Here is a 60,948-nt window from a genome sequence, read left to right as displayed (position 1 = left end):
GGATGAATGGCACAACAATGGGCCTCAGGATCTCGTCACGGTATCTCTGTGCATTCAAATTGTCATCGATTAAATGCAATTGTGTTTGTTGTCCGTAGTTTATGCCTGCCCATACCATAATCCAACTGCCATCATGGGGCACTCTGGTCACTACGTTGACATCAGCAAACTGCTAGCCTACACGACGCCACACGACGTCTGCCATCTGCCCGGTACACTTGAAACCGGGATTAATCTGTTGAAGAGCACACTTTTCCTCCAGTGTGCCAGTGGCCTTTGAAGATGAACATTTTCCCACTGAAGTTGGTTACGACGCTGAAATGCAGTCAAGTCAAGACCCTGGTGAGGACAAGCACGCAGATGAGCTTCTCTGAGACTGTTTCTGACAGAAATTCTTTGGTTGTGCAAACCCACAGTTTCATCAGCTGTCTGAGTGGCTGGTCTCAGACGATCCCTCAAGTGAAGAAGCCGGATGTGAAGGTCCTGGGCTGGCGTGGTTACACGTGGTCTGTGCTTGTGAGGTCAGTTGGACTTGCCAATTTATCTAAAACGATGGCTTAATTTAGCCTGAAATCATCCATCAACAGCTTTGGTGGGCAATCCTGCAGTCAGCATGCCAATTGCACGCTCCCTCAAAACTTGAGACATCTATGGCATTGTATTGAGGTGTGCACTGTCATCCACGCCCCCGGACTTTGAGATACTCCGACATGACATGCATGAAGCACACCCATCTTTTTAGTGGTGGTGAGATAGTATACATTTTGTCAGACTAATTTGTAATTGACTGTCATAGCCAAACATTAAAAATATGTGATTGTGAGTTGAGAAGACAGTCAGAAATACTGTTCAACTGTTTTTCAATTGATTGCCATAGCCCCAAATAAAAAAGTCTACAGAATTAGTTTCACATGGTTGGGGTCCCAAACATTTTCAGATATAAAAATGGGGTTGTGAGGAAAACAGTTTGGGAACCCCTAGGCTAAATATTCATTCACATGATGCAAAGCAAACATGCCCACAATTACATTATGGCATGAAGGCTGGCAAAATAGTAGCCTAGTCTACAATGCCAAAAATATGACAAACAAACTGTCAGCCCCGCAAGGAGGAGGAAGGGGTCTGTGAGGACAGAGGGGGAGTGATATGTAATTTTCAGGGACAGTGAGAGTAGAGAGTGAGAGCGGGCACACAAGGAACACAGGCTTCTCTCCAACGTTGGATTCTAGTTGTATTTCATTCAGCGCGTTCACTTAAATCACAGGCAGTTGAAAGAGCTCTGAGATGATGTCTTTATTGAAAGGTAAGATTGAAATTGGTGTGAGAAAAATGCATCAGGACAAAATGTTTTTTTCTTAATATGGTTCAGTTTATTTGTAGCCTACTTTCACTTTAGCCCATTTATCTTGCAGAATGAATGGGGTATGGATGGTTTATCATGGCTGTTGCCTGTTGACAGGGTTATGCATGCCCAAATGTTTTTATTTTAATGTCAATACAAAAAGCCTATCCATTTGAATCTGAATATATATCATCTGAAATAGAGCCTAAATTGTGTGGTGCACGTGCTTATACCAAAATAAAATGTGCAAAATAAAGATGTTCGCCTTCAAATGTCAGGAACAGATGTCAGCTGTTTTAGCGGCAGTCTAAATGCAGACAAATACAGAGTTATCCAAGAGATCTGTTGGAATTATGGGACCAAACTGTGGCTATTCTGGTTGACTGAACTAAACGCAGAGATTTGACAGATGGTACCAATGTGATTGTCATCTTCCCTCCCTTCCTGGACTAGGCTACACGTGTGTGTGTGTGTGTGTGTGTGTGTGTGTGTGTGTGTGTGTGTGTGTGTGTGTGTGTGTGTGTGTGTGTGTGTGTGTGTGTGTGTGTGTGTGTGTGTGTGTGTCTGTCTGTCTGTCTGTCTGTCTGTCTGTCTGTCTGTCTGTCTGTCTGTCTGTCTGTCTGTCTGTCTGTGTGTGCTCAGTGATGACACTGGGGCAGAATTGTTTTACAAATGGGACAGAAAATCTATAAAAACCATCACAGACAACCCTTTAATCATACAATCTGTCCTGGCATGGTGCAAACTGCATGAGTTGTTCGGATGAGAGGGATTCCTTTCCCCCAAAACCCCTTTATGGAACAATAGATTGATCCCTATGTTTTTCCAGAATAGTAACTTTAGACCCTGGTCTGATAAGGGGATCACTCTTCTGGAACATTGTTACGAGGAGGGAGTTCTTATGTCTTTTGATCAGAAATACCACTTGCTTAACAGGGACTTCTTTAGCTACCTACAACTACGAAACTTTATTAGGGTGACTCTCAAGGGACAATGGAACCTACCTAAGATGTCACCTATTGAACAACTCTGCCACACAGACCAACCACTGTTCAAGACCATTTCCCGTGTATACGATGCTCTTATGTCAGGACTAACACTGCCTGGGCGAGATAAACCCCGATTTAGATGGGAAAAAGATCTGGGTATTGATCTTGATGAGGATCTATGGAGTGACCTATGCAGGGATAGTGTTACATCCACATTGAACTCCAGATACAGGCTGATCCAGCTTAATTTCCTCCATCAGCTCTCTATCACCCCATCTAGACTGCACAAGTTCAACCCAGATATCTCCTCCCTATGTTTTAGATGTGGCTCAGATGAAGGAACATTCCTCCATTCCACTTGGCAGTGTTCAAAACTACACGGTTTCTGGCGGGGGGTATGCGATACCATATCCTCAATTCACGGGGTTGCATTCCCTTTAGACCCGGAGGTCTGTCTGCTGGGTAACTTTACTAACACCAATCTTAGGCAAAGCCATACTATAAAGCTAACAGAAATATTGCTAGCGATTGCCAAGAAATGTATTGCCTTGAAATGGAAATGGGATTCCTCCCTGCCAGTTGCAATGTGGCTATCGGAAGTTAATAGTTGTATCCCTTTGGAGAAAATCACTTACTGCTTGAGGAATAAGTTAGACATTTTACAGAATTTGGCAACCTTTTATTGACTATATGGGGAATCTCCCCCCACATCTCATTGATTGAATCTATATATAATCCTCACATAATGTTTCACACGTAATGTATAATATGTAGCCTACGGCAGGTGATCCAATGTCTCGTTATTATTTTTTTCTTATTGTATGTTTGTATATATAATTATAATTATTTTTTGTTACGCTCGTCTGTTACTGTCACTTTGTCCTATCGTTGTCTAATATCTTTTCACTTTTGCTTTGAATGTTCTTAATTGGAAAATGCAAAAAAAAGATATTAAAAAAAAGAAGACATTTCTTCTTAAGAAGGTTTTGTGAATCTTGGTCCATAGTTTTTGACATCAGATGAATCGAGTGTTGGTTTCTTGAGGAGGGTGAAACTCGAGCCATTTTGAAGTCAGAGGGGACGCATCCAGTGGTCAGGGATGAGTTGATGAGGCAAGTGAGGAATGGGAGGTCTCCAGGGATGGTCTGGAGAAAAGAGGGGATGGGGTCGAGCGGACATGTTGTAGGGCGGCCAGACCTCACTAGTCACAGGATTTTATCTGGAGAAAGAGGGGAGAAAGAGGACAAGGCATATGGTAATTCTGTGTGTGTGGAACCAGTGTACTCAATAGGCTGAGTGACTGAGGAGCTGATGTTGTCAACCTTCTTTTCAAAGTGGTTGACAAAGGTGTTTGCAGGGAGGGAGGGGGAGGGGGAGGGGTGGAGGATAAAGGAGGGAGGAGAGGGTGGAAAAGAGTTTCCTAGCATTAGAGGCAGAAGCTTTGGAGTGATAGAAAGTGGCTTTGCAGTGAATAAAGGGGAAGAGAAGGTAGAGAGGAGGGAGTGAATGAATAATAGGTCCTTTGGAAGTTTAGTTTTCCTCCATTTTCACTCAGCTGCCCGCGTTGGAGGAAAGGGAGACAGACAAGGAAACAAAGTAGAGACCTGGAGGGGGTTGCAGTGAGTTTAGTAGGCAAACAGCCTCTAGTGAGGTCAAACGTATTGCTTTGCTTGTGAGTTGGAGGGGATTGGGAAAGGGTGCAACCAAAAGAGGCAAGGAGGGGAAAGAGAGAGTTAGAAAGAAATGAATCCAAGGCAGAAGTCCGGGGATTGAAGTCGCCAAGTATGAAGAGCGGTGAGCCATCGTCAGGAAATGAGCTTATCAAGGTGTCAAGCTCATTGAGGAACTCTCCAAGGGCACAGGGATAGATGACAACAATGTTAAGGTTGAGCGAAAAAGTTACAGTGACAGCATGGAATTGAAATGAGGAGATGGTCAGTTAAGAGAGGGAGAAAATACAAAATCTCCATTTGGGAGAAATGAGTAGGCCTGTGCCACTACCGCAGATGCTCTCGGACTATGAGAGAAGATATGAAGAAAGAGCAGCTGGAGTGGCAGTCATTTATCCAATTTTGATAACATGGATGGTCAGTCCATGCATCCATAGCTCTGTCTATGAATTTGAGAGTGACATTCTCCAGTCCCATCCCTTAGCTGTTTACCGAGATTCTTTAGTAATTTTGTATACTTTTTAGCCAGTAGTTCTGAAATTAGCGCTCACGAGCCGAAAGTGTTCCCCGAAAATTGAGTACTAAGTCACATATGTGCAGATATGTGCATTACGTCATTGCTCTCTCGCTCTGCTGTGTGTGCATCTAGCTAGCTGTCACTCAAATGTCTAGGGGCTGAAGCTCATTGGTTATAACTCGATTTGCTAGGGGGTGGCCATGTGGGGGACAATAATTGGAAAATGGTGCAGCATAGCTTCCAGAAAAACAGTTGCTTTCAAACTAGGGATTTTGTGGCTAATTGAGGTAAAACAGTAATTCTGCTCATAGATTATGCATGTATGAACTATACGTTGACACATCCAGCCCAAAGTGGGAGGTTTAAAAAATACGTAGTAGTCGCCAAAGTTCCAGAGCATGTCTTTAAGCCAGCTAAGCTTTCCCTTCATCACATATTCCCCTCTCTCTTTCCCTCTTCCTCTATCTCTCCCCCCACCCCACCCCTCTCTCTCCCCCCACCTCCCTCTCTCTTTCTCTCTCTCTCCTCCCTCTCTGTGTCTCCCTTTCTACCCCCTCTACCTCTCTTCTCTCTATATATCTATGTAAAGGCCTGACATGCACAGGCTATTTTTAATAAAAATGAAACAGCTTCCTTGCAGTGAAGCTGCACACAGAGTGAAGGGAGACTGAAACAGCGATTTGCAATTTAGACCTGTGTCACCACTCATCAGCCAGCAACAGTAAATCGCCCTGACTCTTTCATTCCCTATCTTTATCGTTCTATCTCTTTCTAGCCACGATCCATCCCCTCACAAACACTTACATCTCACATACTGAAAAAGAATATTAAATGGCATGTTTTTTCTTTAATTGTGGAGCGGTAGACATGAAAAACAATATGAAAAACACTCAAAGGAATTGTTTTAAAAATGGGCCAAGAAATTGATTGAAAGATGCAACATTATACAGAAGAAAGAGAATAGCTCTAAAAGCGCCGGAGCGGAGATATAGGGGATGGTTTAAAGATGAGGGAACAGACACATCGGCTCAGAGAGACTGAGTGCACATCTGGCATTCATATTGATGAGGTGGCTTTAATATGTGCAAAAAAATAGCCTTATTCCGAAAGAAGAGATGTGAAGAGTGGAGAAGGGTAGAACAAAGCAACAATTTTTCTTATGATCAAAAGCTCAAATTAGTACTTTGTTCTCAAGTATTAAGAAACTAGGGCAATTGCTGAATTGGAATGAATGAGTATTGTGTCCCTGTTGTAAACATTCTAAAATTGGATAAATTAAACATTCTGATAAATATTACAGTCATTTTGGGTTAATAATATTTTAACTTAGGCCCTCATTTGCATCTAAATGAATGGGTGTTGTAATACAATTGCAGATATTTTAATTGCACTGTATAGTACAGATAAGGCTATTCAATATAAAAAAGAGGATTACTAAATCAGGGATTGTAGGGATGAGGCCATTAAATCATTTCTTATCGATAGAAATAAATTGACCTTTGAATATGAGTGTGTGTTTGTGATTGTGTGTTAAATGTGAGAGAGGAAAAAGGTAAAGAGTGACATTGACAAATTCACAGGAAGACTCACAAGAAAGAGCGGCGATTGCAGAAAACAGAGGGAGATAGATAGAGAAATTGGGTTTACACATTTTCAGTCTTGTTAAGTTGGTGACGAGCCTTCATTGTACAAAGCCTGGAAGATCGATAACCGGGGTCTGACTCTAATACCAACGAAACTCGGATCGTTAAACTTTTGGGAAATGAGGACAGAAATGTATTAAAATATTTATGAGTCCAATTAATCTCTTAAGGGTAACTTCTTCTACTAATGGGCATTGAGGTATGAGGAGGCCATCTTTAGGATGAAATCAATCATCGGATGGACTGACAATTGTGTCTGACACAGTAAAGTAGTGGGCTGCGACACACACTCTGCCCTTCAGGTCCAAACTCAGCCTCCAGAGACAAAGCTCCCTTACAGGCTCTACATTGAGCTCATCACTTAACACAATAGCCTCATTATACTATGCCCCATTCTGTCATTAAGTATTAAGTGACATTCTTTAACTAACCTGTGTTATGCTTTTTCACTGGTTATGAGCATGTCTGAGCCCTTGAAATGTTTTATTATGTTATAAATAGACAATAGATATTTATATGCTGCAATTTTACAACAAACTGACAATAGCCTCTGGTTTTCTATTAGCTATGACTATGGTGTCTAATCCTTCAATTCACCAAACACTAAACAATGGACAAATCTGAACATAGACAGTATGCAAAAAAACTGTGCAGACAGAACAGTGCTATTACAATATATTCCCCACAATGTGGAGTTGTAAAATGGCAGCCAGCTTTCCTAAGGTCTTGAGGAGTTAATGAGAATACTGTCAACAGCTCTGCATGTTTTCATGCCTCCTGCACCTCAGAGCTGTTTGCTCTCCTTTTAATTAAAACAGCTGAGATTACTCTAATTATCTCTCTTCTCAGATAATACAGCTCTGAATGAAAACCAAACAGAATGAAGACTGACCCTGGACATAGCAAAGGAAAGCACAATGTGGCAAGAAGACAGCAGAATCCAAGGAGAGGAACAAAAATCTCTGGAGAATTAATGTTGAAATTAGTTGACTAACATACCAACTCCACTATGACCACCCCAACGGTGCTTCTTCTAGTTTTGGTTTGTATGTGGGAGGAGCACAGAGGTGAGAGCTCACTAATTGTTAGTTTACCAATTCCAGTTCAGAACAGTGAGGAAGCCCTAACAGATGTCACGGCTGGAGAAAACACTGTCTCTCTGGTGAATCATGGTGAGAATGCTGAGGTTCTTATGACTACCCACATCCCACTGGCTCCTGGATTAACAGAAAAGGGAAAGAATGGCCTGGATGAACTGGTACAGATATCAACCCAAACTGCCTTTACCCTTCACACCACTTGGAATGTAATTATATCCAAGAGTGAAGCTGTGGATCATGTTCACACTCAGTCACCGCAGGCACAAGAGTCCATGGAGGCAGATCCCAATGGAGACCCCAGCCATCATTTGAAACTCCAGACTGACTTCCATCCAGAGTCCAGAGTTCTTCCAAAGAGCATCTCTACCCGGGGCTTGGTGTCTCAGGCGGGGGTGGTGGGGCTAACTCTAACTTGGGAGCGGCCTCACTCTCGTCATAGGCGGAGTTGGCAGTGGAACCAGTTCTTTGTGATTGAGGAGTACAGAGGACCAGAACCAGTGCTCATCGGACGGGTAAGGCCTCATCAAAACAAATGCTCATATACTGTATGTAATTAAAAGTACAGTGTGAATTAAAGTGTTATAAAAGTGTTCATACTTGTAGCTTTGGTTCATAAAAATGTCATACTTGTAGCTTTGGTTCATACAAATGTCATACTTGTAGCTTTGGTTAAGTTATTCCTAGAACAATAGCCTGATGATACAGTACTCTACTAGTCAGACATACTGTAGTTCACTAAGGTTAGTCAATAAATATGGTTGGTCGCACCACACCAAGAACACCATAGAGCTGACAGGAAGTCAGGGTTCAACCAGTCTGATGATGAGATGATTGAATACGTTTTAAGCCAGTTCGCACCTGATCCATCTAGAGCCCTGGAGGTTACTTGTAGCACATCACAGGCAAAGCGGTGGACTGTTAATGCAGCTGCTGGCAGCTTTAGTGTGTATGTGAATTCTATTAGCTGTAACGCTAACACGGAACTGTGCCAGCCACAGTAGAAGCAGCCATGTAAATGTTCCATCTTCCTCTCTGCCTTTTATTGATACAGTCAGGAAGGGATGGTAGTCCAGCGGTGGAGACCAATGTTGCAGTTAGTGCACTAGTCTGATTCTGGGCTTGAGATAGCTATGATGTCATAAGGGATCTCACATATGGAGGAGTTGTTTTTTGTGCAGCTTTTAGGGCTTTGAGGGAGTTTTTATGATCAAATCCAATCAAATCAAATTGTATTAGTCACATGCGCCGAATACAACAGCTGTAGACCTTACAGTGAAATGCTCACTTACTAACTCTTAACCAACAATGCAGTTGAAAAAAATATGAGTAAGAATAAGAAATAAAAATAACAAGTAATTAAAGAGCAGCAGTAAAATAACAATAGCGAGACTATCCACAGGGGGTACCAGTACAGAGTCAATGTGTGGGGGCACCGGTTAGTTGAGGTAATGCAGTATGTACATGTGGGTAGAGTTATTAAAGTGACTATGCATAGATGATAACAATAGAGAGTAGCAGTGGTGTAAAAGAGAGGGGGCAATGCAAATAGTCTGGGTATACATTTGATTAGATGTTCAGGAGTCTTATGGCTTGGGGGTAGAGGCTGTTTAGAAGCCTCTTGGACCTAGACTTGGAGCTCCGGTACCGCTTGCTGTGCGGTAGCACGGAGAACAGTCTATGACTAGGGTGGCTGGAGTCTTTGACAATTTTTAGGAACTTCCTCTTGGCCCCAGTGATGTACTGGGCCGTACGCACTACCCTCTGTAGTGCCTTGCGGTCAGAGGCCGAGCAGTTGCCATACCAGACAGTGATGCAACCAGTCAGGATGCTCTCGATGGTGCAGCTGTAGAACCTTTTGAGGATCTGAGGACCCATGCCAAATCTTTTCAGTCTCCTGTGGGGGAATAGGTTTTGTCGTGCTCTCTTCATGACTGTCTTGGTGTGCTTGGATCATGATAGTTTGTTGGTGATGTGGACACCAAGGAACTTGAAGCTCTCAACCTGCTCTACTACAGCCCTGTCAATGAGAATGGGGGAGTGCTTGTTGTCCTGGCACCACACGGCCAGGTCTCTGACGACCTCCCTATAGGCTGTCTCCTTGTTGTCGGTGATCAGGCCTACCACTGTTGTGTCATCGGCAAACTTAATGATGGTGTTGGAGTTGTGCCTGGCCGTGCAGTCATGAGTGAACAGGGAGTACAGGAGGGGACTCAGCACGCACCCCTGAGGGGCCCCTAGTGTTGAGGATCAGCGTGGCGGATGTGTTGTTACCTACCCTTACCCTTACCACCTGGGGGCAGCCCGTCAGGAAGTCCAGGATCCAGTTGCAGAGGGAGGTGTTTAGTCCCAGGGTCCATAGCTTATTGATGAGCTTTGAGGGCACTATGGTGTTGAACGCTGAGCTGTAGTCAATAAACAGCATTCTCACATAGATGCTCCTTTTGTCCAGGTGGGAAAGGGCTGTGTGGAGTGCAATAGAGATTGCATCATCTGTGGATCTGTTAGGGCGGTATGCAAATTGGAGTAGGTCTAGGATTTCTGGGATAATGGTGTTGATGTGAGCCATGACCAGCCTTTCAAAGCACTTCATGGCTACAGGTGTGAGTGCTACAGGTCGATAGTTATTTAGGCAGGTTATCTTAGTGTTCTTGGGCAAAAGGGACTATGGTGGTCTGCTTAAAACATGTTGGTATTACAGACTTGGAAAGGGAGTGGTTGAAAATGTAAGTGAAGACACCTGCCAGTTGGTCAGCACATGCCCGGAGCACACGTCCTGGTAATCTGTCTGGCCCTGCAGCCAATGTTGACCTGTTTAAAGGTCTTACTCACATCTGCTGCGGAGAGCGGGATCACACAGACTTTCGGGAACAGCTGATGCTCTCATGCATGTGTCAGTGTTATTTGCCTCAAAGCGAGCAGAGAAGTAGTTCAGCTTGTCTGGTAGGCTCGTGTCACTGGGCAGCTCTCGGCTGTGCTTCCCTTTGTGGTCTGTAATGGTTTGCAAGCCCTACCACACCCGGCGAGCGTCAGAGCCGGTGTCGTACGATTCGATCTTTGTCCTGTATTGACGCTTTGCCTGTTTGATGGTTTGTCGGAGGGCATAGTGGGATTTCTTATACGCTTCCTCGAGTCACTGGTGCTTCCTGCTTCAATTTTTGCTTGTAAGCAGGAATCAGGAGGATAGAATTATGGTCAGATTTGCCAAATGGAGGGCGAGGGAGAGCTTTGTATGCGTTTCTGTGTGTGGAGTAAATGTGGTCCAGAGTTGTTTTTCCCTCTGAAAAATACAGACAAAAACTCTCTAGGTAGATAGTGTAGACTACAGCTTATCATGATATACTCTACATCAGGTGAGCATAACCTCGAGACATCCTTAGATATCATGCACCAGCTGTTATTTACAAAAATTAATTGTCTACCGCCCCCTGTCTTACCAGATGCCGCTGTTCTACCCTGCCGAAACAGCAAATAACCAGCCAGCTGTATGTTGATAATGTCGTCGTTCAGCCACGACTCCGTGGATATTAGTTTTGAATGTCCCGTTGGTAGTTTAATCTTCATCGTAGTTCATCGATTTAATTTTCCAAATATTGCAAGTTTGCTAGCAGAATGGAAGGAAGTGGAGGTTCGATCTCCTACGAATTCTCAGAAGGCAGCCCGCCCTCTGGCCCCTTTTTCTCCAACTCCTCTTCACACAAATAACGGGGATCTAGGCCTGTCCCTGGGAAAGCAGTATGTCATTCATGTCGGGCTCATCAGGCTCTTTAAATGAAAAAAATGATTCTGCCAGTCCGTGGTGAGTAATCGCAGTTCTGATGCCCAGAAGTTATTTTCGGTCATAAGCGATGGTAACAGCAACATTATGTGCAAAATAAGTAAAAAAATAAGTTACAAACAACGCAAAGAAACAAACATACATCAACGCCCAGACTCACATACATGATTGGAGTGTATGTTCTACGCTGTTTGAACGACATAGATAGTAAGCATTGAGTGGGGTAAGATAAAGTCCATCATGGCAATGAATGAGACATTTTCAGGAAGAGAAAATCAACAAGCAGAATACAGAACATTTAAATGGAAGAGAGTGGGGAGAGTGACAACAGGATAGGGAAAGACAAGTAGCCCTCTGGGAATTCAATCAGAGATCATTTTTAAAAAAGAATTCCCCTCCACTCTTTTGTTTTTATGGATTGGATAAGTTTCAACCCCACAGAGAAATATTTTGCCATGGCGACTGATGCACAGCAGGACTGAGCTAGCAATTGGATTGAGAGTAGGGGGGTCTGGGTTGGTGAGAGAGAGGGTGGGGGGATGTTTTTTAGGAGAGTGAGATGGAAGAATGACAAAGATGTCTCTCGTGGTGATGTGTGGGATACAAATAAAAGCAGATTCAAGGAGGAAGAAGAGGAGGGGGGTGTTGGAGAGAATAAACCCCCTACTCCCTCATCTAGCATTTCTTACTGTGTGTTATCATGTGTTTCTTTAATCCCTAACTGCACGCTCAACTACACACATATACACACACTGTTTCTCTCTTTTTCTTGCTCTCTCTCTAACACACACATCACACACACACACTCACACCCAGAGACACTTGTGTACTACGGCTGTATACACCTGTGGTTTATGAATTACAGTTGACATGTTTACCAATGTGTTTATGCATCCCTTTGGTGTTTTTGTGTAGAAGAAGTGCACATCTATGTGATTTAAGTCCCATGGGGCCATAATACTCTTTTGCTCTTGCTCTCTCCAGGCTTATGTGACATAATAACATGAACAATGTTCCTTGCCTGTGACTTGTCTTGAATTTAATTCTCATGTGATAAATATAACAACCACAGTTTGACCACAAAGCTGTGTCCATATTAATGTAAAATCCTGCAGTACACTGCTCAGTAAATATCAAACAACCCATTCTGTTTATTATAAACTCAGCAAAAAAAGAATGGTCCCTTTTTCAGGACCCTGTCTTTCAAAGATAATTCGTAAATATCCAAATAACTTCACAGATCTTCATTGTAAAGGGTTTAAACACTGTTTCCCATGATTGTTTAATGAACCATACACAATTAATGAACATGCACCTGTGGAGCAGTCGTTAAGACACTAACAGCTTACAGACGGTAGGCAATTAAGGTCACAGTTATGAAAACTTAGGACACTAAAGAGGCCTTTCTACTGACTCTGATAAAAACACCAAAAGAAAGATGCCCAGGGTCCCTGCTCATCTGCATGAACGTGCCTTAGGCATGTTGCAAGGAGACATGAGGACTGCAGATGTGGCCAGGGCAATAAATTACAATGTCCGTACTGTGAGATGCCTAAGACTGCGCTACAGGGAGACAGGCTGGACAGCTGATCGTCCTCGCAGTGACAGACCACGTGGAACAACACCTGCACAGGATCAGTACATCCGAACATCACACCTACGGGACAGGTACAGGATGGCAACAACAACTGCCTGAGTTACACCAGCAAAGCACAATCCCTCCATCAGTGCTCAGACTGTCCGCAATAGGCTGAGAGAGGCTGGACTGAGGGCTTGTAGGCCTGTTGTAAGGCAGGTCCTCACCAGACATCACCGGCAACAACATCGCCTATGGGCACAAATCCACAGTCACTGGACCAGACAGGACTAACAAAAAGTGCTCTTCACTGACGAGTCGTGGTTTTGTCTCAACTTGGGTGATGGTCGGATTCGCGTTTATTGTCAAAGGAATGGGGCAGTGTGTCACATCATCATCAGACTAAGCTTGCAATCTCAACACTGTGCGTTACAGGGAAAACATCCTCCTCCCTCATGTTGTACCCTTCCTGCGGTCTCATCCTGACATGACCCTCCTACATGACAATGTCACCAGCCATACTGCTCGCTCTGTGCGTGATTTCCTGCATGACAGGAATGTTAGTGTTCTGCCATGGCCAGCGAAGAGCCCGGAACTCAATCCCATTGAGCACGTCTGAGACCTGTTGGATCGGAGGGTGAGGCTAGGACCATTCCCCCCAGAAATGTCTGTGAACTTGTAGGTGCCTTGGTGGAAGAGTGGGGTAACATCTCACAGCACGAACTGGCAAATCTGGTGCAGTCCATGAGGAGGAGATGCACTGCAGTACTTAATGCATCTGGTGACCTCACCAGATACTGACTGTTACTGTTGATTTTGACCCCCCTTTGTTCAGGGACACATTATTCCATTTCTGTTAGTCACATGTCTGTGAAACTTGTTCAGCTTATGTCTCAGTTGTTGAATCTTGTTATGTTCATACAAATATTTACACATGTTAAGTTTGCTGAAAATAAACACAGTTGACAGTGAGAGGACATTTCTTTTTTTTGCTGAGTTTAGTTAAAATAAAGGGTTGTGGTTTAAGATAGAGGTTGTGTTGGTCTTTTACGGAGGGTCCGCAGCAGAGCGGAGGAAATGATGTGATATGAATAAACCTAGTAGATTATGGACATGTGCAGATGTGCCTTAAGGGAAGTGAGATGTTGAGGTTCCTGTTCAGAAAGCCCTGTGTGATGGAGGCTTGAGTAATCCTTGTAGCTTTCTATTTCTGTGTGTCTGGCCTATTACCCAACCAGCTCCCTGTAATGTCCCCTAATGCCATTAAATACTGAACAAGCCAGCACTGTTTACTGCAAAGTAAACAGAGACAGATAGATATACAGATGAAGAAAGAGAGAGAGAGAAACAGATGGGCAGATGGACTGTCAGAGAGAGAGAGAAACAGATGGGCAGATGGACTGTCAGAGAGAGAGAGAAACAGATGGGCAGATGGACTGTCAGAGAGAGAGGCAGATGGGCGTTCCCAGAGAGAGAGAGAAACAGATGGGCAGATGGACTGTCAGAGAGAGAGAGCACAGATGGGCAGATGGACTGAGAGAGAAACAGATGGGCAGATGGACTGTCAGAGAGAGAGGCACGTGGACTCCCAGAGAGAGAGAGAGAAACAGATGGGCAGATGGACTGTCAGAGAGAGAGGCACGTTCCCAGAGGGCAGAGAGTCAGAGAGAGAGGCACGTTCCCAGAGAGAGAGAGAAACAGATGGGCAGATGGACTGTCAGAGAGAGAGGCACGTTCCCAGAGAGAGAGAGAAACAGATGGGCAGATGGACTGTCAGAGAGAGAGGCACGTTCCCAGAGAGAGAGAAACAGATGGGCAGATGGACTGTCAGAGAGAGAGGCACGTTCCCAGAGAGAGAGAGAAAACAGATGGGCAGATGGACTGTCAGAGAGAGAGGCACGTTCCCAGAGAGAGAGAAACAGATGGGCAGATGGACTGTCAGAGAGAGAGGCACGTTCCCAGAGAGAGAGAAACAGATGGGCAGATGGACTGTCAGAGAGAGAGGCACGTTCCCAGAGAGAGAGAAACAGATGGGCAGATGGACTGTCAGAGAGAGAGGCACGTTCCCAGAGAGAGAGAGAAAACAGATGGGCAGATGGACTGTCAGAGAGAGAGGCACGTTCCCAGAGAGAGAGAGAAAACAGATGGGCAGATGGACTGTCAGAGAGAGAGGCACGTTCCCAGAGAGAGAGAGAGAAACAGATGGGCAGATGGACTGTCAGAGAGAGAGGCACGTTCCCAGAGAGAGAGAGAAACAGATGGGCAGATGGACTGTCAGAGAGAGAGGCACGTTCCCAGAGAGAGAGAGAAACAGATGGGCAGATGGACTGTCAGAGAGAGAGGCACGTTCCCAGAGAGAGAGAGAAACAGATGGGCAGATGGACTGTCAGAGAGAGAGGCACGTTCCCAGAGAGAGAGAAACAGATGGGCAGATGGACTGTCAGAGAGAGAGGCACGTTCCCAGAGAGAGAGAAACAGATGGGCAGATGGACTGTCAGAGAGAGAGGCACGTTCCCAGAGAGAGAGAGAAACAGATGGGCAGATGGACTGTCAGAGAGAGAGGCACGTTCCCAGAGAGAGAGAGAGAAAACAGATGGGCAGATGGACTGTCAGAGAGAGAGGCACGTTCCCAGAGAGAGAGAGAGAGAAACAGATGGGCAGATGGACTGTCAGAGAGAGAGGCACGTTCCCAGAGAGAGAGAGAAACAGATGGGCAGATGGACTGTCAGAGAGAGAGGCACGTTCCCAGAGAGAGAGAGAGAGAGAAACAGATGGGCAGATGGACTGTCAGAGAGAGAGGCACGTTCCCAGAGAGAGAGAGAAACAGATGGGCAGATGGACTGTCAGAGAGAGAGGCACGTTCCCAGAGAGAGAGAAACAGATGGGCAGATGGACTGTCAGAGAGAGAGGCACGTTCCCAGAGAGAGAGAGAGAAACAGATGGGCAGATGGACTGTCAGAGAGAGAGGCACGTTCCCAGAGAGAGAGAGAGAGAGAAACAGATGGGCAGATGGACTGTCAGAGAGAGAGGCACGTTCCCAGAGAGAGAGAGAAACAGATGGGCAGATGGACTGTCAGAGAGAGAGGCACGTTCCCAGAGAGAGAGAAACAGATGGGCAGATGGACTGTCAGAGAGAGAGGCACGTTCCCAGAGAGAGAGAGAAACAGATGGGCAGATGGACTGTCAGAGAGAGAGGCACGTTCCCAGAGAGAGAGAAACAGATGGGCAGATGGACTGTCAGAGAGAGAGGCACGTTCCCAGAGAGAGAAACAGATGGGCAGATGGACTGTCAGAGAGAGAGGCACGTTCCCAGAGAGAGAGAGAGAAACAGATGTGCAGATGGACTGTCAGAGAGAGAGGCACGTTCCCAGAGAGAGAGAGAGAAACAGATGGGCAGATGGACTGTCAGAGAGAGAGGCACGTTCCCAGAGAGAGAGAGAGAAACAGATGGGCAGATGGACTGTCAGAGAGAGAGGCACGTTCCCAGAGAGAGAGAGAGAGAGAGAAAACAGATGGGCAGATGGACTGTCAGAGAGAGAGGCACGTTCCCAGAGAGAGAGAGAAACAGATGGGCAGATGGACTGTCAGAGAGAGAGGCACGTTCCCAGAGAGAGAGAGAGAGAAACAGATGGGCAGATGGACTGTCAGAGAGAGAGGCACGTTCCCAGAGAGAGAGAGAGAAACAGATGGGCAGATGGACTGTCAGAGAGAGAGGCACGTTCCCAGAGAGAGAGAGAAACAGATGGGCAGATGGACTGTCAGAGAGAGAGGCATGTTCCCAGAGAGAGAGAGAGAAACAGATGGGCAGATGGACTGTCAGAGAGAGAGGCACGTTCCCAGAGAGAGAGAGAGAAGCAGATGGACTGTCAGAGAGAGAGGCACGTTCCCAGAGAGAGAGAGAAACAGATGGGCAGATGGACTGTCAGAGAGAGAGGCACGTTCCCAGAGAGAGAGAGAAACAGATGGGCAGATGGACTGTCAGAGAGAGAGGCATGTTCCCAGAGAGAGAGAGAGAAACAGATGGGCAGATGGACTGTCAGAGAGAGAGGCACGTTCCCAGAGAGAGAGAGAGAAACAGATGGGCAGATGGACTGTCAGAGAGAGAGGCACGTTCCCAGAGAGAGAGAGAAACAGATGGGCAGATGGACTGTCAGAGAGAGAGGCACGTTCCCAGAGAGAGAGAGAGAAACAGATGGGCAGATGGACTGTCAGAGAGAGAGGCACGTTCCCAGAGAGAGAGAGAGAAACAGATGGGCAGATGGACTGTCAGAGAGAGAGGCACGTTCCCAGAGAGAGAGAGAAACAGATGGGCAGATGGACTGTCAGAGAGAGAGGCACGTTCCCAGAGAGAGAGAGAGAGAAACAGATGGGCAGATGGACTGTCAGAGAGAGAGGCACGTTCCCAGAGAGAGAGAGAGGGTGACAGAAAAACAATGTTAAGGGGAGATACAGAGATAAGCAAACAGATGGATTCAGAGAGGGAAAGGAAACAGACAGGTGGACAGAACCTAACAGAACAGAAGACAGAAAGAGCGAGACATGCAGATGGACACATTGGGCTGTCAATGTTCTGCATGTGTGAGCAGGACATTTGGGGCCACTGTCCACAGTCATGTACTTTCACCCCCTAACAATCCCACAGTGGCCTGCTTGGTCCAATGAGTTAACTAGCGGTACGCATCAGTACTCATTCAGCTCCCCTCTGTCCCTTTCACACCTGGTGCCATTCAATTCACACTCACTGAATACCACATCTTGAGCTTGATTCAATCGCTCATTTCACAATCACATGTTTTTGTTTAGGTTGATGATAAATGGAGCTGATGAGGGATGCATTGTCTGTGTCAGTGGTGGCTCGGACACAATATATCAAAAGCATCAGTTAAACTATAAACCCTGGCGTTTTAGAGAATAGGGCAGAGAGAACAAAAGTCGCTCATTAAGCAAGGCTCAAAGCAGAATGCATAGATTACTGTTATGACTTTATTTTCTGTCCATACCCATCTCCTCCAGCTGCACACAGACATGGACAGGGGCGATGGGCGTACTAAGTACATATTAGAAGGAGAGGGGGTGGGGTCTGTGTTTGTCATCGACGGGAACACAGGAAACATCCACGTCACCAAGTCCCTGGACCGAGAGGACAAGGACCAGTACCGCCTGATTGCTACAGCAACCAACCGCCAGACAGGCCGCGCCCTCGAACCCTCGTCCACGTTCATCATCAGAGTTCAGGATATCAACGACAACCCACCTGTCTTCCAGAATGAGCCCTACACCGCCACTGTGCCCGAGATGGCCAATATAGGTACTACATGTGACTGACAGGTCTCCGGTCCTGATCTGTGGTTTACATTACAGTCTGGTCAGGCTATCTCAAGGGCTTATTTCTCATTCCTGTAGTCTCACCACTCCATCTCTCACTAACAGGTACATCCATAATCCAGGTGACAGCCACGGATGCAGACGACCCCACGTATGGTAACAGTGCCAGGCTGGTGTATGCTGTGACCCAGGGCCAGCAGTATTTCTCTGTGGATCCTCAGACAGGTCTGATAGGCCTATAATACACACTCCTATCAAGCTACGTGTTATATGCCATTTGATAGCCATGATGATGAACAGACTACAGTATGCCCATGTGATCTGTAAAGATACAACATTGTGCACTTCTGTTTGTCTGTATGTACAGCCGTAGACAGTCTACAGGTATTCTATGTACATAAAAGCTTGTGACATAGCGATATGTGATATTAAAGCAGATAACTCATCCTGGTACAGTCTGCTTGTCCCTTTAGCTGTCCTTGTCATTGTAATGGGGTTATTTACTATCCTATGTCCTCTCCTTTTCCTCTCTGCCAGGTGTCCTACGTACTGCTGTAACTGACATGGACAGGGAGAGTCAAGACACCTATCTGGTAGTACTTGAGGCCAAAGACATGGGGGGGCACCTGGGGGGGATGTCAGGGACGACCACAGTCACTGTGAGGCTGAGTGATGTCAACGACAACCCCCCTCACTTCAGAAAGAGTGAGCAACATTACTGTTACTGTTTTGTTATTGGCATATGTCATGTATTACCACCTAGTAATGCTCTTTTTGTGTGTGTGTGTGATTAGAGTGATGAAATGCCTTGGACTGTGGCACTTGTGATGGTGCACTGATCTCTCTGCTGCTAAGTGCACCGTTAGGGTCTCCTCTGCCAGGGTTGTCACACAGCAGCTGTGAGAAGAGACTACTGTGCTAATATTTGATTTTGATTTCATTTTAGGCCGTGTTGCTTGATGTGTGCATGTGACTCTTCCTTCATCATTGCAAACTAATGAATACATTCCACGAATGAGCTGCTTACCTCTTCATCCTCCTCCTCACCACCATCATCATCATCACCATCGTATTCATCATCATTATTATTATCATTGTCATCAATCTGAATGAATAACATCTTGAGATTGCTCTATTAGGGTCCTCAACAGCACTAAGCTAGCTCTTCATGAAAAACAGTGAGAGATAATGTCGGTCTTTTCTTATCCAAGCGCTTCTACATTCTATTCTATTAATATTTCATCTAAAGTTCAGTCGTTTCTGCTCCAATAGACAATAAAATCACTGCCAAATATAATGCTCTGAGACACAATACATTCCTCTATACTGTGTCCCTATTTTTCTGACTTTCCCTCTACTCTCTTGCTGTCCCTCTACTCTCCCTCCACTTATCATTACTGTAAACATTTTCCCTGAGGACTACTGGATGACTACTCTATCATTTTATGGTCTAAACGGTATGTTTAGTTTGTCCATGCCTGTCACTCATCTGTGTGGTCTCGCTCTCTCTCTCTCTTTCTCTCTCGCTCTTTCTTTCTCTCTCTCTGTCTGTTTGTCTGTAGGCGCCTGGTCGTTCTCTATCTCTGAGCTGGCAGCACCAGGGGTGGAGGTGGGTCGCCTCTCAGCAACAGATGCTGATCTGGGAGATAATGCCATGCTGGAATATACCATCATGGACGGAGAGGAGGGAGACACATTTAACATCACCGGAAGAGACCAAGAAGCTGTCATTGTACTAAACAAGGTGAGAAATAAATAATGGAGACCAGATTTATACTGCATTTAGCTCTTAATCAGACTCAAGTCAAAAACATCCACAATGGTGTAAAATGAGGGGCTAAACTAAGCATAGCTCCTCCATGGCACTCTTACCAGGAAGTTCATTCAGGTGAAAAACATTTAAAACAGCAGGACAGTGTTGCCTGCAGAGACTTCAGTCAGTCATAATCAGGCCTGGTAATAGGATGATGAATAAATATTTGGTAACGTGCCATTTGATAGCCATGATGAACAGACTACAGTATGCCCATGTAGAGATACAACATTGTGCACTTCTGTTTGTCTGTATGTAAAAAAAAAAATTAATAATTGTGGATCCTCAGACAGGTCTGATAGGCCCATAATACACACTCCTATCAAGCTACGTGTTATTTGCCATTTGATAGCCATGATGATGAACAGACAGTATGCCCATGTGATACCCAATTTCATGGTATCCAATTGTTTAGTAGCTGCTATCTTGTCTCATCGCTACACCTCCCGTACGGGCTCAGGAGAGACGAAGGTTGAAAGTCATGCGTCCTCCGATACACAACCCAACCAGCCGTACTGCTTCTTAACACAGCACGCATCCAACCGGGAAGCCAGCCACACCAATGTGTCGGAGGAAACACTGTGCACCTGGCAACCTTGGTTAGCGCGAACTGCGCCTGGCCCGCCACAGGAGTCGCTGGTGCGCGATGAGTCAAGGATATCCTACAAGCCCTCCCTAACCCGGACGACGCTGGGCCAATTGTGCGTCGCCCCACGGACCTCCCGGTCGCGGCCGGTTGCGACAGAGCCTGGGCGCGAACCCAGAGTCTGCGGTGGCACAGCTGGCGCTGCAGTACAGCGCCCTTAACCACTGCGCCACCCGGGAGGCCCTGGAAACAGTCATTTAGACAGACATTTAAAGACAGAAATTTAAAGACATCCTCCGGAACATTGGTTTTTTAAACCTCCCGCTTTTGACCACGAAAATCCCTAATTTGAAGGCAACTGTTTTTCTGGACGCTGCTCCATTTTCCCCGCATGGGCCAGACCCCAAGCAATTCGAGTTCAACCAATGAGCTTCAGCCCCTCGCCATATGAGTGACAGCTAACAAGATGCACATAATGCACACAGAGCAGAGCGCGAGAGAAAATATGTGATGTACTACGCAATTTTTGGGGGACACATTTTGTCTCGAGTGCTCCTTTATAACCTACTAGCTAAAAAGTATACAAGAGTTCCAGAGAATCCCTTTAATTATCTCAAACAAAACATTGTCTCACTGTGGATAACTTGAAAATAAGTAATAGACAAAAAGGAGATTCAAATACAATGGAATTTATGCACAACTAATTCATAAATGAAAGATTCCGACTAGCAGTTGAATTTAAATCACCAACCGGAAAATCGTCTGTGAGCCTGTGTATTTTTCAGTGTGGTGTTGAGTACATGGGGCATCGCAAGCTCCATTTAACAAAGTTTGTGTGACAAGTGTGAGAGTATGAGATAGGATGAGGTGATGATGAGTGAATGGGAGCAAAATAATTATGGAACAAGGGTAGGAAAAGGGCATGATGAAAAGAGGGAAAGAAAGAGTGTCCGAGTTAGGGAGGGTGATAGAGAGGAAGCAAAGGAGACAGATAAATAATAGACAAAAATGGTTATAGAAAAGTACAGTAAAACATAATTGGCTGTATTTCTCTCCTCAGTTGCTGGACTATGAGAGTCGCAGTTCATTCTCATTCTCAGTGGAAGTTGTGAACCCCATGGTGGATGCACGGTTCCTACGGAAGGGTCCCTTTAAGGACTGTGCGACCGTATGGGTCATGGTCCTCAACGCAGACGAGCCCCCACGCTTCTCTCGATCCCGTTACCGTCTGGACGTGTCTGAGAACTGTCCTCCTGTCTGCAGCGTGGGCCGAGTATCTGCTGTTGACCCAGACACAGGACTAAGCACAAACATCAGGTAGGCTACACTCACTTAGTCAGCCCGTCAGTCTGTCTGTCTGTCCGTCCGTCAGTCCGTCCATCTGTCTGTGTGTCTGTCACTCACTCACATTTTCTTTACTCAAACTATTCTCTCTCCCCCTCCCCCCCATCTCTCTCAGGTACTCCATTGATCCCCAGTCTGACCTGGAGGCTCTGTTCCGTATTACTTCTGACAGCGGCCTTATCACCACGGTGATGGAGTTGGACCGGGAGCGTGAGCAATGGCATAATATCACTGTCATCGCCACACAGAGAGGTATGAGGTTCAAGTCCTTTCAGGCCCAGCTGCCCACAGACAATACCTTCACTCTGGCTAAGTACAGAGTCATGTTCTCCCTCATATCACTCATTGTAGCCCTGGTGATGGCTGTGATGAAGTTGAAGTTAAACTCACTAGGCACTCCTTTCCTTTTCTAGACAATCCAAACCTTGTGACCAGGGTTGTGGTTGCCATAGAGACACTGGACCAGAATGATAATGCACCAGAGTTGGACAGACAGTACACAACATCTGTGTGTGACTCCAGTACCCCTGGACAGGTCAGTGCTGCTAACATTTACCCATGTAACTTTGACACTCCACTTTATCAGTCTGTCTATCTATAGCCCTGCATGCTGAAAACCTTAATGCTAATTTCTGATTACAACCTTCATTACAATTATTTGTAGAAGTCTTTGAAGATTTCCTATTCCTTTTATTGCGTCTCCTTTTGACTCAAGAGCAATTGATGTCAGATCACTGTTTCTGTTTTTCTTCTTCACCTTATTGGTGTAATGAGTCCTGTTTCTCCAGAGTTCTTTTTCTCCATTGCCCTTGGCTGAGTTATTATTATAAAATGTTTATCCAATGCCATTGGACACCAGCTGGCTGGTGTGTTTACGGACATATTCAATCAATCCTTATCCCAGTCTGCTGTTCCCACATGCTTCAAGAGGGCCACCATTGTTCCTGTTCACAAGAAAGCTAAGGTAACTGAGCTCAATGACTACCGCCCCGTAGCACTCACTTCTGTCATCATGAAGTGCTTTGAGACGTGCTTTGAGACGGCAACTGCTCCACCTATAACCGTAAGGCTCTCCAGAGCGTAGTGAGGTTTGCACAACGCATCACCGGGGGCAAAATACCTGCCCTCCAGGACACATACACCAACCGACTAGTCAAGGACCATATCACCTCCACCCTACCTGACACCCTAGACTCACTCCAATTTGCTTACTGCCCCAATAGGTCCACAAATGACACAATCAGTCTGCACACTGCCCTAACCAATCTGGACAAGAGGAATACCTATGTAAGAATGCTGTTCATCAATTACAGCTCAGCATTTAACACAATAGTACCCTTCAAACTCGTCATTAAGCTCGAGACCCTGGGTTTCGACCCCGCTCTGTGCAACTGGGTCCTGGACTTCCTGACAGGCCGCCCCCAGGTGGTGAGGGTAGGTAACAACATCTCCACCCCGCTGATCCTCAACACTGGGGCCCCACAAGGGTGCGTCCTCAGCCCTCTCCTGTACTCCCTGTTCACCCACGACTGCGTGGCCATGCACATCAAGTTTGCAGACGACACTACAGTGGTAGGCTTGATTACCAACAACGACGAGACAGCCTACAGGGAGGAGCTGAGGGCCCTCGGAGTGTGGTGTCAGGAAAATAACCTCACACTCAATGTCAACAAAACAACGGAGATGATCGTGGACTTCAGGAAACAGCAGAGGGAGCAGCCCCCTATCCACATTGACGGTACAGTAGTGGAGAGGGTGGAAAGTTTTAAGTTCCTCGGCGTACACATCACGGACAAACCGATATGGTCCACCCACACAGACAGCGTGGTGAAGAAGGTGCAGCAGTGCCTCTTCAACCTCAGGAGGCTGAAGACATTTGGCTTGTCACCAAAAACACTCACAAACTTTTACAGATACACAATCGAGAGCTTCTTGTCGGGATGTATCACCGCCTGGTACAGCAACTGCTCCGCCCACAACTGTAAGGCTCTCCAGAGGGTAGTGAGGTCTGCACAACGCATCACCGGGGGCAAGCTACCTGCCCTCCAGGACACCTACACCAACCGATGTCACAGGAATGCCAAAAGGATCAATACGGACAACAACCACCCGAGCCACTGCCTGTTCACCCCACTATCATCCAGAAGGCGAGGTCAGTACAGGTGCATCAAAGCGGGGACCGAGAGACAGAAGCTATTTTTCAATCTCAAGGCCATCAGACTGTTAAACAGCCATCACTAACATTGAGTGGCTGCTGCCAACATACTGACTCAACTCTAGCCACTTTAATAATGGAAATATTTATGTAATAAATGTATCACTAGCCACTTTAAACAATGCCACTAATGTTTACATACCCTACATTACTCATCTCATATGTATATACTGTACTCGGTACCATCTACTGCATCTTGCTTGTGCCGTTCGGCCATCACTCATTCATTTATTTTTATGTACATATTCTTATTCATTCTTTTACACTTGTGTGTATAAGGTGGTTGTTGTGAAATTGTTAGGTTAGATTACTTGTTAGATATTACTGCATGGTCGGAACTAGAAACACAAGCATTTCGCTACACTCGCATTAACATCTGCTAACCATGTGTATGTGACAAATAACATTTGATTTGATTTGGAGTTGTGTGGCTGTAACCAGGTTTCCATCCAACCTTTTTTTATGCGATTAAAGTACATCAGATAAAAAATGTAATGATGGAAATTTGTAAGTAAAATGTCCGGTCTGGAGCATGAAGTCACGAGCTCTGTTGGACGGCTACTGCGTAGCAACTGTTCTTATTATACCTCAGTAGTAGCAACGTAGCGGTGCCAAAAGCCCTGGTCTGACCTAGAAAGCCTATGTAAATTACGATCATCAGAACGGCCAAACACCCCCAAAGATTGACCCCCATTTTGGGATCTAAAATGGGCTTATAATGATCAAATTCGATCCCCACGGTGAATTATTTTCAAGTTCGCTACAAATCGAGATTAAATAGAGATCCATTCTGACTACTACATTTGTTGTCACGCAGGACTACATGCTGACCCAGACCAATCATGGGCTGGTAGGCTACAATGAGGTTCCCAGTTAACTCTCTCAGGCAGGATGAAAACAATTACATCAACCTTGATCCCGTGCTAGTTACGGTCACTTTCACCATGATTTTATGGTGCCATTCAAACCCATTCAGCAATATCAAAGATTTAACTAACCCAAGATAGACCACAGCCTGTCGTTTCCCATGGGAGCAAATGAATCATAGTGGGCAAAACAAGCAAGGTGGGCCAAGCCAAGCACGAGCTAGCGAGATCCTTTTGGAATGTTCTAGCATGTATTTGAATATTTCCGTTAGGAAACGCCTACTCCTGAAGTGAGCGTGTGCAATAACTAAATTCGCCCTTGCACTCCTACTAAACAATAAAACAAATTGAAACTTTGGCAAAGGGTAAAGTTTACCAAACTTAGTCCACTACAGATTATAGTTTTCAGGAAAAGAAGACTGTATTGTGATCAAATGTTTCATTGATGAGAGAATTAGCAGAATGACAGCCAAAATCCATCTCTCTCCATCTTCTCCCACTTCCGGCCACTGGGCCATTTGTTGGTGAGGGAAAATGTCAACCGGAAGCTTCAGATTTATACATCTGTTGAAACATCTAGCTTATTGTTCTATCTGTGGCAATATGGCGTTCTTCAAATTCAAATACTTCCGTCTTCATACGCCATCGAGAGTTTTCCAAAGGAATACATGGATGACGTCAGCGCTATCACCAACTACTGGCTTTAATGGCAATGCTTCATGCACAGAATTTTATCCACAACAAGTCAATTTGATGGAATCACATCTCTGGTGGGAAAATGTACATATAATATTTATGCAGATTTTTGAATATTCGTATGAAAATCTGTTGCCAATTGGATGGAAACCCAGCTTGTGAGATCCAATAGAAGTTATCCTCTCTCTGCTCTGTCTCGCAGGTTGTTCAGGTGGTGAGGGCAGTGGATAGGGACCAGGGAGGAGAGGGCGTCACCATCCACTTCAGCATCCCTCCAGAGTCCAGCTCTGCTCTAAACCTCACCATCAGGGAGAGTGGAGGTGAATTCTAGCTATGTTCAACCTCTATGTCAAGCTGTCACCCTCCTCAAACCCCTTATGTCAAATCAGAAATTCTGCAACTGGATTATCATTGACAATATGCTTATTTTTATTTTACATGCTTGATGACAGTGTGCCTGCATCTTACAGTAACGATATAGGCCTGTTGAAGTTAACTGAAATTCATATTATGACGTATAACTGGAGAATGGTATTCATGTACAAGTGACCTGATGACTGACTTGAGTTTCTGGTGTTATTGTCTTATTCAATCCCAGGTGCCACAGCCAGCCTTGTTCTCCAATCGGCACTGCAGCCCCTCCCTGACTTCTCCTTCTCCCTCCTCACCCTGTACGTGCCCATTGTGCTGCGGGATGGGGCGTCTGGCCTCACCAACACCGGGACAGTCACCGTGAACGTATGTCCCTGTCTGAGAGGGGGCATGCGGGCCGAGGAGCAGGGGAGACAGAGGGACAGGGGCTGGGAGAGACAGACGGTATGTCTGCCCCGGCCCTCAACCTCTCCATCACTGATCTTCAGTATGGTCACCCTGCTGGCCCTTCTGGCCTGTGTCACTACACTGCTAGGTAAGACTTGAGGTCTACTGTCTGATGTATAGTACACATGCCTGTTTCTACTGTTCTCAGTATACTGCCTGTGTCTGTCTGTCTGAAGATCAGTATCCCGTGAAATGGACTGCAGTGTCAGTGTGTGGTATTTACGATAATGTGCCTCTCTCTCTCTCCCCCAGTGGTGTGTGCTCTGTCTCTGTCTCTGCGGCATCAGAAGCAAGACTCCCACTCCCCATTTGAGGAGGAGGATGTGAGGGAGAACATCATTACCTACGATGACGAAGGGGGAGGGGAGGCAGACACTGCTGCCTTTGACATCACCGCGCTCCAGAGCATGCACAGAGTAGAGAGCATGCAGGACAGCAGGAACATGTGAGCTGTGACGTCTGTTTGTGGCCGTGTGTGTGTGAGCATGCGTGAGGGAGTGTGGGCGTGCACGTGTCTCTGTGTTGCTCTGCCTTATGCTCTTGTCTTCCCCCAGATGGTACACCCAGCAGAATCAGGCCAGGGACATGACGTACAGCTGGAGCCGGACCCCACACTCTACTGCGGACCCACAGCGTCCAGGCTTAGCCCCTGTATACGGACGCCTCTGCTACAACATTCACACCCTGCCTGTCCTCAGAGACTGTCACAAGGTTCCAACACCGTTCCAGTCAGGTCTGCAGCTGGCCAAACCGATGGGAACCTATGGGCTTCCTGGCAACCACATGGATAATAACTCCCTAGTCATCCAGAACCAGGGCACCTTTGATCTACTGGAGCCTGAGGCGATTCATCTCAACTCTGCTGAGCCATGGTTCCCCAGCAGAGATGGACCAGAGATCTGGGTGGCTAACAGCAGACCCACAGAAAAAGAGGGAGGCAGGGAGACCGACACTGACACCCAGCAGCAGCTGCATCCAGAGCAGGGCCCAATCAGAGTCAGATATTAGCTTTCATATATAATGGATGTAACAATGTTGCTATTATCAACCTCAGCTGTCTCAATATTATTTTTGTAAATCTCTCAGGCTATTTTTCATTTTAAAGTATTTGATAATCGTTATAAAAGTATTGTGTATTTCCTCCCCAGACACAGCCTGAGTCTGTACTGACAGATGAAGCACTGGTTCTGACCTATTCTGTCCCAAATGGCTCATCCTCTCAGAGTCACAGCAGCAGCATCTCTTCATCAGAGCAGCAGGAGAACAATCCAGACCTCATTCCCTCCCACACTACCACCACCACCGGAGCTTCTAGCTCTGCAGTAGAAGACACAGACACAGATTCCTCTTCTCTCCCCAACTCAGAGAAGAATGAAGACGCTGTTGGTGTTAGCCAGATAAATACTAATCACATCCACACTAATCTACTGGGGGACTCAACATACAGCATTGTGGGTTCACTAAACCAGGGCAGTGGAGGGATACCTGTGACCGGGACTACTTTGTATCCAGGCAGTGCAGAATTCCTGAACATGTATGCGCTGAGTAGGAGGGACCTGACCCTACAGCTACTACCCCTTTCTGGAGGCATGCTGGGATACGGCAGGGGGTGGGGATGTGAGCGGGGACTGGTGGCTGACATGGCAGGGGGTGGGGCTAACTGTAACTCCTCCCTGCCTGTGAGGATGGAGGATTTCCTGAAGCACCGTCTGGACCAGGTGACCTTAGACCTATCCCAGCCACCCTACGATTCACTGCAGACCTACGAGTTTGAGGGGGGGGACTCCCGAGCGGGGTCGCTGAGCTCACTGGAGAGCGAGGGAGAGAGAGAGGAGGAGAGGGTGAGGGAAACAGTAGACAAGTTGGACCAGAAGTTCCAAAGGCTGGTGAAGATAATCAAAGAGAGAGAACAAGAAAAGGAGTGTGACAGAAGGTCAGTGGAGGAGGAGACACTGGTAGGAGATAGAAGCCAAGGTTTGGTTGTCAATGACACAAGCAAAACAGAGAGTGTGGGTGAAGAAAAAGAGGTCTCAAGGTGGGATTTTTAGAGAACCTGCGAATCAAAGACACTGAGTAGCAGTTTGGAAAGGAGAGAGAAACACTCGAACGGATTCAATTTAAAAGCAATACGAGGGTGTTATGAACAACTTCAGAGAGAAAGTTCTGTTCTGTTCAATGACTAAACTTCCTGCTCATTGGCAATGCAGCACAGCCGAGACATGCCAGAGGATCCATTCAGCACACCTCATGAACTCACCCTTCTGTGTTTATTAAAGAGCATATAAAATCCGTCACTTTTAGACTTCTCTTGTAACTGATTTGAATAATTCACTTAGCTAAAGTTATGAAAAATTAACTTTCTAAAATATTGATTCCCAGCCCTGAAAGCCACATTGTTGGAAAATAGGCCTCATGAAAAATGTAATGGAATTGTGATATTTAATATAGATAGTTTAATAGGGGCACTCTCACTCAGAACACTGTGTTCCCAAATGCATCATTTAAGCTGAATTGAACCAATTGAAAAAGCACACTTTACATGGAGTTAATATAAATATATAGGCATGACTGAAGAATCTGTCCACATTACATCCAGTCAAATGGAAGCTGTTCTGATGATAACATCTTAGTAGACACACGGTAGTATACAGGTGCTATGTTGCTTCACAATCAGGAGGGAGCTCCTCTGGATTGAATTGTGTAGCCAACAAGCTATGTATTGTGTAACTCCCAGTAATTATAATCACAGTAGTAAATTCTATGAAACACTATGCAATTTGCACACATACCTGAGATAATATGTCCTTGAAGGAGCCTTGTAAAAAGTGTAATGTTTCCTACTATAGCGACATGATTATGTGCATTTTGTAAATATCAACCTCTGCAATGTGGTGATTATTCAGTGGAGGATTTCACACAAACCAAGAAAGCGTCCCTTTATGAGTAACACTGTCATTATTTCAAGTGATTAAATGGTCGGTGTTGAATATGTCTCGTGACATGTTATTTCCCCCAGATAGTTCAGATATAACATTTTGGGCAATATAAACCTATTCATTGATTTTAGGGCTGTAGTGATATTCTGGTCTGCTTTCATATTTGCAACCCTTCCTACTACACAAGCTGGCTCTTTCTTTAAACCTGAGATGGAAGTGGGAAAACATACACACGCAATCTTACAGTTGACTATACTATGAATAATTTAACTGAAGAATGATTCATATGACCACCAATCAATATTTCCCACCAAAAGATCAAGATGGTCTGATTTGCAAACAATATGGCTAATTTCTACTACTACTGCAAAAAACGAATCGGTTTTAGAATGAGCTATTAAAATGATAACAATGTTACTTTCGATTACTATGTGACGACTACATTTAGCATAGACCAGGAGCCTTGGTCAAACTGACATTTGTTTGTTCCACCAGGCCTCTATGTGATCACCAAGGGGAATTAAATCTCAATCAACCAACCATCTTAATGAGAATTAGATTTGTACTTGATACATTTGACAAAAAAATCCTTAGTTCTTTGGGTAGAAAAATTAGGTGTGGAGATTGTCCTGGGGCTTCTAGGAAGAATAGGCAATGAGAAAGAGGAGTAAATTAAAACTATGAATGAATAGTCTAAGGCTAAATTAGAGAAAATAACAGTGCATAAATTATAGAACATGCGAGTTGAGTATTGAACATTAATATCAAAACTAATGACAAATAGAATACATAATGATAATGGGGCGGCAGGGTAGCCTAGTGGTTAGAGCGTTGTACTAGTAACCGGAAGGTTGCAAGTTCAAACCCCCGAGCTGACAAGGTACAAATCTCTCGTTCTGCCCCTGAACAGGCAGTTAACTCACTGTTCCTAGGCCGTCATTGAAAATGTACAGTTGATATGGAATAGAGAATAAATTAAGATGGCAGTAAGACAAAATGAAGCCAGCTATATTCATTAAAAAAAAATACTTTTATATATAATTTTTTAATTATTTTCTCTGCAACAGTAATAATAAGTGTAATAGAATTGGTCAAATTAAAAAACAAGACAGGGAACGTTATTTCATGTACCTTGAATTCCAATTCAATACATTTATAACATATTGATTGCATGGCTCTGCCCACCCTTGAAGTATCGTTGATTATACACATAAAAAGTCATGAAGAAAACGTGCGTCCATCTTCTCAAACATTGCTCTCATCTTGCAGTAACACTGAATGAAGGGAAGTAATGAGGTTTGAGATCACAGCCTGGAGTTTAAAAAAATTCTGTATGAATCAGGTTTGTGGCAGTACAACAATGTCCCAAGAGGTAAAGTATACAGTGGCTTGCAAAAGTATTCACACCCCATAGCATTTTTTTCCTATTTTGTTGCCTTACAATCTGGAATTAAAATCGATTTTTGGGGGGTTTGAATCATTTGATTTACACAACATGCCTACCACTTTGAAGATGCTAAATATTTTTTATTGTGAAACAAACAAGAAATAAGACAAAACATTTTTTGCCTTGAGCGTGCATACCTATTCACCCCCGCAAACTCAATACTTTGTAGAGACACCTTTTGCAGCAATCATAGCTGCAAGTCTCTTGGGGTATGTCTCTATAAGCTTGGCACATCTAGCCACTGGGATTTGTGTCCACTCTTCAAGGCAAAACTGCTCCAGCTCCATCAAGTTGGATGGGTTCCGCTGGTGTAGAGCAATCTTCAAATCAAAATCAAATCAAATGTATTTGTCACATACACATGGTTAGCAGATGTTAATGTGAGTGTAGTGAAATGCTTGTGCTTCTAGTTCCGACAATGCAGTAATAACCAACGAGTAATCTAACCTAACAATTCCAAAACTACTACCTTATACACACAAGTGTAAAGGGATAAAGAATCTTCAAATCAAATCCAATTTTATTTGTCACATACACATGGTTAGCAGATGTTAATGCGAGTGTAGCGAAATGCTTGTGCTTCTAGTTCCGACAATGCAGTAATAACCAACAAGTAATCTAACAATTCCAAAACTACTGTCTTATACACACAAGTGTAAGGGGATAAAGAATATGTACATAAAGATATATGAATGAGTGATGGTACAGAGCGGCATAGGCAAGATGCAGTAGATGGTATCGAGTACAGTATATACATATGAGATGAGTATGTAAACAAAGTGGCATAGTTAAAGTGGCTAGTGATACATGTATTACATAAAGATGCAGTAGATGATATAGAGTACAGTATATACGTATACATATGAGATGAATAATGTAGGTTATGTAAACATTATATTAGGTAGCATTGTTTAAAGTGGCTAGTGATATATTTTACATCATTTCCCATCAATTCCCATTATTAAACTGGCTGGAGTTGAGTCAGTGTGTTGGCAGCAGCCACTCAATGTTAGTGGTGGCTGTTTAACAGTCTGATGGCCGTGAGATAGAAGCTGTTTTTTAGTCTCTCGGTCCCAGCTTTGATGCACCTGTACTGACCTCGTCTTCTGGATGATAGCGGGGTGAACAGGCAGTGGCTCGGGTGGTTGTTGTCCTTGATGATCTTTATGGCCTTCCTGTAACATCGGGTGGTGTAGGTGTCCTGGAGGGCAGGTAGTTTGCCCCCGGTGATGCGTTGTGCAGACCTCACTACCCTCTGGAGAGCTTTACGGTTGTGGGCGGAGCAGTTGCCGTACCAGGCGGTGATACAGCCCACCAGGATGCTCTCGATTGTGCATCTGTAGAAGTTTGTGAGTGCTTTTGGTGACAATCTTTAAGTCAGACCACAGATTCTCAGTTGGATTGACGTATGGGCTTTTACTAGTCCATTCCAAGACATTTAAATGTTTCCCCTTAAACCACTTGAGTGTTGCTTTAGCAGTATGCTTAGGGTATTGCCCTGCTGAAAGGTGAACCTCCGTCCCAGTCACAAATCTTTGCAAGACTGAAACAGGTTTCCCTCAAGAATTTCCCTGTATTTAGTGCCATCCACCATTCCTTCAATTCTGACCAATTTCCCAGTCCCTGCCGATGAAAAACATCCCCACAGCCTAATGCTGCCACCACGCTTCACTGTGGGGATGCTGTGGTCGGGGTGATGAGAGGTGTTGGGTTTGCGCCAGACATAGTGTTTTCCTTGCTGGCCAAAAAGCTCAATTTTAGCCTCATCTGACCAGAAAATCTTCTTCTATATGTTTGGGGAGTCTCCCACATGTCTTTTTGGTGAACACCAAATGTGTTTGCTTATTTTTTTCTTTAAGCAATGGCTTTTTTCTGGTCACACTTCCATAAAGCCCAGTACTGTGGAATGTACGGCTTAAAGTGGTCCTATAGACAGATACTCCAATCTCTGCTGTGGAGCTTTGCAGCTCCTTCAGGGTTATCTATGGTCTCTTTGTTGCCTCTCTGATTGGTCCGTGAGTTTTGGTGGGCGGCCCTCTCTTGGCAGGTTTGTTGTGCTGCCATATTCTTTACATTTTTTAATAATGGATTTAATGGTGCTCCATGGGATGTTCAAAGTTTCAGATATTTTTTTATAACCCAACCCTGATCTGCACTTCTTCACAACTTTGTCCCTGACCTGTTTGGAGAGCTCCTTGGTCTTCATGGTGCCGCTTGCTTGGTGGTGCCCCTTGCTTAGTGGTGTTGCAGACTCTGGGGCCTTTCAGAACAGGTGTATATATATACTGAGATCATTTGACAGATTATGTGACACTTAGCTTGAACACAGGTGGACTTTATTTAAGTAATTATGTGACTTCTGAAGGTAATTGGTTGAACCAGATCTTCTTTAGGGGCTTCATAGCAAAGGGGGTGAATACATATGCAAGCACCACTTTTCTGTCATTTTTAAAATTTCACTTTACCAATTTGGGCTATTTTGTGTATGTCCATTACATGAAATCCAAATAAAAATCCATTTAAATTACAGGTTGTTATGCAAAAAAATAGGAAAAACTCCAAGGGGGATGAATACTTTTGCAAGGCACTGTATGTATTGCATCAACTCTGTCCTCAAGTCCTCATTTTGCACCCTGGGAGAACTGCAGAAGCGCTTCATTGACTAATTTCATAGTCACTCCTTCAGGGACCAGAACACAGTGCACACCTGAGAGAGAAACCAGAGTTCAGGGACCAGAACACAGTGCACACCTGAGAGAGAAACCAGAGTTCAGGGACCAGAACACAGTGCACACCTGAGAGAGAAACCAGAGTTCAGGGACCAGAACACAGTGCACACCTGAGAGAGAAACCAGAGTTCAGGGACCAGAACACTACACACCTGAGAGAGAAACCAGAGTTCAGGGTAAGTTAAAGTACTTGTGTTGTTATCTCCTTTGGGGGTGAATGGTTTATGCAATATACAGTACTTGCTAATTTGCTATACTTCAAAACAGATGTCATGTCATAATGTCCGTGGTCAACTCATGATATGGAATCATTTTAAATAATCTATATTTTGACCTAACCTGTTGTGCATGCATTTTAAATTACTTCACGAAGTTAAAGTGGACTTTATGAAATTATAAATTGGTTTGAGTTGAGGTGGAAAGTTATGAAAGTTGTACCTAGTCGACTGACTGCTGTGATGTTCCTGTGTTCGTCATCAAAGAACATCATCTCACTGAATTTGAATCCACTGTCTGCCTGGAGCCTGAACAAAGACACAATGAGAGTGAGTTCCACTATAAACACTCTTTCACGGCTAGACATGAACACAAACACACACTTCCATCCTCACAGAAGAATCGTCCAGTGGTAGTGGTCGTTAATGCTGCATTCACATGCTAGAAATTTCAGATTTGCTCATTTGTTTAACGTGGCACGTGATTAACTACAACCAGTTATAGCAAGTCAGAAATGTCAGAGTGTCCTAGTTCCAACTAGCACGTGAACACGGCAATCTCAAATTCAGACACTTACTTTTTGAAGTGAGGGACCTTTGACCCCGGGTATATTTCCTTGAAGGATATGTATTGGTTGAGATTGAAGAGGGACAACAGCTGATTGGCTCCATCTACCTCATCTGTGCTGAGAAATATAAATAAAATGTTGATTTACAATGGCATGTTATTTCAAACAATCATCTAGAGGCTAAAAACAGAAATGCCCATGTCTAAACACATTTTACATAGATGTTAAAACATATTTTTAATCAGATTATAAAATAGCATGATTTTGTTTTACAATTCGTTGATCACTGTATGAACTGACCGTGATGCCACTCCAATCTGGATCCCTTGGCCATGTAGAGAAGTCAATATGTCCACTGTTTCGGGGAACAGTTGGATTTTCTCCCTCCTTGCATTCAACACCACTCCCCTGTCGGGAAAGGCAGATGAGATATTATTTGAAATTTGAAAAGACATGGCTGATGTGTGTAAGAGTTGGAAGGGAGAGGATTTAGAGAAAAATATAGCCTAAAGCCATCATTAGCTTGATACTCAACAAGATTTTAACCAATAAACTCACTCTTTGTCTTTGTGAAATTGTGGGTCCACATAGCTATTCACCCAGAAGGGCCAAAGAGTATAATCTGAGATAAGGAAACAACAAAACAGAGATGATGGAGGATGACAGAAACACATGACAGATAGCTAGACAAGCTACTTTAGCTGTAACAATATTATTGTTCTGCTTTGGTATTAGCAAGGTATGCTATTTGTTGAGTCTTCATTCTCATAACATTGCTAGCTAGCTACATAGCTAGATAAAGTTAGCTAGCTAACGTTACAGTAGTTATATTTTCAACTTACCCAGGTCAAACACAACAAACTTTGGTTTGGACATAGCTAGCTATTTCCTGAGTTAAGCAGTAACTGTTTCAATTATCTAGTAGCTAACTGACCCTGATAATCGTAAAATCTACGACAAGCTAGCTACATCCAGTGTGGCAGTTGTGGTTATGTGCTCAGAAGATCTAGATGCGGAAGTAAAAGTACAAATAGATCACATTGGTAGCTATAGCAGTGATACTTTGAGGAGATGGGGAAACTACATTGGAATCGTATCTGCCAGAGCACAGATTAACTGATGAATTTACGAACGCAAAACATCCTTTGAATATGACATGTGTCAGTAAAGGTTGACAAAAACGGAATTAAATTGTTGCTAGCAACACAGTTACAGCCACTAACGCTCTAGATAACATGAACACAGCCTAACTAGTTCTGCTATGACGAGCAACATTGTCAGAGTGAAGTGTTCTCAATGTCTGGAAGTAATTTACGTTCGCAAGCTATCAACCCCCCCAAAAAAACTAGCAGGCTATCCAACCAGTTACATTGGGCGCTTGACTGCCTTTGGTATGTTCGTAAATTCATCAGTTATTCTGCGTTCATGCACACTCAGGCGAGAGTGCTCTGAATTCGGAGTAGATAGCCAGAGCGAATTTACGAACGCACCCTTTTTGAGGTCAGAACGCTCGGATCAACACTGAGCGCTTGCTCAAAAACCCAACATTAGCATGAATTTCGTGAACAACAAGTACAACATTACAAATATTTTCCGATATGTAAGATATTTAACTTATCTGTAATATTGTGTCGTTTTTGAATCGTGACATTGCGTACTTTCGATGAAAATAGTCAGGTTTATCTACTCATACCCTGATTTTGAGAAGGACTTGCGGGACGATTTCTTTAGCAACCGCGTGATGCAGAATGACAACGTGAACGCGATTGGACGACAGCCAGTTTGGTGGGGCGTGAGTTCGCCAGTTTGTAGTCCTAAAACCCGAAAAATAGTTACCTCTGGTTCGTTCCGCCATCCCTATGGGAAAAATGAATGGGGGAAGAATGGGGATTTGGAATAAACGCAGAAAATAAGGTACGAGGTTAACACATATTTAGGAGATATTATACGGTTTCTATGAGATAATAGCAGTCAGTTTACATGACCATTATTAATTATGAAACCTTAATTCACAAAAAGTGACGTTAACTGATGAAGATAATCTCATAGAGCAAAACGTATAAAATATCCGATGCCTGTGTTTACCACATACCTTATTTTCAGCGTTTATCCAAAAACCCTATAAAACGCCAATAATTTTCATCATAGGCTTTGTCCAATGAACCATGGTAGAGTTAGTGCCTACAAAAAGACGCAATTACTATGTATCTGTCTATACGGTCCTCCATTCAAAGTCCAATGGTGTGTCCTTTTTTACATGTTTTATTTATTTCACCTTTATTTAACCAGGTAGGCTAGTTGAGAACAAGTTCTCATTTACAACTGCGACCTGGCCAAGATAAAGCAAAGCAGTTCGACACATATAGCACAGAGTTACACATGAAATAAACAAACATACAGTCAATAAATACAATAGAGAAAGTCTATATACAGTGTGTACAAATGAGGTGGGATAAGAGGGGTGAGGCAATACACAGGCCATAGTGGAGAAATTATTACAGTATGGCAAATTAAACACTGGGATGATAGATGTGCAGAAGATGAGTGTGCAAGTAGTGGTACTGGGGTGCAAAGGAGCAAAATAAATACAACAATACAATAAATGGTGCAAAGGGGAAGAAAAATATATATAAATCAAATAAATAACCATATGGTGATGAGGTAGTTGGATGGGCTATTTACAGATAGGCTTTGTACAGGTGCAGTGATCTGTGAGCTGGTGCTTAAAGCTAGTGAGGGAGATATGAGTCTCCAGCTTCAGTGATTTTTGCAGTTAGTTCCAGTCATTGGCAGCAGAGAACAGGAAGGAAAGGCAGCCGAAGGAGGAATTGGCTTTGGGGGTGACCAGTGAAATATACCTGCTGGAGCGCGTGCTGCGGGTGGGTGCTGCTATGGTGACCAGTGAGCTGAGATATGGCGGGGCTTTACCTAGCAACGACTTATCGATGACCTGGAGCCAGTGGGTTTGGCAACGGATATGAAGCTTCCTCTCTTCTTTTCAGAACCCATTGGAGGAGAAGGTCAGAGGGAAGGGACCTTTGTCTTTCAATTAAATTCAAATGGTTTTATTGGCATGGGAAAAATGTTTACATTGCCAAAGCAAGTGAAATAGAAAATAGACAAAAATAAATTTAACAAGGGAAATAAACAATCAGAAATGAACAGTAAACATTACACTCACAAAAGTTTTAAAAGAATAGACATGTCATGTTATATTATTGGTTGTAAAAATGAGCAAATAATTGAAGTACAAAAGGGGAAAATATATAACAGATAAATATAGGTTGTATTTACATTGGTGTTTGTGCTTCACTGGTTGCCCTTTTTTGTGATGGCACACTGTGGTATTTCATGTAATAGATGTGGGAGTTTATCAAGATTGGATTTGTTTTCAAATTATTTTGGGGTCTGTGTAATCTGAGGGAATCTAATGGGTTTTGAGAAGGAGACAAGGAGAGAGGAGTATTCAATTGAGATCTTTCCACACTTTAGCTAAACCATCTTCGGTATACACTTATCGACCAGCAGAGGTCATACTTCAGTCTGTCGATGGTCTCCGTAGGCCTACAATACATGCTTTGGAGGTGGAAGTTATCCCCTTATCTATCAAATGAATAGCCATAATAAGACTGCAAACCCACATGATAATATAAGCAATATACACACACATACACATGGATTTTGTGTTGTAGAGTAGTGGCACACACTAAATGTGTTGTGAAATGTATTGTAATGTTTTTACAATTGTATAACAGCCTTAATTTGGCTGGACCCAAGAAAGAGTAGCTGCTGCCTTGGCAAAGACAATCTAATCGACCTTGGCTCATATTACACATATATAGCTAAAAACAACTGTATGTTCTGACCGCATGGCTAAAACCTCCCCCTTGTTTCTAGAATAAGAAATGGCTATGATGTGGGAAGAAAACAATTCAGCCAGTGAACAGAATGTTCTCAAACAAATGACTCACAGAAGCTTTCCCTTTGTAACATGTCCTTTCTGGATCAAAGGCACTTGAGTGCCACACTTGAGGTTGTTGCAAGCTGCTTTAGTTGCTGATGCTACATTTGATTCAACAAATCTAAGGCCCTTGTGTGTTCCACTACCAGAGCTGAAACTGGTAGAATACCTAACAATTAGAGGTTGTAGGAAGTTAATTGCCACCCATTTTGTCACACCCTGATCTGTTTCACCTGTCTTTGTGATTGTCTCCACCCCCCTCCAGGTGTTGCCCATCTTCCCCATTATCCCCTGTGTATTTATACCCTTGTTCTCTGTTTGTCTGTTGCTAGTTTGTCTTGTTTGTTCACGTCAACCAGCGGTTTTTGTCACAGCGCCTGCTTTTTCCAGTCTCTCTTTTCTCGTCCTCCTGGTTTTGACCCTTGCCTGTCCTGACTCCGAGCCCACCTGCCTGCCGACTTGTACCTTTGCCCCCCTCTGGATTATCGACCTCTGCCTTACCCTGAGCCCACCTGCTGCCTGGTACCATTGTCCCACCTCTAGTTTACTGACACCTGCCTGCCTTGACCTGTCTATTGGCTGCCCCTGTTGGAATATTAAACTATTGCTTATTTGATGTGGTCTGCATTTGGGTCTTACCTTCATACCTGATTTTACTTTTTATTTTTTTATTTAACCAGGTAGGCCAGTTTACAGCTGCGACCTGGCCAAGATAAAGCAAAGCAGTGCGACAAAAACAACAACAGAGTTACACATGGGATAAACAAACATGCAGTCAAAAACACAATAGAAAAATCTATGTACAGTGTGTGCAAATGTAGTAAGGTTAGAGAGGTAAGGCAAAAAGTAGGTGATAGATGGAGAGCCAATCACCTGTTGGGCGTTTTTAGCTCAGTGTGCCCACATTTTCGAGCTTCAGCCCTCCTCCTTCCCCTTGGATCCGCTCCAAAATAGCCTACCTCATCACGCTGATGTCTGAAAGGGCTCTCACCTGGGCTACTACCATATGGGAACAGCAGCCGGCCGTATGTACGAGCCTGGAGGGGTTCGTGGGAGAGGTGAGGAAGGTCTTTGATGCCCTGTTCTCCAGGAGAGAAGCTGCACGGAAGTTAATATAGCTCCGGCAGGACGCCCACACTGTGGCCGACTATGCGGTGGATTTCCGTACATGTTCCTGCACTGCATCTCGGAGGAGGTTAAGGACGAGCTTGCGGCTCGGGAGTTACCCACAGATTTTGACTCCCTCATCAGTTTGACCATCCGCATCGATGGGCGACTGCGGGAATGACGAATGGAGAGGAAATTCGATTTCACTCCTACGTCCAGGGATTCCACCTTGCCTCCGAGTCATCCCGGAAGTCACCGGCGGTCCCGTGGCCGAGAGCACCCGAGATATCCTGACCTTCCTCGAGAATTACAGTGGAGGGCTGAGGCACTGTTTCCCAGGCCCATGCAACTAGGCGGGGCTGGGCTGTCGCCAGCGGAACGGCAACACCGGATCAGCACAAGGAACTGTCTGTAATTGTGGGACTTTTGGTCCTTTTGTGTCCTCGTGCCCAGTAAAAGACCCGGCTCACCGGTAGGAGCGAGTGCGCTTGTGGGCCATATGAGGAACTTTTCTACTTCCCTTACTCGCACCCCTTTTAATGTCATTCTGCTGTGGGGAAACCAGTCCAAATCTCTTCGGGTCTTCATTGACTGGGGCCGATGAGAGCTTTTTGGATGCGACACTGGCTTCCGAGCTGAACAGCCCCTCTCCATTCCCGTGGATGTTAGAGCATTGGATGGGCGCTCTATAGGTCAGGTCACCCATAACACCAATCCCATCAACCTACGGGTGTCAGGAAATCACAGCAAGATCATTCAGTTCCTGCTCAACAATTCCCCCCAGATCCCCATGGTTTTGGAATTCTCCTGGCTCCAGCGACACAGCTCACTCATCAACTGGTCTACGGGTGTCATCATGGGCTGGTGTCGGTTTTGCCTGTGTTCTCTAAGCTGGATCTACATAATGCCTACCACCTGGTGCAGATACGAGAGGGGGACGAATGGAAGACCGCCTTCAACACGGCCAGCGGCCACTACGAATATCTGGTCATGCCCTTTGGTCTCACCAACGCCCCTGCTGTGTTCCAGGGTCTGGTGAATGACGTTCTCCGCAACATGCTGAACCGGTTTGTCTTCGTGTACATGGATGACATCCTCGTCTTCTCTCACTCTCCCCAAGACCACTAGCTCCATGTCCGGCAGGTTCTCCAGCGCCTTCTGGAGAACCAATTGTTTGTTAAGGCGGAAAAGTGTAAGTTCCATCGCTCCACCATTCCCTTTCTGGGCTACATCATCTCTGCTGGGAGCGTCAAGATGGATCCCGAGAAGGTGAAAGTGGTGGTGGATTTGCCTCAGCCTTCGTCCAGGGTGCAGCTGCGATGCTTCCTGGGGTTCGCCAATTTTTTCGCTGCTTAATCCAGGGTTATAGCACCCTAGCCTCCCCATGTTTTCCCTCACCTCTACCAAGGTTCCATTCACGTGGACTACGGCCACGGACAGGGCGTTCAGGGACCTTAAACACCACTTCACCACGGCTCTGATCCTGGTTCATCTGGACCCTTCCCGTCAGTTCGTGGTGGAGGTCGATACTTCGGATGTCGGAGTGGGGTCTGTTCTGTCCCAACATTCTGCACTGGACCTTAAACTGCATCCCCGCGCCACCTTCTTCCACCACCACAGAGAGGAATTACGATATGGGGAATCGGGAGCTTCTCGCAATGAAGATGGCATTGGAGGAATGGAAGCACAGGCGCGACGGGGCGGAACATTCGTTCATTGTGTGGACCAACCACAAAAACCTGGAGTATCTCCGCACCGCCAAGTGCCTCAACTCCAGGCAATCGAGATGGGCCCTGCTGTTTATCCGGTTCAACTCTTCCCTCTCCTACAAGCCAGATATTCTGTCTCGCCGCTATAACCCCACGGCTACCACCCCGGAGCCCAAGACCATCCTTCCCAGCTTGTGCCTGGTGACGGGACTCAGCTGGGAAACAGGTCCCAGCCGTACCCTGGGGGAGTCCCAGATAACCGGATGTTCGTGCCTGATGCTGTCCGCTCCGCTGTCCTGGAGTGGGCCCATTCCTCCAGGCTTGCCTGCCACCCAGGCTCCCGGCGGACCCTGGCCTTTGTGCGACAATGCTTTTGGTGGCCTACCACGGTTCAGGGTGTTGCCGCATTTGTCGCCGCCTGTACAGCTGACCCCACATCTACCCCTTATGCATGTGTAATTGCAGGCATTGACTGAATGTGTGTTGCATCATGTGTCCATAATCTTTCGTCGTATGCTGTAGCTGAATAGAGGTAACACTTTTTAAAAAATTAATTTCCAGGTAAATTGACTGAACACATTCTCATTTACAGCAGCGACCTGGGGAATAGTGACAGAGGGGGAGAAATGAGCCAATTGGTAGCTCAAGTCCTTAATGAAGTGTAATTTTCTTTGATCTCAACAAACTAGAGAGGTTCCATCTAAATCACAGATGGTTTGCACATCCTCTGATTCACACAATTTGTATATTTTTCCATAATTTAGCAATCTACAGTAATATCAAAATGGCCATTATGTCAAACTACTAGAACATCCACTATAAAACCTATTTAAAGTTTAAACCAATCTGTTCACGTGTTCTTCTCCAGTGGTTCACATTGTGCAAAACAAGCAGTAAAAAACATTAATAGGCGTTTAACACTTAACTACATGCATTTCTTAGTTAAATCAATTATCGTGGGGTTTTCCTCCCTTTCAAATACATTTATTGAACTGTTGCTCCATTTGGATTATTTTCAGATCTGCGACCACTGAGAAGAAGCATTCATGATCTCTAAATGAACATGCTTATCGATTCTTTCCATAATTTCACAGTCTTGACAATATTAAAATTGTAGACCATTGTCACCTCCTTGGTTTGCAGAAATGCTTAGCTAAAGCCATGGATAACCCATACTGTACAGTTGAAGTTGGAAGTTTACATACACTTAGGTTTGAGTCATTACCTTGTTTTTCAACCACTCCACAAATTTCTTGTTAACAAACTATAGTTTTGGCAAGTTGGTTAGGACATCTACTTTGTGCATGACACAAGTAATATTTTCAACAATTGTTTACAGATTATTTCACTGTATCACAATTCCAGTGGGTCAGAAGTTGACATACACCAGGTTGACTGTGCCTTTAAACAGCGTGAAAAATTCCAGAATATTATGTCATGGCTTTAGAAGCTTCTGATAGGCTAATTGACATCATTTGAGTCACAGGTGTACCTGTGGCTGTATTTCAAGACCTGCCTTCAAGCTCAGTGACTCTTTGCTTGACCCTGTGAAGATGCTGGAGGAAACCGGTACAAAGTATCTATATCCACAGTAAAAACGAGTCCTTTATCGACATAACCTGAAAGGCCACTCAGCAAGGAAGAAGCCACGGCTCCAAAACCACCATAAAAAGCCAGACTACGGTTTGCAAAGACCATACTTTTTGGAGAAATGTCCTCTGGTCTGATGAAACAACAATATAACTGTTTGGCCATAATGACCATTGTTATGTTTGGAGGAAAAAGGGGGAGGCTTGCAAGCCGAAGAACACCATCACAACTGTGAAGCACGGGGATGGCAGCATCATGTTGTGGGGGTGCTTTGCTGCAGGAGGGAACGGTGCACTTCACAAAATAGATGGTATCATGAGGTAGGAAAATTATGTGGATATATTGAAGCAACATCTCAAGACATCAGTCAGGAAGTTAAAGCTTGGTCGCAAATGGGTCTTCCAAATGGACAATGACCCCAAGCATACTTCCAAAGTTGTGGGAAAATGGCTTCAGGACAACACAGTCAAGGTATTGGAGTGTCCATCACAAAGCCCTGACCTTAATCATATAGAAAACTGGTGGGCAGAACTGAAAGAGCGTGTGTGAGGAAGGAGGCCTACAAACCTGACTCAGTTACACCAGCTCTGTCAGGAGGAATGGGCCAAAATTCACCCAACTTATTGTGGGAAGCTTGTGGAAGGCTACCTGAAACATTTGACCCAAGTTAAACTATTTAAAGGCAATGCTACCAAATACTAATTGAGTGTATGTAAACTTCTGACCCACTGGGAATGTGATAAAATAAATAAAAGCTGAAAGAAATCATTCTCTCTACTATAATTCTGACATTTCACATTCTTAAAATAAAGTGGTGATCCTAACTGACCTAAGACCGGGAATTTTTTACTAGGATTAAATGTCTGAGTTTAAAAACTGAGTTTAAATGTATTTGGCTGAGGTGTATGTAAACTTCCGACTTCAACTGTAACTGAATTGTGATATTCGCCATATATTCGCCATAGCCTACCACAAAAATAAAGGAAAAAGGTAACCCAACCATATAATCTTGTGCTTGATTTATAAACTACCACTGAGATAATGTTTATTCATTTATTGAGTATAAACAAATATGCAATACACCTTTTCATACATTTACAATTGGATTGAACCCACTGGGCAAAAACTGCTTGAATCAACATTGTTGATTCCACAAAAATTCAATGTGATGAAGTTAAATCAATGTGGAAAACTGATTAGATTTTTTAAAAATCATCAACATAAGGGAATTTTGTAATTTTTTCCCACAAAGCTTTTAACCTAAATCCAATGTCATGGTGACATGTTTTGTTGATTTCACATTGAATTCACATTGGTTGAAGGCTACCCGTCTTACTGCTCTTTTCAGTTATTTATTTACCTAGTGGCTAGAGTCTGTTTTACTGTAGACACAGTGCATAAAAGTGTCTTTGGAGTGCTTACTTGGCAGCATTGTACTGGAAAAGCCTTCACAGCTTTGTAAAGCGATCATCATCTGTGAATCCTCTATTGTAAGTGCCATCCAGGTTGATGCCATTCTCCACTCCTTTCACCTGCATGTCCTCTTCATCCTGCCCATCCTCTGTCATCCCTTTCTCTTTCCTAGATCAAGATGAACCATCAACACCAGTTAAATAACCAAACATATCATTATGAACAGAAAGACTGAAGTATTGTCAAAGGGTGGACTCACCGTCTCTTTTGAAGCAGAGAGGATATGAGCAGGGCAATGATTCCAACACACACAGCACCTATGACCACTCCAAACACGATGAGCCAGGGAGGGGTGTCAGGGTTGACTGGCGCTGCTAGTGTAGGGTAGATGCCCAGAAACTCCAGGGTCCTATCTGACAGGAGGAAGGCATTGTTGATGCGATGCCTTGACATCCTGTTGGTTATAGAAGGGGTTCATTTAGGTCCACATAGTACATCTCTTCTTTTACAGGTCTGTTATCTCAAACTGTACTTGAATCTGTCTAAATACCGCTTGCCTTGTGTTTCACATTGTAAGCATAATATCTATTTTCTGTTTTATAAGGTATTCAGGTAGATGCTTATGTTCATTTTCTTACTTTAGTTTTATCTACAGGTGTAGACCAGAACATTTTCTTTTAAAGTAGACCAGAGCATTACCTCACAGCTTTCTCCACATCTGCCTTAGGAATAAGCATGGTGGTGTTGTCTGGTGATGTCACCACAAACCAGAAGGACACCCTCGAAGTCTGAACACACAGGATAATGTTGTCGACACTGGAAAAGTCCCACAAACATCATAATGCCAGAAATGCCATGATGACAGCATTACACAACACACCAGGAAGACAATTTTATTGACTTAAACAGAAGTCATAAAACATGCTCACAGGAAGGCTGGAAATAAACTTTTTTTTTAAGAAGTGAAAAAACATATTTGGCCATATACAACAAACCCCCAAGGTGCCTTATTACTATTATAAACTGCGTACCAAATTAATTAGATCAGTAAAAATAAACATTTTGTCATACCTGTGGTATACAGTGATATACCACGGCTGTCAGCCAATCAGCATTCAGGGCTCAAACAACCCAATTTATAATGTACTACATGCTGATGTACTGTAGCATGTGCTTTGTATTGAGTTCAAACAGTGACTGATTAAATAATGTGTCAGACATTTTTTGGGCACTGTAGATATTCTTACTTGTATGTTTCCATTTGGAAGTGCCTCCTCATGGCAAAGGCCATAGTAGCTTGGAAAAAGAACATTTCACTCTGATTCCATTCATACTGCAGACAAAAAAAGTATAATCTCATCACCAATCAAACACATTTTTCTGTGTTGATAATGTTGAAAATAATAAATTAATAGCATTTCAAAGCTCTTGATCGATAGGACCCCTTCTGTATTTTAGAGCATATCACTGATTTCAGAGAACATTTCTGAAAATAATTGAATAATCTGCAGTATCTTTTGGTAAGCATAGTACTCACAGCATCCTCTCCCAAAGCAGTTTTGAGGCTGATGCGCACTTTGTACCCATTTGGAGCATCTACAGAGAGAATAACACGTTTTTTTTTTATCTCTCTCCCCTACCTCAAATATTGTATGCTCAATGTTTTAGACACCATGAAACATTAGCATACAATAGTCTAGTCTAATAAGTCACAAAGATGTTAACTTGAGTCACATCGGTTGATACAAACTGTATAATAACAAAAAAACAGGACACCAATGAAACAAACAGTACAATAACAAAAAACAGGACACCAATGAAACAAACAGTACAATAACAAAAAACAGGACACCAATGAAACAAACAGTACAATAACAAAAAAACAGGACACCAATGAAACAAACAGTACAATAACAAAAAACAGGACACCAATTAAACAAACAGTACAATAACAAAAAACAGGACACCAATGAAACAAACAGTACAATAACAAAAAAACAGGACACCAATGAAACAAACAGTACAATAACAAAAAACAGGACACCAATTAAACAAACAGTACAATAACAAAAAACAGGACACCAATGAAACAAACAGTACAATAACAAAAAACAGGACACCAATGAAACAAACAGTGAATAGGACACCCTGCTCATCTAGTCTCACAGTTCTTTATCAGGACAGTATGAAGGACACTATCTGTACCACAAACCATAAAGTATTTTCATATTTACTGCGTGTTCGCCCTCTGCCCACTCAGGCATTCGCTGCTGTTAAACTAGCCAAATTTAATGCAAAGACAAGATAACAACATCCTGTGTAGACCATTTGAAGTCATGAAAACACTCACAACCAGTACCTTCTTCCTCAAGACTCTGATCAGCTGACATATTAAACTGTCTTTCTCCCTACATTAAACTATTGGAATATTAGCTGAAACAAACATTCAGGGAAGCAATAAACTGGTATTGTACAAATTGTAATACTTACAAACGAAATAATAAAAACCAAACACCAAGTAATTCCAGCTATGAGGATGTGAGAGTCTTATAAACCTAGCTACTCTGAGTCACTCACCGCGCTGGCAGAGGTCTTGTGCCAGAGCAGGTGCCCCCACCTGGCAGAGCAGAAACAGGATCCACACCAACATCCCCTCCTGAGGATAAGAACAGAACTAAGAAAGAGTCTGCTGTGCTGCTGGCTCAGTCAAAGTCCCAGTGGTCAGACATTAAAGTTGAAGGAGCAGTCCAACAATGGAATCAAACAGACCTTGGAGTGGCCACTACCAGGTTTTATTGGTTAAACTATGACACACACACCTGCTAGCTAAAACTCTCCCTGCCCACCTTTAAAAATGTAACAGCCCTATAACAGTTGTCACCAACAGTACAGATAGCCTGCCCACAGAGCAGAATGATGTGCGTGCGCAGCAGTGTCAGCACTATTTGTCCAAGCCTCAGAGAATTGGAAGAGGTTTGATAATGTGAGAGGGAGGCAGACCTCGGGAAGATAAACACACAGACCCAGTCTTGTTTTGTTTACCCAGTGGGCCTGCTTTACTGCACAGATGGGATCTTAAAATGACCAGTATTGTTGCAGCACAATAATCATGCAGCAACAGGATCTTAACGTTTAGTCCAGTCACACTTTTCCGCTGATGTAATGTTGCTTGATCAGTGGTTAGGCTATTAGCTGGCTAAAATCAGGCTACTTGAAAAGTGCAATACTGTTAATATAACCATGTGTTATTGCAGGGTTTCAGTGAATTTATGTCAATCATGCGGCACAGGAAAATTCTCAGCGACAACCGAGTGATCAAATTCAGATCCCTCAACAAGGGTAGAGCCTAAGGGGAATTTGGCCAGACAAAATAATATAATTTAAACTAATTGATAATACAGTACATCCTTGTAACAACCCACTCGTAGGAGGTTTGTAGCATCTATGAACATATTTTTAGTACTTTTCCCAACCTGGAGAGCTGACACCTTCAGACTTATGCTCCACCACAGGTCACACTGAGGTCAAGGAAGACAGCTGACACTTTTCTTCTGGGTGTTTACAGTTAATAATACCTTTATTACGAGTATCAGTGATTCTGTCCCAAATGGCATTCTATTCCATACATAGTGCACTACTTTTGACCGGTGCCATTTGGGGGACACATCAGTGTCACATCAGCTTCTACAGTACTAAGGTAACATAACATAGATGAAGGTAGACCTAATGTAACAGTACTCTTTTACAATTCAGGGAAACGGTCATGATTAACCATTCACACTGCCCTGGATACATTACCTATAATGTGGTACATTTTTCACCAGTGAAAGTTTTTGTCAAGCACATCTTAGGTTCAAATTCAATCATTGATTGTTCATGAGAAACATGGGTTCACACATTACACTTGGTCTGCCTGTGGGGGGTAGCTCTACTCTTCCAGCTGATTGCTGGCTATTAACACCAAATTAGCTGATTGCAAATCTATTTAGGAAGAAGAACATTCAGAAGCATATTAAATGTAATACAGACTCCGGGTGAAGCTTCCTTGTTAGCTTATGAATACAAGACATACAATAACGCATTATCAGTAAATGATCTTTGCTCTCATAAAATGCTAGGGTATTTCACCATACAGGAAACACCCATCAGAAATTATACTGAAATAATTTTATTGAAAGATATATTGCTGGTTGAACTCATCTCTTGAACATAAAACTGGGGTTGGTGTGCATTTTGCAGTTTGAAGTTGAGGAGTCCCTGCAGGACAATTGTAGAATAGACTTCATGCTCTGTAGCCACTGAGGTATATTAAGTCTGTAGCCTATGCATGCTCAACTAACCAGTGGCATGTATTTGTGGATGCCAAGGGAAGCCTGTCACGCTCTGATCTGTTTCACCTGTCCTTGTGCTTGCTTCCACACTCCTCCAGTTGTCGCCCATCTTCCCCATTATCCCTTGTCTATACCTGTGTTTTCTGTCTGTCTGTTGCCAGTTCGTCTCATTTGTTCAAGCCTACCAGCATTTTGGGTCTCAGCTCCAGCTTGTTCCAGTTTCTCTTTTCTCGTCCTCCTGGTTTTTGACCCTTGCCTGTCCTGACCCTGTACCCGCCCGCCTGACCACTGCCTGCGCCTGACCCTGACTGCCGTCCTTTACCTTTGCTCCACCTCTGGATTACCGACCTCTGCCTGACCTGAGCCTGCCTGCCGTCCTGTACCTTGGCCTGTACTCTGGATTCTCGACCCCTGCCTACCTTGACCTCTTGTTTGCCTGCCCCTGCTGTTACAATAATCATTGTTACGTCACACAGTCTGCACTTGGGTCTTACCTTGATTCCTGATAAAGCCAGACTTCCCCAAAAAACATATGAAATCATTTATCTTTCATCTCTCTGTGTTTCATCATTTTCATTCAGCGCCCCTCTGTCTCTGCATGTGTAGGCCATCTATCTGATGCTGTCTTGTCCAAAAGAGAATGAGATTGTTACCACCAGTAGCATTGCATGCAAGGGAAGCCAGCAAGCATTTGGCCTCCCTTGATAAAAATAAATAATAAAAGCCAATCAGCATTCAGCTAAATTGAGTAAACTCAACTATGAATGGTCTTCTTTTTTGGTGCACCAAAAAAAAAGTGTTAAGGGAAGCCAGTTTGGATTTGGCTTCTCTCCAATCACATTGCATTGAGAGCATATTTCATTGACAGAAACAACTTGAATTGTTGCATCTCATGGTGTTGTTGTCCTCCAGTTGCTAGCTTGCTAAAACGGTACCTTTTCTAAATTAGCAATGGAGATAAGGATTTGCACTTGTGGTTTTAGTTAATTCTCCGTACTGGCCAATGACTATTAAGGCGATTTTGATCAAACCATAAATTCATACATTGTGCTCCTAGTTGGACAGGATGAAAGTTCAATATGTAGCTAGATGTAGAAGGCTAATGTTAACTAGCTAACGATGAACATGAAATTAAGTTAGGCTAGCGAACAAGCATTTTAGCCAGGTAGCGGGACAACATCAAATAAAAGCTTGAACTGTATGACAGAGACCATTTTTCAAAATGAAAGATAGGAGGATAGCATTGGCATTTCTAGTAGAGGCCAATTCTCTACAAGTAGGGCGAGTCAACATGTTTTTCTACATGCACAAACACACAAATCAGAACCATGGACAGCCACATCATATTTAGCTTAAGTTGATTGGACTAAATTGTTTTTGGTATATTTTAGTTGTCATTGTATTAGACTATGCATAGGTGATTTGATTATGTTGAAATGGTGCTGGAATAGTGGAGGCAGCTCCTATTTTCTTTGAAACTTGTGGTAACTCTCCATGGTTTTAAATCAATAGTTGTTTAGTGGTCTGAAAATGTTGGGAACATTAACTTACCTGACCATGCTGTAGGTCATGTAACTGTTTGTTACATGCAATAAGCTTTGTGCACTTCACCCAACAGTGGTTGCTCTCTGGTTTTGTGAAGAAACAAAGGTGTGAATTATTCTGCCAGCGTCTTCATATTGTATCGGCCTTAGGCCTATATAACAAGCCATATGAACTAACAGGTTTTAGAGCAAACAACACAATTATAACAACCCATTGGCTATAATATGTTTTTTTATTCTTGCTTGGCTTCCCCAGTGATTTTACTCACGCACTGTTACTGCAACTAACTAGGGATTTCCGTGGGTTTGATATATAATTTACTGGTATTCAACTTTGTATGACGAGAGTTCTTTGTAGGCTATTTTCCTGTTTATTGTCTCCAGCATCATGATGATGATGTCAAGAAGCTGATATCGCATGTCCGAAACAGCACATTCGAAGAATCGCACGTCCGGAACCGCCCTGCCAGGGTTGCCAGGTATAGCTAAGACTTTACTCGCAATGACTACTCAAAACCTTAAAAACTAGCCCACATTGTTTTTGATGCAGCAAGACGAGTTGCCACATTTAGCCAATGAACCCTTTTTCCATTACGTTATCGAGCAAATTAATTAAGAAGGAATATCAAAGTCATTTGTAACGAACGACATAAGAAGCTAAATTTGGTTTTCCATGAAAATAATTGGTCTAATTAAACTATTTTCTGGTGATTGTGCCGTTGTTATACAAACGATTATATATGGCCTATTAACGAGATTGACGTGTCATTTCAATAGGCATAGGCTAGGCCTACTAAAACCAGAGTTTATGATTGTAATTCAATTTGGTTTAGTTATGTTAATCGCTGGTAGCCCATATCCTCTGATAGCCTACAATAGCTTAGCCAAGCTTGCTTAGTTCATATTGACAGACTAATGTATATAACATGAATAGCGAGGCGATTTAGAGTGAAGACGTGCTTCTGTGCTTCTGATTGACTGTTACCTTCAATCGAATGTATTGTAACGACCCTGGGTATGCCACTTCTGACACCAATGTAATGAAACAGCAGGGAGCAGGTCTCGAACCCTCGACCTTCGAAAAAAAAAAGCATGCTCGTGCGGCATAGTCGATTTCCGCGGTTATAAACCCAGGTTACAAACCCAGGGTCGTTACACTATTCTAACAGCTGATAGAGCTGTGATCATGATTGATAACTTCCAATTGCATTAACTAAACATGGCCATTAATAATTGCATAATAACACAAGGCTACAACAACAATACACTGAAGGTATAGCCTATTTATTAAAAAAGTTTGCCAGCTCCGGTAGGCTACACAAGGTGGCACAAATTGATTTGCAATGACTCCAGTCAGTGATATCGTCAACAGATGTATCACTCTCCACATTCAATGTCAGTTTCATAGTGTACTTTTCCCCATGTCAGAAGCATGCAAATTAGTTCCAAATCTTCAATTTAAAATTTCCAATCGCGCAGCACTCGAGACCCAAGAACGGAGCATACGTAAAACCATTTTCTTGATGTGGTTTTCCATAAGAAAAGTCGACAAATGAATCCAGTTTAAACACCTCCGAACGACTTTATCTAATGCGCTCTAGAGCGCCTAATTTAGTTTGTGTCTGTGCACTGACGCCTTATTTCCTGATGCGCATCAGTTCATAGCGCGTTAATATGTTTTATGGAAAAAGGGTTGGGAATATGTGTCTCCATTATGACAATCTACCTACAACTGGTAAAAAGTTGTCATGCCGTGCGAGCGTGCTGCTCATGTGACTTCTGCCTGCTGCGGCGCTCAGTCTCAACATACGCACACCCCTCCGCCCCATCCCCACCACTAACACATTCAGCAACTCGGCTGCCTTACTAACTGATAGTTAGCAGCAGCAGGTCACAGTGAAATATTTGAAAGAAAAATGCCATGGCGGCCGCGGTGCAATTTAGAAGTAGCCCAAAAACCTGCAACCCGCGATCAATACAGTTTGACCGGAGATATCTTTTTGAAAGTAGCCAATCAGGCAGCAAACTGGAGATCGATACCCTGCCTGCCAGAGTGCTGCTGTATAAAAAGAGAATAAAGATAGAATTCGCGTTGCTAGGAGATACTATCAACAATAGTTATGGGATATTCGTATACGTCACTGTTGCCATAGCTACGTCTCTGTCAAATACACAGGTTTCATTTCTTGTGTCAGGGGAGGCTAAAATAAACAATGGCTGAAAAAAAGTTCAAAGGAGCCCCGTTTGGAACACAGACATCGAGGTAAGACAAGCGCCAAAAGGACATGCGGAATCATGAAGATTAATAAGGAAAACAATATGGATGTTGTTATCCGTAGCACTTCCGGCCTGATGTCTTACTGCAATGTGCGTTTGCAGGTTTGATGTGTCAGCGGTCCATCCAGCCAATAAGAGAGTAGGGACCTACACAGAGATCCCCTACTGCAAAAAGATGACCAATGACCTGGTATGACTTGTAACTCCTAACCTCTCTCTCTCTCTCCCCCTCAATTCAATAGGTTTTATTGGCATGGGAAACATATTGTAACGACCCTGGGTTTATAAGTGCGGAACTCGACCCTGCCGCACGAGCATGCTTTTGCGGCACAGTCCATAGCATGCCGGACCTCGGGCTAGAAGGTCGGGGGTTCGTGACCTGCTCCCTGCCTGTTTCATTACAATATGTTTACATTGCCAAAGCAAGTGAAATAAATAATAAACAAAAGTGAAATAACTCTTTCTCTCTCTCAAACGTCCTCTCTATGCTTCAAAATCATAACAAACATTCACTTATAAGGATGTGTGTGTTGTTTGTCAGGAGAGGCGGCTGGGCCCGGGGTCCTATGATGCTGCAGGCCATGGGGACTTCAGTAAACGGTCGGTGGCAGAGCGGGCCAAAGGACCGGGGTGGCAGAGGGCCCAGGAGACTGCCAGGTTGGCAGCCATACCTCACCTCCTCTACAGGGAGGCCTGGGAAAACAAACGCTTCCTGGTGGGTCACACACACACATACACACACACACACGTGCGCGCACACACACGTGCGCACACACACACACACACACGTGCGCACACACACACACACGTGCGCACACACACACACACGTGCGCACACACACACACACGTGCGCACACACACACACACGTGCGCACACACACACACACACACACGTGTGCACACACACACACGCGCACACGCGCGCACACACACACGCGCGCACACACACACACACGCGCGCACACACACACGTGCGCACACACACACACGTGCGCACACACACACGTGCGCACACACACGCGCGCACACACACACGCGCGCACACACGCACGCACACACACGCGCGCACACACACGCGTGCGCGCACACACACGCGCACACACACACACGCGCACACACACACACGCGCACACACACGCACACACACACGTGCGCACACACACACACACGTGTGCACACACACACACGTGCACACACACACACACACGCGCGCACACACACACACACGCGCGCACACACACACACACGCGCGCACACGCACGCACACACACGCGCGCACACACACACACGTGCGCACACACACACACACACACGTGCGTGCACACACACACACACACACACGTGTGCACACACACACACGTGTGCACACACACACGTGACACGTGTGCACACACACACACACGTGTGCACACACACACGTGACACGTGTGCACACACACACGTGACACGTGTGCACACACACACGTGACACGTGTGCACACACACACGTGACACGTGTGCACACACACACGTGACACGTGTGCACACACACGTGACACGTGTGCACACACACACGTGACACGTGTGCACACACACACACACACACACGTGTGCACACGCACACACACGCGCGCGTGCACATACACGCGCGTGTGCACACATACACGCACGTGTGCACACATACACACACGTGTGCACACATACACACACGTGTGCACACATACACACACACGCGTGCACACACACACACACGCGCACACACACACACGTGCGCACACACACGCACGCGCACACACACACGCACGCACACACACACACACACGTGCACACACGCACACACACATGTGCACACACACACACCTGACCCCTAACCTCTGTCTCTCTGTCTGTCCTATAGAAAACTAAAGTGGGTCCAGGAACCTACAGAGTAGCAGACTTTATAGAGGAGCTGCAGAAGAAACCAGGCAGTGTGAGAGGAGTGTGTGACAGCAGGGAAGAGCGGTTCAGAAATGCACAGGTACCACAACACACACACACAGAGGTACCACAGTGCAGCTCTAGAGGGCAGGAGGACACAATATGTTATACTCAGCATACTGTTGGTAGGTCCCATGTTAACACCATGTTAATAGCAGGTGTAAACTGGCTACAAACTACTAAGATCAATCTTTCTCCGTGATACTCAAAGTGCCTTACACCCCAACCCCTTCTCAAATTCTGTGTTTAAAGAGCTGGACGCCAGGCCCTGGTTGCTATGGTAATGGGGGTGTTCCATGGGCAGCGCTGGAGGAGAAGAGGTCGGGGTTAAATGGGGCTCCTAGCATGCACCTCAGCTCCTCACTGCAACGCTTCCCAGAAGGCAACAGTACAGTATGACAAACACAACACTATAACTGAAAACAACAAGGTATAGGTTACTTACGCAATAATGCACGAGGGGGTGTGGTATATGGCCAATATACCACGGCTAAGTGATGTTCTTAAGCGCGACAACGCAGAGTGCCTGGATACAGCCCGTAGCCGTGGTATATTGGCCATATACCACAAACCCCAAGGTGCCTTATTGCTATTATAAACTGGTTACCAACATAATTAGAGCATTAAAAATAAATGTTTTGTTATGCCTGTGCTAAACGGTCTGATATACCATCATGGCTGTCAACCAATCAACATTCAGGGCTAGAACCACACAGTTTATAAAACTCGCTATACTACAACTAACTGTGTGTGCATCTGTGTAGGACTGTGGGCTGAGTCCCTGTACCTATACTCTAAAGAGCAGCACAGAGGCGCTGTTGGCCAGCGGCAGCAGCAGGAGAGGCGCATATGATCTCTTCACTGGACCACGAGACAAACCCATCACCGCTGGATACTTCGCTACCCCGGTAACACACTCACATCACACACACCTCAGAACACATCAAATTGTGAGGGACCACCATCAACTTATTGTGTGTGTGTACATGTGTAGAAGTGTGTAAATCTAACTCCAGGGGAGTACCCCAGTGGGTGTGGGGGCTTTGGAGAGGAGTTGTGTCGTCGTGAAAAGCGGAACCACGGTGTGTTTGGAATGTTGGATCAGTACCCAGTTGTTCCAACAGAGAGAATCTACCACAGCACCCTGTCCCAATGCCCTCGACCTGCTGTGAGTACCCTAACCTTTGACCCCTAACCCTGCCCCAATGCTCTCCAACCGTTCTAGCTAACCTTTAACATCCAACCCCTGCCCCAAAAAGTGAAAGAACAAATATAATATCTTTCTCTTCTCCCTCTATTCCTCCTTTCTATCCCTCTCCCCTCAGACGTTCCCAGGGCCAGGGTGGTATGAGGTCGTCTCTCCACAGTCCCGTCCAGAGAGTCACACCCATCCCCCCTTCCTCTCCTCTGCCCCCCGTGCCAGCCGTAGGACAGAAAGATTGCAGAACGGAAATTATGTGAGTTAAGCCTAACCTTCACCTCTAACTCTGACCTCTAACCCTGTCCCCTAAACTCTAACATCCTCTCTTCCAATCAGAGCACGGTTGGTCCTGGTCGTTATGACATTGCAGAAAAGGGGTGTAGTAAGACTGACAATGGCTACACCTCCTCCTTCAGTTCCCGGACACAGAGATATCTTCACAAACCAGACAGAGACAAACACACACAGTAAGACACACACACATACAGTGATACCTCACCTGAAATTAAAGAAATATCACATTTTCTATCAGTACAGTGATTGTTGTGTTGTGTTGTGTGTGTGTGTGTGTGTGTATTGCTCTGTGTGTTTCAGGGAGAGGTTGCGTGCGATAAATGTTCCGGTGGACAGACTGAGTTTCCTGGTGCAGCCTGGAAGGAACACTTTGATGAAATCAGCTTAGACACACACACACACACACACACACCTATCGAAGCAGCATGGAACAAAGACTCCGGACACATGTTTACAAACCATCAGATTTCAAGTTTAGTTTTTCAACTATATTAAAATCAATATTGATCAACATGAGATGTTTTTATGTTTGGTAGAAAGTAGTAGAGATTTGCTGTTGACAAAACAAACTTTATTATCATCATACACCAACAAAAACATTTGTGGACAATAGCAGTGATCTCCTTTCTCTCTGCCAGGCAGTAGAAATAACCAGGTTAGGGTTGGGGGTCAGAACATGTTAGGGGTTTAGAGGTCAGAACAGGCAGGTGTTGGGGTTAGGGGTCAGAAGTTGTACACTACTGTTCAAAAGTTTGGGGTCAATTAGAAATGTACGTGTTTTTTAAAGAAAAGCAAGACATTTTGTCCATTAAAATAACAAAAGTACAGTGTAGACACTGTAATGTGTTTGTCACACTGTAAATGACTATTGCAGCTGGAAATGGCTCATTTTTAATGGAATATCTACATGGGCGTACAGAGTAGAGGTCGACCGATTAATCGGAATAGCCGATTAATTAGGGCCGATTTCAAGTTCATAACAATCGGAAATCGGTATTTTTAGATGCCGATTTTGCAGATTATTATTATAATATATATTTTTTACACCTTTATTTATCTAGGCAAGTCAGTTAAGAACACATTCTTGTTTTCAATGACGGCCTAGGAACGGTGGGTTAACTGCCTTGTTCAGGAGCAGAACGACAGACTTTTACCTCGTCAGCTCAGGGATTCAATCTTGCAACCTTACGGTTAACTAGTCCAACGCTCTAACCACCTGCCTCACGAGGAGCCTGCCTGTTACGCAAATACAGTAAGAAGCCAAGGTAAATTGCTAGCTAGCATTAAACTTATCTTATAAAAACAATGAATCATAATCACTAGTTATAACTACACATGGTTGATGATATTACTAGTTTATCTAGCGTGTCCTGCGTTGCATATAATCAATGCGGTGCGCATTCACTAAAAAGGACTGTCGTTGCTCCAACGTGTACCTAACCATAAACATCAACGCCTTTCTTAAAATCAATACACAGAAGTATATGTTTTTAAACCTGCATATTTAGCTAAAAGAAAGGTTAGCAGGCAATATTAACCAGGTGCAATTGTGTTACTTCTCTTGCGTTCATTGCACGCTGTCACGCCCTGGTCTAAGTATTTTGTGTTTTTCTTCATGTATTGGGTCAGGCCCGGGTGTGGCATGGGGTTTTTGTATTGTGGTGTGTTTTGTCTTGGGGTTTTGGTGTGTATGTATTGGGATTGTAGCTAGTGGGGTTATCTAGCAAGGTCTATGGCTGTCTGGAGTGGTTCTCAATCAGAGGCAGGTGTTTATCGTTGTCTCTGATTGGGAACCATATTTAGGCAGCCATATTCTTTGAGTTTGTCGTGGGTGATTGTCCTTAGTGTCTTTGTTCCTGTCGCTGTGTTAGTTGACACAAGTATAGGCTGTTTCGGTTTTCGTTACGTTTATTGTTTTGTAGTGTTTTGTGTGTATTCGTGTTACGTTTGTTTGATTAAACATGGATCGCAATCTAGACGCTGCATTTTGGTCCGACTCTCCTTCACCACAAGAGAACCGTTACACACGCAGAGTCAGGGTATATGCAACAGTTTGGGCCGCCTGGCTCATTGCGAACTAATTTGCCAGAATTGTACGTAATTATGACATAACATTGAAGGTTGTGCAATGTAACAGCAATATTTAGACTTAGGGATGCCACCCGTTAGATAAAATACAGAACGGTTTGTTTTGTTTTCGAAATGATAGTTTCCGGATTTGACCATTTTAATGACCAAAGGCTCGTATTTCTGTGTGTTATTATGTTAGAATTAAGTCTATGATTTGATAGAGCAGTCTAACTGAGCGATGGTAGGCACCAGCAGGCTCGTAAGCATTCATTCAAACAGCACTTTCATGCGTTTTGCCAGCAGCTCTTCGCAATGCTTCAAGCATTGCGCTGTTTATGACTTCAAGCCTATCAACTCCCGAGATTAGGCTGGTGTAACCGATGTGAAATGGCTAGCTAGTTAGCGGGGTGCGCGCTAATAGCGTTTCAAACGTCACTCGCTCTGAGACTTGGGAGTGGTTGTTCCCCTTGCTCTGCATGGGTAACGCTGTTTCGAGGGTTGCTGTTGTCGATGTGTTCCTGGTTCAAGCCCAGGTGGCGGCGAGGAGAGGGATGGAAGCTATACTGTTACACTGGCAATACTAAAGTGCCTATAAGAACATCCAATAGTCAAAGGCACATGAAATACAAATCGTATAGAGAGAAATAGTCCTATAATTTCTATAATAACTACAACCTAAAACTTCTTACCTGGGAATATTGAAGACTCATGTTAAAAGGAACCACCAGCTTTCATATGTTCTCATGTTCTGAGCAAGGAACTTAAACGTTAGCTTTCTTACATGGCACATATTGCACTTTTACTTTCTTCTCCAACACTTTGTTTTTGCATTATTTAAACCAAATTGAACATGTTTCATTATTTATTTGAGGCTAAATTGATTTTATTGATGTATCATATTAACTTCTTGGATATAGGGGGCGCTCTTTTAATTTATGGATTTAAAAAACGTTCCCGTTTTAAACAAGATATTTTGTCACGAAAAGATGCTCAACTATGCATATAATTGACAGCTTTGGAAAGAAAACACTGACGTTTCCAAAACTGCAAAGATATTGTCTGTGAGTGCCACAGAACTAATGCTACAGGCGAAACCAAAATGAAATTTCATACAGGAAGTGCTCCAGATTTTGAATGCGCTGTGTTCCAATGTCTCCTTATATGGCTGTGTATGGGTCACGAATGAGCTTAGACTTTCTGTCGTTTCCCCAAGGTGTCGACAGCATTGTGACGTATTTGTAGGCAAATCATTGGAAGATTGACCTTAAGAGACTACATCTACCAGGTGGCCGCTTGGTGTCCTCCGTTGCAATTATTGCGTAATCTCCAGCTGCGTGTATTTTTCGTTTGCTTCGAGGAGAAACACAGCTGCCACGATTGATTTTTCATCAAATAGATATGTGAAAAACACCTTGAGGATTGATTCTAAACAACGTTTGCCATGTTTCTGTCGATATTATGGAGTTAATTGGGTAAAAAGTTCGGCGTTGTAGACACTGCATTTTCTGATTTTTTTCTTAGCCAAACGTGATGAACAAAACGGAGCGATTTCTCCTACACAAATAATCTTTTTGGAAAAAATGAACATTTGCTATCTAACTGAGAGTCTCCTCATTGAAAACATCCGAAGCTCTTCAAAGGTAAATGATTTTATTTGATTGCTTTTCTTGTTTTTGTGAAAATGTTGCCTGCTGAATGCGAGGCTTAATGCTATGCTAGCTATCAATACTCTTACACAAATGCTTGTGTAGCTATGGTTGAAAAGCATATTTTGAAAATCTGAGATGACAGTGTTGTTAACAAAAGGCTAAGCTTGTGAGTGAATATATTTCTTTAATTTCATTTGCGATTTTCATGAATAGTTAACGTTGCGTTATGGTAATGAGCTTGAGGCTATAATTACGCTCCCGGATACGGGATAGCTCGACGCTAGAGGTTAAGTTAAAATAAGTGTTCATTCAGTATTGTTGTAATTGTTATTATTACAAATAAATAAATAAGAATCGGCCGATTTAATCAGTATCGGTGTTTTTTGGTCCTCCAATAATCGGTATCGGCGTTGAAAAATCATAAATCGGTCGACCACTAGTACAGAGGCCCATTATCAGCAACCATCACTCCTGTGTTCCAATGGCACGTTGTGTTAGCTAATCCAAGTTTATAATTTTAAAAGGCTAATTGATCATTAGAAAACCCTTTTGCAATTATGTTATGCACAGCTGAAAACTGTTTTGCTGATTTAAAGAAGCAATAAAACTGGCATTCTATAGACTAGTTGAGTATTTGTGGGTTTGATTAAAGGCTCAAAATGGCCAGAAACAAAGAACTTTCTTCTGAAACTCGTTAGTCTATTCTTGTTCTGAGAAATGAAGGCTATTCCATGTGAGAAATTACCAAGAAACTGAATATCTCGTACAACGCCAGGAGACGTGGAGGCGTCTCCAGACTCTGTCACGTCAGTCACATATGCTAAGTGTGAACCTGCTTTCATCTGTAAAGAGCACAGGGCACCAGTGGCGAATTTGCCAATCTTGGTGTTCTCTGGCAAATGCCAAACGTCCTGCACGGTGTTGGGCTGTAAGCACAACCCCCACCTGTGGACGTCGGGCCCTCATACCACCCTCATGGAGTCTGTTTCTGACCGTTTGAGCAGACACATGCACATTTGTGGCCTGCTGGAGGTCATTTTGCAGGGCTCTGGCAGTGCTCCTCCTGCTCCTCCTTGCACAAAGACGGAGGTAGCGGTCCTGCTGCTGGGTTGTTGCCCTCCTACGGCCTCCTCCATGCCTCCTGATGTACTGGCCTGGTAGCGCCTCCATGCTCTGGACACTACGCTGACAGACACAGCAAAACTTCTTGCCACAGCTCGCATTGATGTGCCATCCTGGATGAGCTGCACTACCCGAGCCACTTGTGTGGGTTGTAGACTCCGTCTCATGCTACCACTAGAGTGAAGGCACCGCCAGCATTCAAAAGTGACCAAAACATCAGCCAGGAAGCATAGGAACTGAGAAGTGGTCTGTGGTCACCACCTGCAGAACCACTCCTTTATTGGGGATGTCTTGCTAATTGCCTATAATTTCCACCTGTTGTCTATTCCATTTGCACAACAGCATGTGAAATTTATTGTCAATCAGTGTTGCTTCCTAAGTGGACAGTTTGATTTCACAGAAGTGTGATTGACTTGGAGTTACATTGTGTTGTTTAAGTGTTCCCTTTATTTTTTTGAGCAGTGTAGTTAACACAACAGTTTTCTAATGATCAATTAGCCTTTTAAAATGATAAACTTGGATTAGCTAACACAACCTGCCATTGGAACACA

General features: G+C 44.1%; 4 protein-coding genes across 9 annotated transcripts; 2 read left to right on the top strand and 2 right to left on the bottom strand.

Annotated features, from left to right (window-relative positions):
* Positions 1-481: 481 nt before the first annotated feature.
* Positions 482-29,515, top strand: LOC112251099 (cadherin-2-like). The gene is made up of 14 exons (XM_024421800.2): positions 482-1,303; positions 7,011-7,773; positions 17,626-17,920; positions 18,043-18,162; positions 18,475-18,642; positions 19,500-19,681; positions 21,397-21,653; positions 21,796-21,932; positions 22,094-22,215; positions 25,660-25,777; positions 26,056-26,364; positions 26,529-26,721; positions 26,831-27,272; positions 27,425-29,515. Exons 2-14 carry the CDS (start codon positions 7,171-7,173, stop codon positions 28,322-28,324), a joined length of 3,846 nt encoding a protein of 1,281 aa, XP_024277568.1. The 5' UTR covers positions 482-1,303; positions 7,011-7,170; the 3' UTR covers positions 28,325-29,515.
* A 3,596-nt stretch (positions 29,516-33,111) lies between these two features.
* Positions 33,112-35,789, bottom strand: mdp1 (magnesium dependent phosphatase 1). Of its 3 annotated transcripts, none has more exons than XM_024421797.2 (6): positions 35,015-35,778; positions 34,731-34,794; positions 34,473-34,580; positions 34,182-34,289; positions 33,827-33,912; positions 33,112-33,366 (listed from the first exon to the last, which is right to left on the bottom strand). In XM_024421797.2, the coding sequence occupies exons 1-6, from the start codon at positions 35,046-35,048 to the stop codon at positions 33,281-33,283; spliced, it is 486 nt and encodes a 161-aa protein (XP_024277565.1). In that variant the 5' UTR covers positions 35,049-35,778; the 3' UTR covers positions 33,112-33,280. The 3 variants fall into 3 exon arrangements, with proteins under 3 accessions (XP_024277565.1, XP_042178162.1, XP_024277566.1); XM_042322228.1 differs by having other exon boundaries at positions 33,225-33,498; positions 35,015-35,789; XM_024421798.2 differs by lacking the exon at positions 33,112-33,366 and adding an exon at positions 33,405-33,540 and having other exon boundaries at positions 35,015-35,781.
* Positions 35,790-43,578: 7,789 nt separating this feature from the next.
* LOC112251097 (collectrin) lies at positions 43,579-48,840 on the bottom strand. 3 transcript variants are annotated; one of them, XM_024421793.2, is made up of 7 exons: positions 48,778-48,840; positions 46,530-46,608; positions 45,490-45,548; positions 45,200-45,285; positions 44,652-44,768; positions 44,212-44,406; positions 43,579-44,120 (listed from the first exon to the last, which is right to left on the bottom strand). In XM_024421793.2, the coding sequence occupies exons 1-7, from the start codon at positions 48,823-48,825 to the stop codon at positions 43,988-43,990; spliced, it is 717 nt and encodes a 238-aa protein (XP_024277561.1). In that variant the 5' UTR covers positions 48,826-48,840; the 3' UTR covers positions 43,579-43,987. The 3 variants fall into 3 exon arrangements, with proteins under 3 accessions (XP_024277561.1, XP_024277563.1, XP_024277562.1); XM_024421795.2 differs by lacking the exon at positions 48,778-48,840 and adding an exon at positions 46,799-46,817; XM_024421794.2 differs by lacking the exon at positions 48,778-48,840 and adding an exon at positions 46,722-46,740.
* Positions 48,841-49,925: 1,085 nt separating this feature from the next.
* Positions 49,926-56,486, top strand: LOC112251096 (lymphocyte expansion molecule). 2 transcript variants are annotated; one of them, XM_024421792.2, is made up of 10 exons: positions 49,926-50,306; positions 52,207-52,294; positions 52,646-52,819; positions 53,982-54,101; positions 54,314-54,454; positions 54,826-54,969; positions 55,056-55,229; positions 55,387-55,518; positions 55,599-55,729; positions 55,857-56,486. In XM_024421792.2, exons 2-10 carry the CDS (start codon positions 52,280-52,282, stop codon positions 55,942-55,944), a joined length of 1,119 nt encoding a protein of 372 aa, XP_024277560.1. In that variant the 5' UTR covers positions 49,926-50,306; positions 52,207-52,279; the 3' UTR covers positions 55,945-56,486. The 2 variants fall into 2 exon arrangements, with proteins under 2 accessions (XP_024277560.1, XP_024277559.1); XM_024421791.2 differs by lacking the exon at positions 49,926-50,306 and adding an exon at positions 51,021-52,090.
* The last annotated feature ends 4,462 nt before the right edge of the window (positions 56,487-60,948 follow it).

Source organism: Oncorhynchus tshawytscha, linkage group LG05 (genome assembly GCF_018296145.1).
Source record: "Oncorhynchus tshawytscha isolate Ot180627B linkage group LG05, Otsh_v2.0, whole genome shotgun sequence".
In the NCBI taxonomy this organism is placed as follows: Eukaryota; Metazoa; Chordata; class Actinopteri; order Salmoniformes; family Salmonidae; genus Oncorhynchus; species Oncorhynchus tshawytscha.
Note: the sequence above shows the minus strand (reverse complement) of the source record. Positions and strands in the feature narration are given on the sequence as shown.

Bases quoted from the DNA above. Each gene is read 5' to 3' on its own strand.
- LOC112251096 (XM_024421791.2), top strand. From the start codon at position 52,041: ATGGCTGAAAAAAAGTTCAAAGGAGCCCCGTTTGGAACACAGACATCG. The intron at 52,820-53,981 runs GTGGGTCACACA...TCTGTCCTATAG, and splicing joins GGGAAAACAAACGCTTCCTG to AAAACTAAAGTGGGTCCAGG. The intron at 54,455-54,825 runs GTATGACAAACA...GCATCTGTGTAG, and splicing joins TCCCAGAAGGCAACAGTACA to GACTGTGGGCTGAGTCCCTG.
- mdp1 (XM_042322228.1), bottom strand. From the start codon at position 35,048: ATGTCCAAACCAAAGTTTGTTGTGTTTGACCTGG. The intron at 34,581-34,730 runs GTGAGTTTATTG...CTTTCCCGACAG, and splicing joins CAATTTCACAAAGACAAAGA to GGGAGTGGTGTTGAATGCAA. The intron at 34,290-34,472 runs GTCAGTTCATAC...TATATTTCTCAG, and splicing joins CAGATTGGAGTGGCATCACG to CACAGATGAGGTAGATGGAG.
- LOC112251097 (XM_024421793.2), bottom strand. From the start codon at position 48,825: ATGATTTCATATGTTTTTTGGGGAAGTCTGGCTTTATCAGGAATCAAG. The intron at 46,609-48,777 runs GTAAGACCCAAG...TCTTATCCTCAG, and splicing joins TGGCTTTATCAGGAATCAAG to GAGGGGATGTTGGTGTGGAT. The intron at 45,286-45,489 runs GTGAGTACTATG...TTTTGTCTGCAG, and splicing joins CTGCTTTGGGAGAGGATGCT to TATGAATGGAATCAGAGTGA.
- LOC112251099 (XM_024421800.2), top strand. From the start codon at position 7,171: ATGACCACCCCAACGGTGCTTCTTCTAGTTTTGGTTTGTATGTGGGAG. The intron at 21,654-21,795 runs GTAGGCTACACT...CATCTCTCTCAG, and splicing joins GGACTAAGCACAAACATCAG to GTACTCCATTGATCCCCAGT. The intron at 21,933-22,093 runs GTATGAGGTTCA...TTCCTTTTCTAG, and splicing joins TGTCATCGCCACACAGAGAG to ACAATCCAAACCTTGTGACC.